General features: G+C 39.0%; 1 long non-coding RNA gene across 1 annotated transcript; it reads left to right on the forward strand.

Annotated features, from left to right (window-relative positions):
• The first annotated feature begins 32,205 nt into the window (after window positions 1-32,205).
• LOC134735793 (uncharacterized) lies at window positions 32,206-33,677 on the forward strand. The gene is made up of 2 exons (XR_010119281.1): window positions 32,206-32,272; window positions 33,574-33,677. It is a non-coding gene; the product is annotated as an uncharacterized lncRNA (long non-coding RNA).
• Window positions 33,678-72,089: the final 38,412 nt, after the last annotated feature.

Below are 72,089 nucleotides of genomic sequence, written 5' to 3' on the forward strand. Positions count from 1 at the left end.
GCTCACCATGGAGATGAGTTGGTTAGTCCATCCCTGCGTTGATTCTTGCTCAGAATAGGCACACTGCTCCCACAGAACAGATACCAAAGCAGGACTGGTGAGAGGTGGCTTTCAGGACTGTAGCGGGTTACAGGGGTTCCTTTGAAGATGCCCAGTAAGTGAAAAAAGGCTAGCAGTAGGTAACACAGAGTTGTTTCCTACCTTCCCATACTATTCGTCCTGACGTATATCTGCAAATTTCAATTTACAGGTCATTGTTTCTCTAGCCTCAGGGGAGACTTCCAAGAGAAAGAAAGAAACAAGGGTGTGGGAGCATGACAAGATTAGGAAAGTGATATTTTCACAGAAATCCCCAGAAGACCTCCCTTATTTCATTGGTCAACCCTGTGTCACATGGTGTCTTCGCAGCAAAAGATATTGGGAAATGTAGTTTTCATTTGGGTATCTATTATACACAGTTTCTCTGAACACAGGAATGAGGTGATTACATACAAGGTTTTGGGAAGTGAGGATTTGGAGATTGACAGAATTTTAGAAGCAGGAGTGTTCAGAGAATGGATAACCTTTATCTTGGATGGCTGATCACTTAAGACCATGCCTGTTATCTGATTTTCAGCAGTGTGTTGTTCACTGGAGTGAACTGTCACTAATCGATTAGTATGTGTTTGAAGCCAGGTCTGGGGATTACTATGGCCAGAGAATAACCAGTGTTTTCCTGTAGGATAGGAACCTTTTATTTATTCTGCCTGCAAAGAAAGCAGAGTCCTCTTAGTAGGGAAGAAAGGAAAAATAGATATTAGGCTGACAACTGGCCATGTCTGCCACATCTGCTGTGGCTTCATGCTGATGATACCCTGCTTCGAAGAAAATCAAATCTATGAAACAAAAAGTATGCATTCATTCATATGCATTTACCTATTTGTTTGCATTTACCTAGGTTTGTGTTTACTATTTATTCACTTAATATGACTTGATTAAGACCTTATAATATTAGTACTGGCAATTCAAGGATAAGTCATATCTTGTCTGCAAGTCACTCATTCTCAGTGGAAAGAAACAGAAAATGAACATCTGTAGCAATGAGATAGATGCTATAAGAGAGAGAAACAGAGGACATAGCACGAGAGCATGAGAGAAGGGCTGTTACCTCTCCTAGAGGGGTCAGGGATGGCTTGTTAGAGAAAGGATTTGTGATATAGCAGTTAGATGATGAATGTTGTGCAGATGACTTCCTATGCTTTGTTGGTTAAAGAGTAGATGTGTCATTCATTGACTGTGCTACCTGAGAGTAAATAGATGCCAAACTGATAGGAGTGATGTGAGGATCATGTGAGCTAAAATCTGACATAGAATAGGATTCAATAAAAGTTGATTGAATGAACACCTGCATACAGAGACTCTTTGCTTTACAGGTGAAGATATTGAGGCTCAGGAGGTGCGAAACTTGCCAGTGGCCCCACAGCCAGTAAGTAACAGGCTGCAGCTTTAATTCCAAGGCCCACATGCTTTATTCATGCTTTGCCTCAGCTTTGGGTTAAAAAAATTTCAATTAGAATTACACAGATTCTGTGAAGAAAGACACAAATCTACCTGAAAATTCATCAGCTAGATAGAATGCAGCATGTACCTCTCTTTGTCTCCATGGAAATGACTTAGCAGTGTAAGTTCTTATTTTCAATAGACACTGATTCAGCACCTACCACAAAGAAGGTACCATTCTCAGCATGTGAAAGGCATTAAAATGAGTCACACATGGTACTCTCACTTGATATGCAAATTTTATTCTTGCACATATTTTGTGTTCAAAATCCTAGAGGCAGAGGCCTCTGGGATTTTGGAGCAAGGCCCCATTATCTTCTGTAGATAACTACTCTCCTTTTGAGAGACAGCTCTTGGCTTGTTACTGGGCTTTGGTGGAAACTGAACATTTGACTATGGGTCATCAAGTCACCATGTGACCTGAACTGCCTATCATGAACTGGGTGCTTTCTGACCCATCTAGCCATAAAGTGGGTCATGCTCAGCAGCACTCCATCATCAAGTGGAAGTGGTATATATGTGATTGGGCTTGAGCACGTCCTGAAGGCACAAGTAAGTTACATGAGGAAGTGGCTCAAATGCCCATGGTCTTCCCTCCTTCCACCCTGCCTTTTCTTCTCCAGCCTGCACTGAGGGCCTCATGGGAAGTCTCCTATGATCAGTTGACAGAGGAAGAAAAGACTAGGGCCTGGTTCACAGATGATTCTGCACGATATGCAGGCACCACCCAACAGTGGACAGCTGCAGCACTGCAGCCCCTTTCCAGGACATCACTGAAGGACAACGGTGAAGGGAAATCTTCCCAGTGGGCAGAACTTCTAGCAGTGCAGCTGGTTTTGCACTTGGCATGGAGGGAGAAATGGCCAGATGTGCAATTATATACTGATTCATGGGCTGTAGCCAGAGGTTTGGCTGGATGGTCAGGGACTTAGAAGAAGCATGATTGGAAAATTGGTGACAAAGAAATCTGGGGAAGACCTCTTTGGTCAAAAACTTTGAAGATATTTGTATCCCATGTGAGTGCTTACCAACAGGTGATCAGCAGAGGAGGATTTTGATAATCAAGTGGATAGGATGACTGCTTCTGTGGACATCACTTAGCCTCTTTCTCCAGCCACCCCTCTCATTGCCCAATGGCCCCATGGACAAAGTGGCCATGGTGGCAGGGATGGAGGTTATGCTTGGGCTCAGCAACATGGACTGCCACTCACCAAGGCTCACCTGGCTATGGCCATATGGCACCATTCCTTGGGGTGATCAGCCAGCTACCTGGTGGCAGGTTGATTATATTGGACCTCTTCCATCATGGAAAGGGCAGAGGTTTGTCCTAACTGGAATAGACACTTACTTCAGATATGGGTTTGCCTATCCTACATGCAATGCTTCTGCCAAGACTACCATCCATGGACTCACGGAATGCCTTATCCACCATTATGGTATTCTATGCAGCATTGCCTCTGACCAAGGCACTCACTTTACGGCTAAAGAAGTGCAGCAGTGGGCTCATGCTCATGGAATTCACTGATCTTACCATGTTCCCCATCATCCTGAAGCAGCTGGATTGATAGAACAGTGGAATGGCTTTTAGAAGTCACAATTACAATGCCAACTAGGTGACAGTACTTTGCAGAGCTAGGGCAAAGTTCTCCAGAAGGCCATGTATGCTCTGAATCAGTGTCCAATATATGTTTCTGTTTCTCTCATAGCCAGGATTCATGGGTCCAGGAATCAATGGATGGAAGTGGAAGTGGCACCACTTACCATCACCCCTAGTGATCAACTAGCAAAATGTTTGCTTCCTGTTCCCATGACATTCTGTTCTGCTGGCCTAGAGGTCTCAGTTCCAGAGGGAAGAATGCTGCCACTAGGAAACACAACAATTATTCCATTAAACTGGAAGTTAAGATTGCCTCCTGGACACTTTGGTCTCCTCCTATCTTTAAGTCAACAGGCTAAGAAGGGAGTTACAGTGTTGGCTGGGGTGATTGGCCTGGACTATCAAGATGAAATCAGTATACTACCCCATAAGGGAGGTAAGGAAGAGTATGCATGGAATACAGGAGATTCATTAGGGTGTCTCTTAGTATTACCAAGCCCTGTGATTAAGGTCAATGGGAAACTACAGCAGCCCAATTCAGGCTGGACTACAAATGGTCCAGACCCCTCAGGAATGAAGGTTTGGGTCCACCAGGAAAAAAACACCCACAACCTGCTGAGGTGCTTGCTGAAGGCGAAGGGAATACAGAATGGGTAGTAGAAGAAGATAGTCATCAATACCAGCTATGCACGTGACCAGTTGTAGAAATGAGGACTGTAACTGTCATGTGTATTTCCTCCTTCTTTTGTTAAAAACACGTTTGTGCGTGTATACACTTGTTCTAAGAAAATATCCTCATTTTATTTCCTTTTCCTTTATCTTGTGACTTAAGATTTATTGACTTCATATCAGCATTTAAGTATTGTTAACTGTATGTAATAGTGTTTGGGTTGAGGATTGGTACATTTCTGGTTACAGGAAGGATACTTGCATTATGTTAGGCTTAATTATGCCTTATTATTGTCTTTATTTGAAGATTATGTATGATCTCAGGAGATGTGTATGGGTTCAAGTTTACAAGTGGTGGACTGGTGATGGTTAATACTGAGTGTCAACTTGATTGGATTGAAGGGTGCAAAGTGTTGATCCTGGGTGTGTCTGTGAGGGTATTGCCAAAGGAGATTAACATTTGAATCAGTAGGCTGGGGGAGGCAGAACCATCCTTAATCTGGTGGGCACCATCTAATCAGCTTCCAACAAATATAAAGCAGGCAGAAAAATGTGAAAAGGCAAGACTGGCCTAGCCTCCCAGCATGCATATTTCTCCCCGTGCTGGATGCTTCCTGTCCTCAAACATTGGACTCCAAGTTCTTCAGTTTTGAGACTCGGACTGGCTCTCCTTTCTCCTCAAGCTTGCAGGCAGCCTATTGTGGGATCTTGTGATCATGTGAGTTAATACTTTGCATATATATAAAGTTAATACTTAATAAACTCCCCTTTATATATAAATATATATATTATATATATACCATATTAGTTCTGTCCCTAATACAGCCTCTTTTTAGTAATTTGCATACGCAGAGGGTAACTGCTATTGTAACTTCTAGCAACATAGATCGATTTGGCCTGTTCTTGAATTTCATATGATAAATAAAGATTTTGTGCTTTTTTCAGTACGGTTATCCCAATATTGCTATATAAAAAATTTAGTTTAGTAGGCCCATTTAATGACTGTGTACACATTGCTCACTCATAAAAAGTTTAATTTGGGTTTTTACTATTTCAAAGAATGTTCAAATTCTTTGTATTGATTCAAATATGTTTACTCAAAAGTAGTTGTATGCTTTCAAAGTTTCTTTTTTTCTCTTCTTTCTTTTGTGAAAGAAAAATATCGTGGGCCTCTTCAAGCTGGGAACTGCTCAGGGCAAGCCTGCCTCCTATTCAATTCATCCCTTTTGCTCACAGAGATAGATACATATTCTGATTGCCTCCTTTGGAAAGACTTATCAGAAACTCAAAAGAATGCAAGCATCTGTCTCTCACTTACCTGTAACCTGGAAGCCCTCAGTGGGGGGTGCTTGCTTTGAGCTGTCTCTGCCTTTCTGGACGCAGCTAATGTACTTCTTACGTATTGATTGATGTCTTAGATCTCCCTAAAATGTGTAAAACCAAGCTGTGCCCCGACCACCTTGGGCGCCTATCATCAGGACTTCCTGAGGCTGTGTCATGGGTGCGTCCTCAACCTTGGCATAATAAACTTTCTAAATTAACTGAGACCTCTCTCAGAATTTTGGAGCTCACATTTTCTTTTGGAACACCAAGCCTCAGCTAGGGTATGTAGTTACACATTATTGACATTGTCCTTTTCATGGTAGTGAAAGAAAATTAGCATTTGGTTGTAGTGTGCTGAACCAACACAGGTGGTCTTATCAGTTCCACATTTACAGTTTTGTTTCACTCCCTTAGCCTTTGGCATTGCCTCTGAGAGTTGCTTTTACCATTTTTGTTAGATAAATAGAGACGATGACTATATACTGATGATTTAGATTTTGGAGCAACACTAAATCTGGCATATTCCATGCCTTGGAACAAAATCAGAGATTGGCTACCCCTGTAGAGACTGGCATCACAATCCTCTTATAGAAGCTGGGCTAGGATAGTAATACTTGAGAGTATCCTTATGTTTTTTTTGTTTTTAATCTAAAAGCTACTTTTTCCACCAAGTTGTTCTCTCAGTTACTGCTTCTATTTTTTTTCCTTCAAAATTCTCATACTTTTTTTCATTTTATGCCCTCACTGAGATCTACGAATCATACCTGTTAGGAAAGGCCAAATATGTATTATATTAAAAAAAGCGTATCAATACTATCCAAGCCAGGAAGAAGGATGTAACAGGGGCTAAAAGAATAGGACATTGTGCAGGGGCCAGCGGGAGCCACAGCATGAAGAAGAGACTGGTTTTGTTTTTAACTAGAGTGGAGAAATTTGCTGACTCCTGGTGCATCACCATTTTTGCATTAAGAGTTATTACACCTCTGCAAGGGCAAGCGGTTCGGTAAATGCTAAACACAAAGAGAGAAGAGTTTAGCAGATTAGCATGCACAGAGCTCTTACAGTATTAGGTGCTGGGCACTTTATACACATTAGAGCCGGTATGCAAACCCAGACCTTTTTATTCACCAAACTGGTTTCCTCTGCACTTAACCCTATGGGTTTTCAAAGTTCTCCTGATCTATAATAGCTAAGAAAATATTACACATGCCTAATAGTGCAATGGTGTAGATAATTGCATCCATGAGAGTTTCTCTTACACAGAGCACTGTATTGATTTAGAAGAAACATTTCGGTAAGTTCGTTGGTGTGTGGCCAAGCAACAAAAATGTTCATTAAATCGAGAAGCATGAAAAAATAAGAGACATATTTTACCCCGTTTAAAAAATTTAAACTAAAATGATCGATACATAATATTTCTACATATTTATGGGGTATATGCGATATTTTGTTAAATGCATAGACTGTAATAATCGAGTAAGAGTATTTAAGGTATCTGTTACCTTGGGTATTTATTCTTCCTATGTGTTGGTAACATTTCAAGTCCTGTCTTCTCCCTGGTTTGAAATACACAACACATTTTTGTTAAGTATAGTCACTGTACTCTGTATTAAACATTAGAACTTATTCCTTCTATCTAAATGTATGTTTGGTCTGATTATGTAATGCCCAACCTTGTTTTTTTCCTTATTCACCTGGCCTTGTTTTTCCCTTAGCTGAGAGAACCAGACAAACTCCATCTTGGCTCTTGCACTGGCAGCCCCTTCCTTAAGGACTTAACTTGTGCAAGCTGACTCCCAGCACATCCAAGAATGCAATTAACTGATAAGATACTGTGGCAAGCTATATCCGCAGTCCCTAAGAATTTGTCTGATTGATAACGCCCAAAGCCCCGCGTCTATCACCTTGTCATAGTCTTAAAGCCCCTGCACCTGGAACTGTTTACGTTCCTGTAACCATTTATCCTTTTAACTTTTTGACTACTTAACTTCTGTAAAATTGTTTTGACTAAACCCCCCCTCCCCTTCCTAAACCAAGATATAAAAGTTAATCAAGCCCCTTCCTCGGTGCCGAGAGAATTTTGAGCATTAGCCGTCTCTCAGTCGCTGGCTAATAAAGGACTCGTAATTCATCTCAAAGTGTGGCGTTTTCTCTAACACTCCTGGGCACAACAATTAACCAACTTTCCTTATCCTCCTTCCCTCACCACTCTTTACAGCCTCTGGTATCTGAGGACTAAGCTCTTAATTTTTGTTTTGTCCAAATTCCTATCAAAGGGGTCTAGGGAGTCATGCACTACAAACCATAAATTCTCATCAGATGAGTTTTATTTGACCCTGTATATCATGACTTACTTTTCAGTCTGACTCTGGCATAACATTACGAGACAAGGAAAAAATATTTAAACCCAAAATGTATTTCCTTGCCATACCTTGAAATTGTCCTGCAAAGTCTCTTGTGGAAAAATCCACATTGTATAGAAAATGCCCTTTCCCCTTTGTTTTCCTTCCTTCCTTTGCAGATCCAGTAGATAATCGAGTAAGAGCCAGGCACCCTTTCAGGCCTGATAAGAAACATTTTACAACCTGCTGTCTCTCTGAAAGCTGCTCTCTGAGAGATTCCTCTGCACAATAAAACTTGGTCTCCACAACCCTTTACCTTGACTTAAACATTCCTTTCTATTTATCAAATTCAACGAATTGTCAACCAGAAAATATTTAAATTTACCTATCGCCTGGAAGCCCGCACTTTGAGTTGTTCTGCGTTTCTGAACCAACAATGTATTTCTTAAATGTATTAAAAATATATATATGTATATATAAAACCAAGCTGTACCCCGACCACCTTGGGCACATGTTCTCAGGACCTCCTGAGGGCTGTGTCACGGGCCATGGTCACTCATATTTGGTTCAGAATAAATCTCTTCAACTATTTTATGGAGTTTGACTCTTTTCATAAACATATCTATTATTCTACTCTCTCATGAGATCAGCATTTTTTAGCTCCCAAATATAAGTGAGAACAATGCAATATTTGTCTTTCTGTGCCTGGCTTATTTCACTTAAATAATGACTTTCACTTCCAACCACGTTGCTGCAAATGACAGATTTCAATCTTTTTTAAGGCCAAAATAGTATCCCATTGTGTGCTTATGCCATATTTTCTTTATCCATTCATCCATGATAGACAATTAGGTTGATTCCATATCTTTGTTAGTGTGAATAATGCTGCAATAAACATAGGGATGCAGGTATCCCTTTGATATTTGATTTCCTTTCCCTTGGATTTAGAAAAGAAAAATAGCTCAGACCAGTCTGAGCTATGTGCAGTATGTAGATATAGGTCATGTTCCCCAAACCTGCTCCCCCATATCCATGCCTGCGGATAATTGCTAAAGACATTTTGTTCCTCATTAGCTATCTCAATCATTACCTTCATGTTCTTGGAATTTGTGATACAAAAAACAATGTATAGCCAATCAATAGCTTATGTTATTTTAATGTAAATTCTTGGTAAACAACTCAGGAATTTCATCTTCTTTTCCTTTAAAAATCTACTTGTAACTGCTGTTAATTAGAGTGGTTGTACTAAATTACATTCTTAATAAAAATGTATGAGTTCCCTTTTCTCTGCATCCTTGTCTGCATCGGTTATTCTTGACTTTTTGATAATAACCATTCTAATTGGTGTAAGATGATACCTCATTGTGGTTTTGATTTGCATTTCCCTGATGATTAGTGATGTTGAGCATTTTTTTTTCCCACATACCTGTTGTTCAGGCCATTCGTATGTCTCCTTTTGAGAAATGTTTATTCATGTCCTTTGTCCACTTTCTAATAGGATTTTTTTTTTTTTTTATTTTTTACTGTTGAATTGTTTGAGTTCCTTGTATATATTTGGTTCCTTGTCGGATGAATAGTTTGTGAATATTTCCTATCTTTCAACAGGTTTTCTTTTTACTCTGTTGATTGTTTCCTTGCTGTGCCACAACTTTTAAGTTTAACATAGTCCAGTTGGTCTGTTTTTGTTTTAGTTTAATGTGCTTTTGAGGCCTCATGCAAAAAAGCTTTGCCCAGTCCAATGTCCTTATAATCGTCAATGGCTTCCCCCTGCCTGCAGCATAAACAAACCCATTTCACTGAGACCCTGGTATTGCAGTAAATAAAGAGTTTAACTGATGCTGGGCTAGCCATGTAGGAGACAGAATTATACTCAGATCAGTTTCCCTGAAGGTTGGAGATTAGAGCTCTTCAAGGATAGTTTGGTGGACAGGGTACTAGGGAGTGGGTGCTGCTAATTAGTTGGCGATGCAATCATAGGGGTATGGAAAACAGCCCTTGTTTGCTGAGTCTGCTTCTGGTTGTATGGAGGCCACAGAACTGGTTGAGTAACTAGTCATGAGTCCAGGTGAGGTCAGTCTGAAAAACATCTCAAAAGACCATCTTGGGTTTTACAATATTGATGTTATTTTTAGGAACAATTAGGGAAGTTACAAATCTTGTGATATCTGGTCACATGCCTCTAGAGCAGTAAGAGATTATAGAAACTATGCTTACCTTTTAGCAGAATTCAGGCCCCTCCCATAATCCTAATCTTGTGGCCTTTCATTAATCTTACAAAGGTGGTTTCAGCCTCTGAACAAGGAGGGGATCAGCTTTGAGGAAGACTTGTTATCATCCTTGCTTCAAAGTTAAACTATAAACTAAATTCCCCCCATGGTTAGCCTGGCCTATGCCCAGGAATGAGTGAAGACAGCCAGCCTGTGAGACTAGAGGCAAGATGAAGTCAGTCGTGTTAGATTTCTCTCACTGTCATAATCTTTGCAATGATGATTTCATCCTGAAATGTTCCCCTACATTTTCTTCTAGTGGTTTTATAGTTTTTGATCTTACATGTAAATCTTTAATTTGAGTTGATTTCCGATTATGGAGAGAGACAGGCTTCCAGTTTTATTCATCTGCATATGGATATCCCGTTTTCCCAGCACCATTTATTGAAGAGGGTGTCCTTTCTCCAATGTACATTTTTGGCACTTTTGTTGAAAATTAGCCGTCTGTAAGTACATGGATTTATTTCTGTATTCTCTATTCTGTTCCATTAGTCTATGTGTCTGTTTTTATAACAATATCACGCTGTTATGATTATTCTATGCTTGAAATACATTTTGACATCTGGTAACATAATGCCTCTAGCTTTGTTTATTTTTCCCAGGATTGCTTTTGTTATTCAGGCTCTTTTTTGGTTCCATACAAACTTTAGCATTGTTTTTTCTATTTCCGTGAAAAATGGCATTAGTATTTTCATAGGGATTGCATTGAATTTACGGATTTCTTTGGGTAGTATGGTCATTTTAACAATATTCTTCTGATTCATGAGCATGGGATGTCTTTCCGTTTGTGTGTGTTTTCTTCAATTTCTCTCATCAGTGTTTTATAGTTTACTTTATTGAGGTCTTTCACTCCTAGGTTAGACATATTCTTTGTTATTTTATTTTGTAGCTATTGTAAATAGTATCGCCTTCCTAATTTCTTTCTCTGACAATTATCATCAGTATATAGAAATGCTATCTATTGATATTTGTATGTTGATTTTGTGTCCTGCAATTTTATTGAATTTATTTATCAGATATAGGAATTTTTTGATGAAGTTTTTGATTTTTCTAGATATAAGGTCATGTCATCTGTAAGGAGGGACAATTTGACTTTCTCTTTTTCAGTTTGGTTGCTTTGTATTTCTTTCTTTTGCCTGATTGCTCTGGCTAAAACTTCTAGTACTGTGTTGAATAGAAGAGAGGAAAGTGGGCATTCTTTTTTGTTCAGGTCTTAGAGGAACAATTTCATCTTTCTCCCATCAGTATGATATTCATCGTGGACTTGTCTTGAATGGTCATGAATGTTGAAGTATGTTCCTTCTATAAAGTGGAAATGGTTATGGAAGTATAGGAGAGCAATATGGATAGGGAAGATAAGGGAGAAAAAATGAAGTTGGAAAGCCAATAAAATGATGAACTATACCATGTGATATGCACACTCCCTATGACAATCTTAAGTTTCTGAATGATAAAATGCTTGGCCTGATGATTTTTTTCATAAAATACAGTTACGTTTTTGAATAAGTTATTTTGATTTTTAATAGGTAATTGAATAAGCATTAAACCAGAATATGATGCATGTCCCAGGCAATCCGCTAAGATACTGCAAAGAGAGAAATAGATCTCACCCCTTTAAATACCCAAACAGATACAACCAATTAGATACATTCTGTCAAAATAAATAATAATTTGTCCTCATGAAAGAGGACTTGACAGTACCACTTGTCACTCATAGTTCATCATAAATTCACTTGGTAATTGGGGTGACTCTCTGTGTTAGTTTATTGACTATCCAAAGGAAAAATGAACTTCTCATATCTTTGTGATAAAAGATAGTTTTGGAACTAGGCTCCTGCCCTTTAGATTCTTACCTTGCCATAGAAATGGGGAGATAAGGGCACTGTCTCTCTTGATGATTACTTCTCGAAGATATGCATCCCACATCTTTGAAAAAGACATTCTTGGGTCATAAAACTGACAAGCAACCTATCTAGTTTTCAAAAGGATTTGTATACATGTCAAAGAGGCAGAAAAAGACCTTATAAGTACAAATCTTCTAAAGTAAACACTCTAACAAAGGGAGGAAGAAGTCTCTTTCCTTAATTTCAACCGGGAGAATTAATTTTTTCTTTTCAATTGGTATTTACCCTTATAATATCAACTCTGAGTTAAAAGGGAGATAACTGTGAACATTGGGTAGGAGCACTGAGACAGGCTGAGAGGACATAAGCCCTTGACTTTTGCAAATCATGAGAAGAAGCTACATAGAGAATATCAATGGCTTTGTTTCTAGGAGTTCCAACACTGTTTATGCAGCTCTGAGGGACATCTGAGTTTCAGAAGAACAGCTCATAATCTTGGTGAGCCAGCCAGGAGGAAAAGATAAGCCTAAAGTTTGGGGCTTATTCTTCTCCTTTCTCCTTTTCCTTTCTGCTCCATACAGGGACTCTCTTTTCCTTTCCAACCCAGAACCCTTGGTGGGCAGTGCCTAAATATGGAAGCAACTCTATGTTTCTGGCCATGGCCAGTGAAACTGAGGGGTTTCCATGTGGAGAAGCCTGACCGCCACCACCTTAAGGAACCTGGGTCTTTTTCATGTTGGTTTATGGGGACCTTGGGTAAGAGGCATACTCCAAACTCTTGGTATTATCCTCCCAATAGTCATAATAATAGCCTCCCTGTGCGCTGTATTCTCTCAAAGGTTTTACATGCTTGCATGCAGCCATCTCTAGAACGTCATATGGTCTCTCTTCAACTGGAATAACAGGAGCTGCAAGAAATGTGCAACCATGAGGATGCTGTAACCTATAAATGATGTGCTGAGATGGGAAACCCGAAATGATGGTAACTGAGAGTGGTACTAAGGTCCTAAGTTTTGGCCACACTCTCAACCAAGTGAGAACCTGATCAAAAAGGGAGAATTTTTTTAAACAAAATCTGGGAGGCGGTTGTTTTAGACTGAGCTCATGCACTAGGCCCCAACAAACCAACCAAACCAAAATGGAGTTGCTTGTGCTAAAACTTTAAGGGAACACATAGATTCCAAAACAGACCAGGTTTTGTTTTTTCTCCTACAAATCTCTATAACAAACATTTCTACCAGCATAGGTATCAACCCCCTGAATTTCCCATTAAGTCTTTTAACCAAATTCATTTCCTCTAGCCTAGAGACCATCAAGCTTCAGATGATCATGCAACAAAGGTTCCAGTCAGTTCCAGTTGAAGACACTACCCCTGGCCATAAAAAAGTACCCTGCCTTCGCTAGACAGAACAGAGTGAGAGTTCCATGATCTCCAACAGGTAGGGGATATACCCCAAGTCAGCATGAAGCAGTTACAGAAGAAAGACCTTCAGTCCTTCTGCCTCCCATAAAGATTTATGGGGATCACATCTCTTAGTGGGGAGATGAGGCAAGAGAATAGGGTCTGGAGGCAGGGGACCTAAGGCTGTTTCACGCCAACTTCCTAGAACTAAACGGAAAGGAAAACCCTAACTTTCCATGCCTAAGTAACTGAAGGACCAGAGGCTACTCCTTTTGACCTTTTCTTCCTGGCAGATGGGAAATTGGCTGTCTGCAACAAATCATACTGAGTGTGGGTTGAGTCTTCATTTGCAACTTTGTAACTTCACTCCAGCCTCTGAATGGTTGCCGTCTGCAACGTGTCAGACTGATTCCGGGCTGCCACTTCAGTTACATGAGGTAAGCATGAAGTGGCCAGTGGGAAACTTGTAAGGGGGTATCTGAACCCAAGGAGATTCTGTATATGGGCCCTTGAGCTGCTGTTCAGGTCCGCTCCCACACTGTGGAGTATACTTTCGTTTTCAGTAAATCCCTGCTTTTGTTCTTTTGTTGTATTATTCTTTCTTTGCTTTACTGGGTGTTTTGTCCAATTATGTGTTCAAAATGCCAAGAACCTGGACAACTTGCAGTCACGACCCTCTACCGTTAACAATAGCACCATGTGACACAGGCTAAAGGGCCGAGTCCCAGACCATTAGTGCTCTGGGGAGTCGGAGTTAAAGGTCATCACCAAAAGGCTGAGCTGTGGGAGGAGACTTCTTGGAGAAGGTGGCTTTTTGAGAGGAAAGAAAGGTAGAGAGGAAGCTGCCTTCCATGTGTGTGAGGCAGAATGAGGATAACTCTGAAGAGGAAATTGCATATTATATGTTTAAAAGAGGATTAGTCAGAAGTTTTTGGTTCTATGTGGTAGAAAATCTAATGAGGTGGGATGAAAACAATGACAACAACAAAAACCAAAAAACAGACCCAAAATATCCGAACCCAAAACTAAAATAATCATTGCCTTACATCCCTGAAAAGTTATTTGGTTTTGGGGTTCAGACACCGCTAGAAGCCATGCCCTTAGTGATGGTTCTCCCCCTGTCTCTTAGCTCTCTTTTCCTCTGTGTTGACTTAATTTTCAAACAGGCTCATTTAATCCAGTGGCAAAATGGTCATCAGAAAGTTTAGGCTTAAATCCAAACAATTTGGAACATTAGCAACTAAAAAGATCCTCATTTTTGCAATGAACGAGGCATGTGTGCCAGACTGCATGAGGTTCATTGCCCAGCTTGGGTCAAATGTCTACCCTGCACATACACAACTAAATTTTGAGTGTGACTTTCAGTAAAATAAGAGATTCTTTTAGGAACTTATAGAAGATCTCTTGTTCTTTGTCTTTCATTTGTTCTAAGGGTGTAAAGTCCAAAGCTTATACCTTTTTATATGCTTTCTAGCATAGTGAGGGAAAGACATTCTACTCCATTTGCATCAAGAACAGACACTCGGTTTTACAAATGTGTTTAGACACTTTATCATAATTACCCATGGGTGACAATTTAATTAATCATGATATACAGCATGCCAAGCATTAATGAGTTTTTTATTTCCCATTGGTGAAAAACTCAGAAGATTGTTCAAGGCCAAGGATACAAGTAGACTCATCCATGAATCTCATTTTTGAGGTTGGTTTCTTGGGACTATGTTGGGTACAAATATAGTATCAGACCTGGAGTCTGGTTAGGAACAGAGAAATCATAGTAAATATGGCAGCAGAAAGAATTTAGTATAATTAAATTGGATACACAGGTATTAGAGAACTGAAGGATCAAAATAGAACACTAAGGTAGAACAAAGTTAGTCCATTAAGGCTTGAGGCACAAGGGGAGGAGTGAGAGTTTTAGGGAAATTCAGAGAAGATGCTCTGTAGAATAGAGATTCCCTCTAAGAGGATGATGCCACTGCATCTGCAGCTCATGGTATAGGAGCTTAGAGGAGAGGCTTTGCAGATCTAAGCTCCAGACTTTGAAGAGGAGACACTGCTTGGCTACTTTTGGTATCTCGGGAGATTAGAGGTGGGACACTAGAGAATTTGGGTCCAGATCTCTGAGATGGGTCATCTCCCAATAAATGCTAGTACTTCTGAAGGAACAAAGTGATGTTGGTTCTTGGAGGACCAAAATTATGAGAGAGTGGAACTAACTGCCACTGCTTGGTAAACGACCGTTGCTAGAGTGAGATTGGAGTGATGCTGACAGGGAGAGAAGAAGTAATAAGTCTTCTCTTCCCTTTTCTTGCCTGTAGTTTCAGTCTAGCACCCCAGATTAGTGGGACTTGACAGAAAGTCACTCGAAATGATGAAAAATGTAATTTTTATTTATCATAAAGCAGAGTACAGATGGGTTGATTTAGAGATGAGTGATGATACCTTAAAAAAAGTAATGTAGCTTTAAAATAATTTTTGTATATAAAATTGAAGGGGAATCCATCAACTCAAGCTCAGAAAAATGTATAAGGAATGAATGAAATTGGGACGTGGAGAAGAGAAAATTATCATAAAATATTAATATACTGTATGTATACATAAGATGAAGGCAAAAGTTATGTGTAAGAAATTTTTAATATTCTATGAACCTAGTTAAGAAAAATCTCTCTCTCTCTCTCTCTCTCTCTCTCTGTGTGTCTGTGTGTGTGTTTTTCTATGTGTGTCTAACTTCTTACCTGTCCCAATAATTAGGACTTAAATTTAAATAGAGTTGAACTTATATTTACCTTAAATTACTTATAGACTTAAATTTTTGAAAATAGCTTTTATTAAGTATAATGTACTGTATTGCAGCAGAGCATCACAACATAAGATATCAAATCCAACATAAACATAAAACATAAAACTATGAGGTAATGAGAGCTCATTGAGAAACCTCAGTGATAGCTATTCTTTTTTCTAGGTGGATTCATCATTTATAATAAAACTGTGTATTATATCTCAAATGTAATAAGCCATTTGATTTGTCTTTGAAAGAATAAAAGAGCACCATTTGAAATTTCTAACTTGGTATGTTTTTGATTTTAGACTACAGGGTCATAAAAATATCCTGGTAATGGTAAAACCTTTTTGCATAAACAGTGGTTCCATTCTGCCTGTACAGAGCACGAAAGGAAACAGAGGTGTCTTGTTTGTGGTAAGTATTGTATTAAGTATATCACAAGTGTCTTTGGGACCAAGGAAATATTAGAAAAGGGTCATTCTGAACATGATTTAAGGAAGGTAAATGAGAGCAAAAATGAGAAAAATTTAGGTGTTTAGAACCAACTGCAAACTGACAGGATGAATTCTGAATTTTGCTCAAGCTGTTGTATTGATAAATAATCGCACTGCTTATTGCCAGGTAATTATGAACAATCAGGAGAGAGGGCCATTGAAGTTGTCCGCATGTAAAAGTAAAATATTTTGCAAATGATTTTAGACTGAAAAATTTTTCTGAAACATTTGAAGGCCATGCATATTTTTCAAAATTTAGCTCCTCAAGAGAATTCTCTGATGATGACCAAGTTTAGGAAATTCTAATAAGAAATAAAAGAGAAGAAAATAACCTTTTCTATGAGAAACTGAGCTTTAAAACTGCAGGGAAATAGCATATATTCTGAATCTTAGAGGTATGGATTTTTCTAGAAAGAGCAATGTGGCCAAAACAGTGAGAGGCCATTCTGAAATTCTAGATGGAAAGATGGGAAACGGGCCCCACTTTTGTGTCTGTCATTTTTGTAAAGGTGGAGAAACTGGCAGACTCAAAAAAGAAAAGAGTGAGTCCTTTCCATTTTCACCTTGGTTTTGATAAGAGTACTTCTCAGGTTTGTCCTAAGTTCTAGTTTTTCAAGGGCAAGTTTTTTTTGACAAACAAATCAGCATTTGGTACTTTTCTGTTCATGCAGGCTACCTTAAGAAAGGATGAATGTGGAACCACACGAAAGGCAAGAATCAAAGTCAGCTGCTGTTGGTACAACTTGGAGCTTGGCTGCAATACAGTTATTTGGATCCAGTCTTCAGTGGAAGCTGACTTTATGAGCTCTCATGTTGATCAGTGCTCAGCTGCCAAAGTGTAACTCCAACTACTGATATGAAAACAAATTGAGTGAGTAACCACCATCAAGTCAAAATATGCCAATGCTCTGACAACCTCCATGTCTATGGCTACATGCGCTCATCCCTGCTTAAGCTGGGCACTTATATTCCATAATTTCCCATGAAGAGCTCACGTGCATTCAGTGTCAGCAGTGAACAAGACACTGGCACTGTGGATTCAGAGAAAAATGAGGCACAGTTATTTCCCTGACGATATTCACAGTCTTCTGAGTGGAGACAGGAGATTGTGTAATGAAGTAAAATCTAAAATAAAGGTATCCCCAGGTTATATTGGGAGCATAACAGGAGAGTAAGAATGGCTGAGATATGGGAAGGCAGGTCAGAGAGGATTCTTGAAGATGTGTGGTCTTGAAATATGAGTAGAGGCTTGTGAGATAGACAAAGAAAAAATAAAATTTTCTTTTTTTTTTTTTGAGACAGAACCTCACTCTGTCGACCAGGCTGGAGTGCAGTGGAATGGTCATCTCTCAGGCTCAAGTGAGCCTTCCACCTCAGCCTCCCTAGTAGCTAGGACTAAGGCACACACCACCATGCTTGGTTAATTTTTGTATTTTTTGTAGAGATGGGGTTTCACCATGTTGCCCAGGCTGATCTTGAACTCCTGGACTCAAGGGATCCACCCACTTCCACCTCCCAAAGTGCTAGAATTAGAGGTGTGAGCCACCACACCCAGCGAATAAAGCTATTAATGCCAAAATCTGATCCGTGTGATTGCTTCTCAGTGAGGCACTAGTGCCACTGTCATGACCCAGGCACCTGCTACGTGGTCTGTGAGCAGTACCACATTTAATACACTCAATATCGATAATGAGATACACAGTATTATTATGATGACCCCCAGTTTATGGATAAGGAAATGGGCTAAGTGGTGGTGGACATGATGTTCAAGCCTGAGCTATCTGGGTCCAAGGCATCTGTTCTTAGCCTCCTTGGGCCCTGTCCTCAACATGGAAACTGAGAGAGGGGCATCCTAGGCAAAGGAAGTAACCCATGCAGCGGCAGGAAGATGTGAGGGAGCAGGGCAGATGACAGAATGGCACAGTATATTAGTCTGTTTTCATGCTGCTGATAAAGAGACACCTCAGACTGAGCAATTTACAAAAGAAAGATGTTTATTGAACTTACAGTTCCACATGGCTGGGGAGGCCTCACAATCATGGTGGAAGGTGAAAGGCACGTATCACATGGCAGCAGACAAGAGAAAAGAGAGCTTGTGCAGGGGAACTCCTGTTTGTAAAACCATAAGATCTCATGAGACTTATTCACTATCATGAGAATAGCACGGGGAAAGACTTGCCCCCATGATTCAATTACCTCCCACCTGGTCCCTCCCGTAACATGTGGGAATTCAAGATGAGATTTTGGTGGCGACACAGCCAAACCATATCATTCCACCCCAGACCCTCCCAAATCTCATGTCCTAACATTTCAAAACCAATCATGCCTTTTCAACTGTCCCCCAAAAGTCTTAACTCATTTCAGCATTAACTCAAAAGTCCACAGTCCAAAGTCTCATCTGAGAAAAGGCAAGTCCCTTACACTTATGAGGCTGTAAAATCAAAAGCAAGTTAGTTACTTCCTAGATACAATGGGGGTACAGGCACTGGGTAAATACAGCTGTTCTAAATGGCAGAAATTAGCCAAAACAAAGGGGCTACAGGCCCCCTGCAAGTCCAAAATATAGCAGGGCAGTCAAATCTTGAAACTCCAAAATGACCTCCTTTGACTCCAGGTCTCACATCCAGGTCACGCTGATGCAAGAGGTGGGTTTCCATGGTCTTGGGCAGCTCTGCAGGGTTCAGCCTCCCTCCAGGCTGCTTTCATGGACTGGTGTTGACTGTCTGTGGCTTTTCCAGGCACATGGTGTAAGCTGTCAGTAGATTTAACATTTTGGGGTCTGGAGAACTGTGGCTTTCTTCTCACAGCTCCACTAGGTGGTGTCCCAGTAGGGACTCTGTGTGGGGACTCTAACCCCAAATTTTCCTTCTGGACTGCCCTAGCAGAGGTTCTCCATGAGAACCCTGCCCCTGCAGCAAACTTCTGCCTGGCCGTCCAGGTATTTCCATACATCCTCTGAAATCTAGGTAGAGGTTCCCAAACCCCAATACTTGACTTCTGTGCACTGTGCACATGGAAGCTGCCAAGGCTTGAGGCTTGCCTCCTCTGAAGCCACAGCCCAGGCTCTGTGTTGGCCCCTTTTAGCTATCACTGGAATGGCTAGGACACAGGGCACCAAGTTCCTAGGCTGCACACAACACAGGGACCCTGGGCCTGGCCCATGAAACCACTTTTTCCTTTTAGGCCTCCAGGCCTGCAATGGGAGGGGCTGCTGTGAAGACCTCTGACATGCCTGAGAGACATTTTGCCCATTGTTTTGGGGATTAATATTTGGCTCCTTGTTACTTATGCAAATTTCTGCAGCTGGCTTGAATTTCTCAGAAAATGAGTTTTTCTTTTCTATCCCATTTTCAGGCTGCAAATTTTCCAAACTTGTATGCTCTGTTTCCCTTTTAAAATTGAATGCCTTTAACAGCACCTAAGTCACCTCTTTTTTTTTTTTTTTTTTTTTTTTAGAAGGAGTCTCGCTCTTTTGCCTAGGCTGGAGTGCAGTGGCGCTACCTCGGCTCACTACAAGCTCCGCCTCCCGGGTTCACACCATTCTCCTGCCTCAGCCTCCTAAGTAGCTGGGATTACAGGCACCCGCCACCGTGCCCGGCTAATTTTTTTTGTATTTTTAGTAGAGACGGGGTCTCACCGTGTTAGCCAAGATGGTCTCGATCTCCTGACCTCGTGATCTGCCCGCCTCGGCCTCCCAAAGTGCTGGGATTACAGGCGTGAGCCACCGCGCCCGGCCCTAAGTCACCTCTTGAATGCTTTGCTGCTTAGAAATTTCTTCTGCCAGATACCCTAAATAATCTCTCTCAAGTTCAAAGTTTTACTCATCTCTAGGGCAGGTGCAAAATGCTGCCAGCCTCTTTGCTAAAACATAGCAAGAGTCACATTTGCTCCAGTTCCCAACAAGTTCCTCAACTCCATGTGAGACCACTTTAGCCTGGATTTCATTGTCTATGTCACTATCAGCATTTTGGTCAAAGCCATTCAACAAGTCTCTAGGGAGTTCCAAATTTTCCCACATTTTCCTGTCTTCCTCTGAGCCTTCCAAACTCTTCCAACCTCTGCCTGTTATCCCAGTTCCAAAGTTGCTTCCACATTTTCAGGTATCTTTTCAGCATCTCCACACTCCTGGTACCAACTTATTGTAATAGTCTGTTTTCACACTGCTGATAAAGACATACCTGAGACTGGGAAATTTACAAAGGAAAGAAGTTTAACTGGACTTACAGTTCTGCGTGGCTGGGGAGGACTCACAATCATGGTGGAAGGCAAGGAGGAGCAAGTCACATCTTATGTGGATGGCAGCAGGCAAGAAAAGAAGAGCTTGTGCAGGGGAACTCCTCTTTTTAAAACCATCAGATATCATGAGACTTATTCACTATCATGAGAATAGCATGGAAAAAACTTGCCCCCATGATTCAATTACCTCTTACCAGGTCCCTCCTACAACATGTGGAAATTCAAGTTGAGATTTGGGTGGGGACACAGCCAAACCAGGAAGAAAGACCACACACTGTGTTGTGGAGCCTAGATGTTTTCTGAAGAGCAAGGAAGGCCGATGAATTATTTTCATCTGTGGAATGGCAAGGCCAGATTTCCATTTTAGACAGCTTGCTTTGGTACAATCTGGGTAAGTGGATTGGTGGCAGGTGAGGATACAGTCAGGTAGACAAGTCAAGAGGCCTTTGTGACTATCTGGGTGAGATTGGAGAGGACCTGGGCAAAGGCATGAAGTAGAATACGAGTTGGAAGTGACTAGGAGGTAGATTTCACTGTACTTGGTGATCTACTGAGTATATGGGGTGAGTGAGAGAAGAGAAGAGAGTTTTAGTTGTGCAAGGTTAATAAGTCCTAGAGATGTGCTGTACAACAATGTGCATATGGTTAACAAATATTTTATGGCACACTTAAATTTTTAAGAGGGTGGATTTTATGTTATATATTTTTACCACAATAAAAAATAGATAAAGAGATAAGGAATCTGGGATGATTCTAACATTTCAATATTGTGCAACTGGATAAATGTATCGCTCATTGAGTTTTGGAATATAAGAAGGAAAAGAGCAGATATGGGGGATGGGTAATATTGGAAGAGCCTCTAGGCCAAATATTGGCAAAATTTTTCTGTAAAGGGCCAGATTACAAATATTTTTGGCTTTTGGGGTAATATGGCAATTACTCATTTCTGCCATTGTAGCTTGAAAGCAGCCACAGGACAATAAGTAAATGACTGAGTGTGGCTGCCCTCAGAAAAAGCTTTGCTTACAAAAACAGGCAGTGGACCAAATTTGGCTTGCCCACAAATAGAAAGGCCTAGAAGTAATGTGGGTCTGAGATTCCAGTGAGATGAAATGGAGTTTCTAGAAGATAATGAGGTCCTTAACTTTGGCCGTATGTCTTTGTTGCAGAAGTTGGAGAGGGGATTTATATCACCAGTTGGGTAGTCAGATAAGATGCTGTAAATAGGCCGGGCGCGATGGCTCATGCCTGTAATGCCAACACTTTGGGAGGCCAAGGTGGGTGGGTCTCCTGAGGTTAGGAGTTTGAGACCAGCCTGGCCAACATGGTGAAACCCTGTCTCTACTAAAAATACAAAAAAAAATTAGCTGGGTCTGGTGGCGGGCACCTGTAATCCCAGCTGCTCAGTAGGCTGAGGCAGGAGAATCGCTTGAACCTGGGAGGCTGAGGTTGCAGTGAGCTGAGATCGTGCCATTGCACTCCAGCCTGGGCAACAAGAGTGAAGCTCTGTGTCAGAAAAGAAAAAAAAATAAAGATGCCATAAATATTTCTTGTGCATGTTCTAAGGGCTTGATACTGTGTTTGGTTAATGGATCTTCTTATTATTATTCATTACAATAATAATGATGCATAAGAAATGGATCCATGCTTCTTTCTTTAATATTAAAGCTATATTGGGAGTTTAACATATAGTTCAAAGTGGGGGGGGAGGGGGGAAACACCAGAAAATAAAATGGGAGACATTTTCAGGATTTTAAAATATGTGTGCATTTATAGGCACATGTAGTTTTTGTGCATTATTACATACATAAATATTTTCGTAGTACATATTATTGGCCTAGGTTTGGTGTGGTCCTTGTACAGAAGGAATGCCATTTTAAGATTCTCTAACTAGGGCTTATTAAGAAACCCTTTGCTGAAATCTAAAACTCTATTCTCACTTAGCAAGAGTAATAACCGTTCAGAGCCTGGTTGCCACTGCTGGTTTCCAGTTTATTATCTCCAAACCTGGTTGACAGGAGTCACAAAGGTAAGTGAAACATACATGGTCCCTGAAGTCCTGGAGCTTACAATTTAGTAATGGGGCTAGAATTAATCAATTACCCATGGCATTGAATGCATTTTCTTAACTGTTATGAGTGTAACAAAGGGATAGTTCAGGGTATTGCAAGAGCTTGTAAAGTGCAGATTTCACCCCGGAGAGGGGGTCAGAAAGGTTCACAATCACTCTAAGAAGCAGGAGCAGCTTCAACAGAGCCAGCTCATTAACCACGGTGCCTCAAAGACTTTTTCAAGCTTCTCTTGCAGCTGATGATGTAAGCCTTGCAGGAGGAGAGGAAAGTTAGGAGGGGCTCATTTGCAGCCAATTTTGCTGCTGTCAACTGCTTAGCCTTCTCTTTTGTGTGCAGCATTGGTAGGAATTTATTATATCTTTAAGGCAGAAAATATATCAGTTCATATGTTAGTTTTTGGAAAAAGGTAGTATTTTTTGCTTTGCTCAGACTACATTGACTAATGGGAACATTAATATTTTCAGAACATTTTCTCAAAGCAAAAACCTAAGAAAAATTCATGTTGCACAAGTTGAATAAAGAAACTCTCTACTATTAAGGTTATTTGGCGTGTTTCATAATAAGCTCTTCATTTCAGAGTGAGCTGCAGAAAATGATGCCCATTTTAGTACAAATCCTGACTGTGTAGCAGCAATGTTCTAAAATAGAAATTACAGAAAGAAAATAAGATTTTTCTCTGTTTTAAAATTTTCTCTACAAATATAGTTGGATTTTGGCATATGTACAATAAATCAGGACAGTTTCCCTGAAAGTGGTTTTTTCTTGTTACTATTCTTCCATGCTACAAACTGAATTGTATCCCTTCAAAAATTCACATGTTGAAGTCCTGATTCCAAGCACCTCAGAATGTGTATGGAGACAAGGTCTTTAAAGAGGTAATTAAGGTAAAATAAGGTCATTACCTGGACCTTAATTCAGTATGGCTGGTGTTTATAAGAAGTGGAAATTTGGAGACACACAGTTACAAAGGGAAGACCATATGAAGACACAGGTAGAAGCCATCTACAAGTCAAGAAGAGAGGCCTCAGAAGAAACCAACCCTACTGACACTTCGATCTCAAACTTCTAGTCCCAGAACTGTGAGAAAAATAATTTCTGTTGTTTAAATTCCTCAGTCTGTGGTACTTTGTTATGGCAGCCATAGAAAATGAATACATCCCATAAGAAACAAATAGAATTTAAGACTAACGCCAATAGAGAAGGAAAATGCATTTAAGAGCCCACTTTTCCTCATTTGTAGTTTTGCACTAACATCTCTGATGTATTTCCAGGGTGCAAACAACCTCCTTTCTGCCATGGTGGACAGGAGCTTTCTGATGGCAGGATCCTTTTGCTTTGAGTGTGTGACACATCTTGTGGTAATTGTATTTATTTATCCCTCCATTTGCTCTGGCCATAATCTAGAATAGAATATTTGCCACATTGAATATTGAGCACGATATTATTAGAAATGCCAGCCTAAAAGACTGCATTTCAGGAAAGAAACATGTTGACCACAAAACAAAACGAATGCTCACTATATGAAATGAAGAACCACATGCGTAAGAATGAGCAGAACTACTCTGAGGAAAAGCCGTAGGCATCCCCAATTCAATATAAAAATTCAAATTTATGCTTGTTACTCAGCATCTTTCAGAGAGCTGTCTCTTCCCAGAACAGGGAAGTCTGGGTTTGCAGAGAATTTACCCCAGGCTTCCCTCAAATTCTGAGTTGTTCTGCATTAAAAGTGAAATTCAGCTTATAAAAACTAAACCTCCCTTGACTTTGCAGGAATATGACTAGTAACTCTTGTGTAAAATGAGTCCCCACACTGTGAGAGTTGGGTGGATTACAGTTCCTGTGTGGCTGAATACAGTCTCTTCCCAAAGAGAAGTCCCGTAAATTGTAAGCACAATTTTATCCACAGGCCTTTCTGATCTAAGGCTAAGGTGTAGCCCCAGAAAGTTTTCTTCCAGTCATTTCTGTGATGTCCACCTTTTAGGGCTGCTGTTAGACCTGTAATAGCTCTGGAAAGTGGTGGCATTAGTAATCACAACACAGAAAATCAAGTGTGGTTCTGGGGTCTAGGAAGGTCCCACATCAGTAAGAATGTGTTGTTTGAGGCTTTTAGTACTTCGTTTTCTTTGTGTTGCTGTCATTCCCTGAAAATGATGAAGGATGTTGATCATCAAAAATTGCGCAGCCTTCAGATGGGGCAACTGTCCCTCTGCAAAGATGGAGTCTCCTGCTGTGGGAGCCAAAGTGAAGGAGGAAGAGTTCACGGGTGCGGGAGGTGCTCTCATAGTCTGGCCTGCTGCTGCTTAAAAGGATTAAAGTTGATGTTAAAACCCGCACATTTGATATCTCATCTTCCTGTTTCTATTAACGTGAAAGAAGAACCAAAGATTTTTTCTTTTGAATTTCAAAGGAAAGTCTGGCTTCAATTAATACTGGGATTTAAAAAGCAGATCTTAATGTTTCCTGTTTTGTTGGCAATCTCTCCAATTCAATTCAATGCCACTTTTATTTGGGGTTGCCAAGTGCTGATTTTATATGAGATGCAGAATGTAAGAACTCTTGGTGGTCCAGGAACGTGTGACCTTGTCCTAGCTGCACTGACACCTCTGAGACCAGGGCAAGGTTTGTTTGCTGAGTGTGCACAGTTGCACTGATTTCCACACTTAGAAGGGGTCCCCACCCTTGAGGATGAATGCTCTGTTATTATTGTCACAAAATTGTTAATAATTTTATTTTTGACTATATGTTTTGTAAGTAAAGCCTGATGGGGCAACGGAGCATGTACTTGGGACTATGTAATTCTTAGTAACCCTCAATTATAACAAAAAATAGAAAAATTATATGCCAACTGGTTCTAAAAACAAGTGCTGTAAGAGCAATATATTCAGTAGAGGAAGGCAGGATAATTGCCAGTGAAGCCTTGAAATTTGAGTAGGTATCAACCAGGGATGCAATTTTTCTCTCTCTTACAGTTGAATGTCAACTGTTTTCCTACATTTGTTCACATTAAAGCCTTTCGTTTAACTTTTCCAAACCATAGAGCAACCGGGGTAAGCACTGAGTATCCCCAAATAAGAATCAACTGTGCACTTTCTATGCTTTTTGGTTCCCCAGAAAGATTCAGGCATCTGCCCCATCAAAACAGCCATAAACCTCAGTTATAGGATGCTGAATATTGGGGCATTTGCAGACACTAATTGAGGAGATTTGGGAGTTGGAAGAAATATGAAAGTGCTTTCAATTTTTTCTATCCAGGCCTCTTGAAAGTGAAAGCATGCTTAAAGGATTTATCAGCAAATGGATTGGGTTTTTCCAGTGGGTAGGATTTGTACAGTGTATTAATATATTTCATTAACAAAGGAAGATATCTCTTGCATTTAAGTGGCAGTTCTTTACATTCAAAGTCATGAAGTTCAACAAATGCAGAACTAGGCTGGCACCCAGGCCTCCTGGTCTACAATTCGTTAATACACCCAACAAATTTTACAGATCATCAACTGTGTTAACTCTGAGGATACACTGGAGAGTATGGCAGGATTTGCCCCTGCCATCATGGAGCTTTCACCCTGAGAGGAGACTCATATTAATCAAATAATTGCACATACAAATTAGATGATAACATTCAGAATATAATGCATCATGTGATCACAAAACAGAATATATTAACCTTTTCTTGAAGGTTAAGGTTATGGTACATGCCCCTGTGGGGTGGCATATGAGTCATGATTTGGAGGAAGAGCACCAGCTAACTAGGAGGTGACCAGGGAGGGCGTAGGAAAGTGGGTCAAGCAGAAGGTCCAATGGCAGGTAGCAGTGGGGGCAAATGTGAGGTGTGGTTGGTGTGTCTGAAGCAAAGAGAGACAGGGGAATGGGGTGTGAGATGAGGCTGGAGAGACAGGCAGTAGCTAGATTACCTAGGGTTCTGGGAATAATGTTAATTTTTCTCTTAGGAGCAGTGAGAAACCGTTAAGTGTTGCTTTTAGGCTGCAGGAATGGGAATAACATGTCAGATTTGCTTTATTCTTTTAGGAACTCTTTTGTTTCAGCATGTACCTGGATGTGGTGGGTATGAGATTCCCTTGAGATGTTATGTAGAGATGCCAATGGGGACAGCTGGTTAAGGAAGGCCACAGCTCAGGGGGAAGGAGGGTGAGTCACTTGAACACAGAAGGCTGGGGAAGCCCTGGGTGTCATGGATCCTTCAGGAAGAGTGCAAAGTGTGGCAAGAAAATAGAGCCAAGGCTGACCCTGGGCAGCATTTTTTTTTTTTAATTATACTTTAGGTTTTAGAGTACATGTGCACAATGTGCAGGTTTGTTACATATGTATCCATGTGCCATGTTGTTTTGCTGCACCCATTAACTCGTCATTTAGCATTAGGTATATCTCCTAATTCTGTCCCTCCCCCCTCCCCCCACCCCACAACAGTCCCTGGAGTGTGATGTTCCCCTTCCTGTGTCCATGAGTTCTCATTGTTCAGTTCCCACCTATGAGTGAGAACATGCGGTGTTTGGTTTTTTGTCCTTGCGATAGTTTACTGAGAATGGTGTTTTCCAGTTTCATCCATGTCCCTACAAAGGACATGAACTCATCATTTTTTATGGCTGCATAGTATTCCATGTTGTGTATGTGCCACATTTTCTTAATCCTGTCTATTGTTGTTGGACATTTGGGTTGGTTCCAACTCTTTGCTATTGTGAATAGTGCTGCAATAAACATACGTGTGCATGTGTCTTTATAGCAGCATGATTTATAGTCCTTTGGGTATATACCCAGTAATGGGATGGCTGGGTCAAATGGTATTTCTAGTTCTAGATCCCTGGCAGCATTTAATGATTGAGATTACAGGAAGATGAATCTAAAAAGAAATCTGATAAAGAATGACAAGGGAGGGGGGAAAAAAAGAAAAAAAGAAAGGAAAGCTAGTGCAATGTTGGTCATCGAAACCAAGGGACCGAATGTGCTAAGTAGAACTGGTCACAGTAGAATATTCTTTTGATGGGTCAGGTTAGATGATGACTAAAATACATACATGTCTTCAGTGGTAGGGAGAACCCTGACAGTCTCATAGAGTGAGTGAGCAAGGGGTGGTAGTGAGTGGTCAGAGAAGTGATGAAGAGTTGGAAAGGGAGAAAACTCTTTTTAAAAGTTTGTCTGTGAAGACATGGGGTGAGACAGGGAGATAGCTGGACAAATTTTCTACTATAACAAATATTCTTGTTTCCATTAGCTGGTCACGCACGCCTGTAATCCCAGCTATTCCAGAGGCTGAGGCACAAGAATCGCCTGAACCCAGGAGGTGGAGGTTGCAGTGAGCCGAGATTGCGCGACTGAACTCCAGCCTGGGAGGTAGAGTGAGACTCTGTCTCAAAAACAAACAAACAAACAACCCCAGCCCCCCTCAATATCCTTGTTTCTAAACCTTGAAGTTCTGGGTTTCTGATGCTATATTCCCTCCTTCTCTAAAACACACAGAATTAGACTTCAGTTTGTTACAGAGACATCTTGGGGTTCAGCTCAGAGCATTGTTCTAAAATGCCAGCGAAATCTTACATGAATCATCTCATGAAATAAGCCCCCAATATCCCTATGTAATACAATCAGGCTGCTGCTGGAAGAGTTTCAAAGATGAAAAGATAACATTTCACAACCCATCTAAAAGCTTTATTTTTATAAACAAAACAACAGTTTTGGGAAACGAAACTGTTCAAAAGTAACAGATTCACCCCTTTATATGACAAATGATGAGAACAGTTCTATTTTCCTAATACTCTGTTTCATTAACTGAAGCTATTTATTTCTTTAGCATTTACTCACTTATCCTGACAACAGGCCAAACACAGTCTACTTGAAATATATATTTATTTATTATTTCTCCAAGGCTTCTTCTTCTCTAAGTCTTCTTTTATTTTTACTGAGTGAGGTTTATGTTGTTGAAATGTTGCAGTCACTTGTCACTTTCCCGAAGCAGTAATTTAGCATCTAAAGAATGAAGCTCGTAGGTTTCTCAGAAGTGCAGAAGATCTGTAGCTGATGCTGGGAGTGCAGATAGGCCCCTCTCATCATGCTGAGAGAATGCTCTCCAGAGTGTGTTAGGTAAGGAAATAAAAATAGGGAGTTCCCCCGGGAAAGTGATAGATGTTGAATATATTAGAAAGGGACAGTTGTTATGGTAGTTGAGTTAAATTAATAAATAATTATAAATGGATTCAAATCTCTTATTTATAATCCACTATGCAATTGTGGTGTCATATGCTGTGCTGTGGGTTTTGCAAGCTTCTCTCATTCAGTCTTCTGCAACAACTCTGTGCATTGGGCAAATTTTTTAATTCCTGTGAATTTCAGTTTATAAATTTGCAACATGGAAATAATGGTAATACCCAAATTTATAAAGCCAGTATCAAGTGTGAAAAACCAATCTGAACACTAGGTCCTGACTTCCATTTCCAGTTAAGAAAGAATAATTGAGATCTGCTTGCTCTCCAACCTGAAATGACCAAAAATACCAGGCAATGTATGTGAAGCAATGGTTTTCAAGCAACTGGTAGGGTGGTCAACTAAACCAATTTTAAAAAGAATTATCGGTGGAGTAAGGATATTTTTTTCAATAAATAATGCTGGAAAAATTGGATGTCTATATGCACGAAATAAGTGTCAACCCATTCCTTTCCTTACATAGGAAAAATAACTAACAATAGGTAATAAACCTAAATAGAAAACCTAAAGCTATGAAACGTATAAAGAAAACATAGGAGAAAGATTTGTGTCCTTAGTGAAATACTTTTTAGGTACAGCAACATTAAAAAAAATTATCCAGAAAAAAATTGCAAAATTGTACTTTGTCAAAAAATTTTAAAAACATTTACTTTTTGAGAGACACTGGTAAGAGAATAAAAAACAATTGACTGGAAAAACATTTGCAAATCATATTTCTGATTAAAACTCAGAGCATATAAAGAAAAATGGCAATAATAAGAAAACAGTTCCATAAAAATTAGGTAAAATTCAATAGACATTTCCTCAAAAAAGATACATAGGCAAATAAGCACATAAAATGATCATCATTATTGCTCAATGAGGTATCCCCTATGTAATATTGCCAAATATTTAAATTGTCAAAATTAAAAAAGACCAATCATACCAATTATTGGCAAGGATATGGCAGAACTGGGACTCTCATACACTGCCACTGGGGTTGTGAAATGGTTACAACTACTGTGGCAAACTGTTTGGGAGCTTCTTAACAGGTTAATCATACTCTTACATATGATCTTTCCATTCCACTCCTAGGTATAATACGAGGAACAAAGAAAGCAAATGTCTATGAAAGACTTGAGGAAAGTTTATGGCATCTCTGTAGTAACCAAAACCAGTAAACAGTTTGAATGTCCATCAATCGTTGAATATATAAACGGTCTGTGGTATACCTATACAATGGAATACTGCTCAGCAATAAAAGTGACTTGGCTATGGATACATGCAACAACAGGAGCAAATCTCAAAATAATTATGATAAATGAAGAAGCCAGACAAAAAAGAATATATCCTGCATGATCTGATTTACAAAACCTCTAAAGAATGCAAACTAATCTATATGAAAGCAGATCGGTAAGGATCTCCCGGAAAGGTAAGGGAAAGGGGTTATGAAGAGGGGTTGTCGAGAAAAGGAGAGGACTGGGTTAATAGTCACAAGAAAACTATCTTGATTGTGGTTGATTATTTCATGGGTGATGGTGTTGATTATTTCATGGGTGTTTATATATGTCAAATAATCAAATTGCATACTTTAAATATGTGCAGTTTATTATATATCAAGTAAACCTCAATAAGGCTATTAGGAAACAAGAAAAAAACAAACAATATGTGTGTAACCTGAATCACAACGTTTTAAGAATGACTTCCCAAAACACTTATGGTCTAATAGGAAAAGAGGAATAAGAGAGAATAGAGAGAGATAATGCTTACAGCTAAGCATTATCCATGTTAATATGTTCATGGCAAAGCTGGTAAAACAAAGTTCTTCAGAGTATATGTCACACCCTGAGAGGATTCCAATAATTCCTGATTGGGAATACTCAGAATGTTACGCTTAGGTAGCAGTGAGAGCATCATTGGACCCATTGAAGTAGTAGGAAGGAGCAGGTTAGGGGCTGAATGAAGAAACACACCAATTGTCATGTTTGCAGGAAGGATTCTCTTGGTGACACAGGATGAAGAAGAGAATCTGCATTGCTGTCATCCTCCGGAAGTTCACCTCTGTTGTTTTGGGAGAAGTAAAGCAATACCAGAATATACTTACAAGTTGGGGCCACGAAGAACTTCACTGTGAGCCGGGGACAAGTTCTGTTAACCCAGACACTACTCTGGGTCCTCAGTCACGTACAATTTCTACCAACTGCAAATCCAGGGAGAACTCAGCTCATTCCAATATGAGTCATATAAATTTATGTAAGCACAAGTATCTCTCTAAATGTATCAAAAGGGGAGAAAAAAGGAGGACAGAAACAGGAAAAACAAGTGAAAGACAAAAATTCATTCACCAGAAAAATGTTACCATGAATTTGATAAACATTTTGACCAAGCATGTTTCCATGAATTTTAAAAAAATTTTATAAAGGATGCTCAACAAAACAATGCAGTGGAGGGCTTCAAGGACTCAAGGAAGATATGATGAGATGATAAATGTGTTGAAAATGAACTTAAAATTGATGTAAAAAAGAAATAGGAAAGATGATAGATATTATTGCCACACTGGAAGCTTCCCAAAGGAGAATAGATGTGGCTAAAATACTCTGTAAACATGTAGGATTGAATTAAGGGAAGCAAGCAAAATTAAATGAAACTACAAAAAAATTTAAAAAGGCATCTGGGCGTGGTAGTTCACACCTGTAATCCCAGCATTTTGGAATGCCAAGGCTGGAGGATTGCTTGAGGCCAGGAGTTTGAGACCAGCCTGGACAATAGACACAATTTCTTAAAAAAGAACATAGCAGAAAATGGATTTGCGCCCCTGTAGTCCTAGCTACTTGGGAGGCTGAGGTAAGAGGATGGCTTGAGCCCAAAAGTTAGGGGCTGCAATGAGCTATGATCACACGACTGCACTCCAGCCTGGGCAATAAAGTGACACCCTGTCTCTTAAGAAACAAAAAGGGACAAGTACATTTAAAAAAAGAATTTCTAAGAAGATTAAATAATCAATGGTATAGAAATAATATCCAAATATATACTTCAATAATTTTTTTCCAGAAATGAAATACTTTGATCTTAAAGTCATAGTATGTCCCAAGAAAAACTGATGGGGTATAATTAACACTGAAATCACATTCTAAAAAAAATTACTGACATTCAAAGATTAAAATTCTATTTGCAATTAGGCAAAGGATCAAATCTCTTATGAGGAAAAAGAAAATTAGTCTGCTTCAGACTCCACACCCAGAGTTAATGCTACAAGAAATAGCAATGCCGAAAGTCCTCAAGGAAAAAAAAAAGAGTCAAGTATCTTATTCCTGGACTCTGTCATCCAATTTATAAACAAAGCAGACATCTCTAAGTACACAAGAACTCCAGGAATGGAATTCCAGTGAGTCTAGAATGCAACTTTCTGTTATAGAAGATTCTAAAGGGCAAACTTCAACTGATGAAGAGATGAATAAGGAAAGTATGGCAAAACTTCGTTTTATTAGGAGAGGAGTGACTGCAATAAAGGTAGGGGTTATATTAACAGAATAGAATATAAATAATCTATAATCCCTGAAAAAGTGGAAAGAACAGAGTAAAGTTGGGATGAGAAGAAGAAAGATAGGGGTAGTATAGAAACCTGTATAGCTTAAAATTAAAAGCTTCTAAAGCTGGCAAATCAAGTAATAGAGCTGTAAACATGCTTAAATGTTTAAAGGTAATCAGTACAAAAACCTTATAATCCACTAACATGAGGTGGTAGATGAGGCAGAGCAGTGGAGAGGAAATGGAAACCAACAACAATTTCGTTATTGCCAAGAGTAGGGAGTTTTAGACTGGTATCTGCTAAAAACCAGAAGAGTAAATGGAAAGATATAATTAGTCCAGAAATATACTTGCAAATGTGAAAACTTAGAGGTATGCAATAATTTTTTGTAAAGGCAAAAGATTAGAAGTAGTTGAAATATTCAGCAATTGGAACTGCACAACTATGTAATGAAGTCATTGGAAAGACAGAAAGCTCTCTGTGTACTTGCATGGAATAATCTCTAATGTGGCTATTAAATAACAGGAGCAAGGCAAAGAATATTGTGTATGGAATGCTACCAATTGGATAAGAAAAACAACACATACGCATTTAATAATGGACCAAAATGTTGTCATGCAGCATATACATATATATATATATATATATATATATGTATATATATGGACATATGTATATATATGGACATCAGGGACAATATTCTGTCATACAGTGTATACATGTTGTCCATGATGGACCACATATGTGACAGTGGTTCCATAATATTATAATGGAGCTGCCCAATACAGATGTACCCTATTTTGGTCTTTTATACCATATTGTTACTGTAACTTTTCTATGTTTAGATATATTTAAATACACAAATACTGTTGTGTTTCAATTGTCTATAGTATTCAGCACACTAACATGCTGTACTGGTTTGTAGCCTGGGAGCAATAGGCTATGCCATATAGCCTAGGTGTGTACTAGATTATACGATCAGGTTTGTGTAAGTACGCTCTATGATTGCACAATAACAAAATCACATAAAGATGCATTTCTCAGAATGTATTTCTGTCATTAAATGATGCATGGCTGTATATGTAATATAAAATATATCTGGAAAGATTAACAAAAATGTGTTTATAACTTAGATGTTTATGAAGAAGGACACTGTAAGCACAGGTCAGGAATAAGATGAAAATTCTTTACTGAATGCCTTTTCATACATTTTAAATTCTGCACCATTTGCACATGTATTATTGTTATTATTTTGAGATGGAGTTTCGCTCTTGTCGCCTAGGCTGGAGTGCAGTGGCACCATCTCAGCTCACTGCAACCTCTGCCTCCTGGATTCAAGCGATTCTCCTGCCTCAGCCTCCCAAGTAGCTGGAATTACAGGCGCCCACCACCATACCCAGGTAATTTTTTTATATTTTTAGTAGAGACAGGGTTTCACTATGTTGGCCAGGCTGGTCACGAACTCCTGACCTCATGGTCTGCCCGCCTTGGCCTTTCAAAATGCTGGGTTTACAGATGTCAGCCACCATGGCCGGCCTAATTTTTAAAATAATAAATTTTAAAATTTTCTTTTAGTGAGATGAAATTCACATAACAAAAAATTAATTATTTTAAAGTGCACAATTCAGTGACACATAGTATATTGTATATTCATAGTGTTGTGCAATCATTTTCTCTATCTCTTTCTAAAACATTTTTGTCACCCTCTAAGAACACCCTCTATCTATCAAGCAGTCACTTCCAATTAATAATTTGTTTTTAAAGAAAAATAAACCCTCCTGATGGCTTGTAAATACATCCGTAGACTTCACTTTCCTTTGCATCCGTGCAGCCTTAATTCCAGCCTCATTCCTGCTTCTTATTTTGAGTCACAGTGGTCTCATTTCTGTGATTCTTGAATTTGCCAAATTCTTTTTCTCTCTTCAGAATATTTGCACAAGCTACTCTCTCTGCCTGTAACACAGTGCTCCCTACTTTTCACCTATCAAATTCCTAGTCCATTTTGAAATTTCCATAGATACCCTGGTTTGCCATCCAGACTAAGAAGTTCTCTCTTAGTTACTGAGGTCATGCAGCTTTTTAATAGTATATTTTGGATTTTGACCTAGAAAAGCTAATGCTAAAGCCTGCCTTTCTAGTAACTTAGCTCTGCTGGTCATTCCCTGGCTCATCTAATGATACTCAATTCACACATGATAATAAACAAATAATTTTTCATAAACACAAGCCTCAGTCCTCAAATACATGCATTCGAGGACTGGGACATGTGATATGCTTTAGAAAGTTGCATAAAATAAGGCATCTCCTGGAACAAATGATTTTTAGCATAAACTTCATGTGGGTAAATAGAAACCAATCAGCCAGTCCCACAGTGACACTAGAGGCAGATCAAAAAAAAAAAAAAAAAAAGATAGTACTAAATATAGTGCCTTGTCCTGAGCTCAAAATCATTATTTGCCTCTAGTGAATTACCTGAAATTGAAGACTCAGATCTTGAAACAGCCACAAAGAGTTTTTAATGCATGCTGCATATCTTAGGGCATGAAAAAGCAAACCACCACAAATTGCACAAAAGAGATCAAACTTGTATTGTCTCATGGCCAGTTCCTTTGGGATTAAGGTCTTGAACACACCTTTTGGGTTTTAGACATCTGAATTGCATCTCAGGTCTCTATAAAACCTTTAATAGGGAAGAAAGGATGGTTTTGTCGACATGTGAGCCATTCTCTTCATTGGGCATATGATCTCCTACATAAGTGATGCCATGATTTTACACCTTTTTGAAAAGTGGATATTACAGCTGCAGTTTCTATAAAGCTGGCTGCCATGGCGCAATTAGAGGTGAAATAAATCCCACCATCTTGGATGACACCTTGTGCAGCTGAAAGCAGGGCATATAGATGGATCTGAGAAAATGAGATTTGATGGTGTAATTATCATACTCAGTCAACATACACAGTTTATTTACCATGAAAAATAATTACTATACATGCAGATATTAATTTTTGCTATCAAACACCACTTAAGAAAACACTAACAATTTAGAAACTTTTATATTAAAAATGCCTGAAATGGCTATTTTAACCAATTCATGAGATGCCATAACCTTTTATTCTGAGAGTTTTGTATGATTGCTTCACTCTTGATGTTGAGCATCAGAGGGAATAAAGGGATCCACCTAATAAGCCAGTGTCTGGAATTTGGAAGCCAAGGAATCAACAGCAGTGTTGGAAATGGTGTTCCAAGGTCACCGTGACTTATATTTTTTTTTTTTTGAGACAGAGTCTCATTCTGTCACCAAGGCTGGAGTGCAATGGCATGATCTCGGCTCACTGCAATCTCCGCCTCCCAGGTTCAAGCAATTCTCCTGCTTTAGCCTCTTGAGTAGCTGGGACTACAGGCATGTGCCACAATGCCCGGCTAGTTTTTTGTATTTTTGTAGAGACAGGATTTCACTGTGTTGCCCAGGCTGGTTTTGAACTCTTGAGCTCATGCAATCCTCCCACTTCGGCCTCCCAAAGTGCTAGGATTATAGGCGTGAGCCACTGCACCAGGCCGACTTTTAATCTTAAGAATAATTTTCTCAGTATTAGTTTTAACTTTTACTTGATGTCTTCTTAAAATTTAAATAAAAATATCACTGTCAAAAATGATTTAGTATTTGGCTAACATTCACTGGTAAGAGAAAAATGTATTTTTGATGCAATAGTGATAATGATGAAGGATGACCGTGATAAACATTCACCAAATTCTCGCCACACACCAGACACTGTCCTGGGTGCTTTACACATATTACCTAGTTTAATTCCCTTTACTACCTTTGGTAATAAGTAATATAATTGTATTCCTATTTTACAGATGTGAAAACAGGTACAGATTACTTGAGTTAAATAATTTGATTAAGTTTACACCACTAAGAAGACACCATAGTAACTACTACATTTTACTACTTCCTATTTATAGCTACCAATTACTGAGTACTTGCCTTTGGGTCTCATGCAAGTTTTTTTTTTTTGTTTTTTTTTTTTCATTTTACTCTCACAACAAATGAGGTAGATCTCAACATTTTATACATAAAGAAAATGAGGCTTATAGCAATTAAACAAATTGCCCACAGTCACCTTGCTAGTGTTACCTAATTTTCAGCCTACTAATAAAATCTAAATCTCAGTATATTAAAGAGTGTTTAGTTTTGGCCATTTCTCTGGATGTCAAGATTTTCTTGTTTTTTTAAATGAAACTGCATTTACAAATTATCTCATCTTGCATGATGCCTTGTGCAGTCAGAAGGACTTGTTGGGCCCTGGTAGAGAATCTTCTCATTTTTAGGATTAGATAAATATATATATTTGATACATAAATAACTTTTCTCTATATTGGTTTATTTCCACAATGAAAAAAATTTTCTGTACTGCATCTAATTGCATGGGCTTGATGTGTTGAGTGAATTTTATATACTTCATCTTCAAGTTGTTCTTCAAAAGTTTAAATTGCTCTTCCAATAAGAAGATAAAAATAAATTTTGATGCTAGATTGCTTATGTCAATGCCTTATTTTCATTACTGTAGAATTGGAAGTTTGTCTTTCGACAGAGATGTCTGTAGGAAATATATGGTTATATTTTCAAGTGTACTTACAGTAATAATGATGTGTTTGGCTCTTATTCTTTAGTATTTTATGTAAGATTTTAATTAACCCTCACTGTAATCAGGCACAGATATTATATAAATTTTATTAAGGCACAGAAAGTGAGAAGCAATGTGAAGTCAGAGGTCAAAAATATAATTGCCAAAAATCTCACAACTAGTAAGTGACAGAATTATTTGACACTATAAACGCTGCATTCTGGGCATAGCAATGACATCAGCAACATTAAAATGATGTGGGAGGGGCAACTCAAAGGACATGCTTGAAGTGGAAGCAGTGGAGGGAAGGTTAAGGGGTTTCTAGTTGTCATATAAGGACATGATAACATAAAAACAAGGTAATTGTGTGTGTGGGAATCTCTCTGGCTTGGGAAGACAAATGCTGAGAGAGAGAGCATTACCATGGTGAAGGAAAGCTTGTGAAGATACAAAATATCGATTGCCATATGGAAAATCTATGTGATTTAAGTCAAAATGTTGTTTGCCATAATGGAAAGCCATCAGAAGCTCAAGTACACCACTTACCAGCTGTAAGCTTGGATTGGATAAGTTGTCTAAGAGGGATAATAATACTTTCCTCTGACTAGTGTCACTGTGAGACGTTAATGAGAAAATGTGGATAAAATCCTCAGACAGCTTTGACAAATCTCTTACAACGTTCTGTTGTTCCAGTTTTTAAAAAGTCAGGAAGATAGAGTAGTTGTCAAATACTTAAGTGCACTAATGTGGGAAAGGAATTAAATCTATTCTTTTTGGGACTTGGTGAATTGAAACAGATTTTGACTTAATGCTAAGCCTAGTTTCAATCAGGGCTTACCAGAGAGGCTAGTTTTCCTTGAGAATATATGCATTATCTATCAGTGAAGAAATGTAAAGAAATGGTGGTCACTTAGTGTGAAGAAGATTCAAGCATTAGATCAGCATTAATGTAGGTAAATTTTAAGGCTTCTTATGATCCTCAGGATCTATGATAATACCAAAGTCAAGCCTAAGAGAGAAGAAACTTCTTCACTGATTTTCCTATCCCTACGCCAAAGGCCTCCCTCATTCAGACAGATTTGAAACAAATAAAATCTCATTTCATGTAACAAGTGCATTGCCCAAGGAACTACGTCTTAACATAAATATTTTTGAAAGTTGTTGAGGTAACTTACTTATAAAACATCATCTTAAGACAGTAGAAATGAAAAATATCACTTAAATACATATCTTAATAAAAACTTAAAATATGTTATATTACAATGGCATGTTACTTGTATACTTTTCTTTCTAGGGTAGGGATTGCAATCCCTTTTTGTAAAGAATGAGACAGTAAATATTTTAGGCTTTGTGGGACATTTGGTGTCTGTATTGTCTCAACTCTGCTATTATAGCTCTAGGCAGCCATAAACAATATGCAAATGAAAAAGCATGGCTGTATTCCAATAATACTTTAAGGCAGTGGCCAGATTTGGCACACATGCTATCACATGTCAGCAATGAGGACAGTGTATGTGTGAAGTTTCTCAGTTGCAAACAAAGTAACTGCCTTTTCATAATTTGAGCAGAAAATGAATTTATTAAAGAATATTGGCAGTTTGCAGAATCTATAGCAGGCTAGAGAACAAGCAATGAATGTAATAAAGCCAGGAAAAATGACCAAATCATGCACAAAACCAATCACATGAAGACACCTCTGCTCCAAGGCACTTCAAGGGGCTACTAGAAGAGTGAACAACACTGCCTCTGGATACTGGGTGTGGCTATGTCTGTCACTATTCCCATCAGCCTTGACAGGATAGGATCTTCAATAGTCCTATTTCATTGTTTCACCAGCTTCGAAATCCAAGTTCGGTGTGGGTGCCTCTGATTAGCAGAGTCTAGGTGAAATGCCCATATACTACCTTTAATGCAGGGTAGGGAGGTGAGTACTCAGCATTTTCACCTTACAAGAAATGTAGAATTACCCAACTTAAGAAAGAAATTCAGCACTGGGCAGCAAAAATGAGTGACAAATGTCCAGTATAAAAAGGACTGAGGTGTTTTTTTTTTTTTCCACATGTCTGCAGTAGCTAGAATGCTGCCCAGTGTTTGACAAATTTCCATGAAAAAATACACCTAATAAACAAAAAAATAGGAAGAGTTACTAAGAGCGGCTTAAGACTTAATGGTGACACAAGAAATGATTATTCTCTTCCCACACTATATGCCTAAGCTCTTACAGAAATAGATGTACAGTAGAAAGGCAGTGTATGCATTCTTTGAGATGGGTACACTAGGAAGACAGTGTACTCATGCCTCATGAAAAGGCAATGACCAACAATGGTCATTTATTTGTTGGCTATATGTGATATTTGTTTACTCATTGGCCATTTGTGAATATTCCTTTGTGCCAGGCAACATGATAGGTAGAGGAAAAAGAATGATTAGCACAAGCAGAATTAAGGCCTGCTCTGATGGAGTTTCTCATCTATAAAGGGAGAAAAACATTTAGAAAAGAGAATTTAATATAAAATTGCAAGTTACTTAAGTGCTACAAAGGAAGGTACATGGTACTGTCAGTGTAAATAAAGAGACATGCGATCTGGACAGGGTTACAGAGAAGGTTTTCCTGAGAAAGTGATGGCTAAGCTGAGATCTAAAGAATGAATGGAAATAGTCATGTAAAAGAAGTGGTGGAATTAGGAAAACAAAAAGCCTACAAAGCAAAGAAAAAGCATACGCAAATGCCCTAGGGAAGGGGTGAGAAGAAGAGTACTTCTAAAGGCACTTGTTGAAACTGGACCCCTTCTTTACACCATATACAAAAATCAATTCAAGGTGAATTAAGTAATTAAATGTAAAACCCAAAATTATAAAAGCCCTAGAAGAAAACCTAGGCAATACCATTTTGCCCATAGGCCCTGGCAAAGGCTTTGTGATGAAGATGCTGGAAGCAATTGAGAAAAAAAACCTGACAAATGGGACATAATTAAACTAAAGAACGTCTGCACAGCAAAAGAAACTATCAACAGAGTAAACAACCTACAGAATGGGAGAAAATATTCACAAATTGTGCATCCAACAAAGATCTAATATCCAGAATCTGTAAGAAACTTAAACAAATTAACGATCAAAACCAAATAACACCATTAAAAAGGGCATGAACAGATAATTTTCAAAAGAAGATATATGTGTGGACAACAAGCACAGGATAAAATGCTCAATATCACTAATTATTAGAGAAATGCAAATCAAAACCATATTGAGATGCCATTACACACCAGTCAGAATGGCTATTATTAAAAAGTCAACACACGGCAGATGCTGGTGAGGTTGCAGAAAAAAAAGAATGCTTATATCCTGTTGGTGGGAATGTCAATTAATTCAGCCATTGTGGAAAGCAGTGTGGTGATTTCTCAAAGAACTTAAAATTAACATTCAATCCAACAATCCCATTACTGGGTATATACCCAAGGAATATAAATTGTTCTATCGTAATGTTCATTGCAGTACTATTCATGACAGCAAAGACATGAAATCAAACTATATGTGCATTAATGATAGACTGAATTTTTAAAAATGTAGTATATAGATACCATGGAATACTAAGCAACCTTAAAAAAGAATAAAATCATGTCCTTTGCAGCAACATGGATGGAGCTGGAGGCCATTATCCTAATTGAACTAACGCATGAACAGAAAACCACATACTGCATATTCTCATTTATAAGTAGGAACTAAACACTGAGAACACATGCGCACAAAGAAGGGAACAACAGACACTGGGGTCTACTTGAGGGTGGAGGGTAGGAGGAAGGAAAGGATAAAAAAAAGACTTCTCGGGTACTCTGCTTATTACCTGGGTGGTAAAATAATCTGTAGAACAAAGCCCTGTAACATGCAGTTTACCTATATAACCTGCACATATACTACCCTGAACCTAAATTAAAATTTAAAAGTAAATAAATAAATAAATTCTGACTCTCTCTCTCTCTCTCTCTAAACACACACACACACACACACACACACTCTGTCTCTCTCTCTCTCATATACATAAATTGCTATTTCTCTGACATAACCAGAGTGTGAAGAATACATTGGAGGGTGCAAGAATGAATTTGGGAATGAGAGTCTCAGAAGGAGAGGAGAGAGAGAAAGAAGAAAAAATGTGTGAAGTAATTATGACTGAAACTTTGCAAATGTAATTTTAAAAAGATAAACCTACACTTTCAACAACCTCAGTGAACTCCAAGAAGAATAAACTCAAAGAGATCTACAGCAAGACATATGACATATTTTAAATAAAGCTACATCAAACCAGAGGGAAAATCTTGAAAGCAGCAAGTGGAAAGTGACTATCACATAGATGTAACTCAGAAATGGAAAACCAAACATCATATCTTCTCACTGATATGTGGAAGCTAAGCTATGAGGACAAAAAGGCATAAGAATGATACAATGGACTTTGGAGACTTGGGGGAAAAAGTGGAAGGGGGCAAGGGATAAAAGACTACAAACATGGTGCAGTGTATACATGGGTATGGGTGCACCAAAATCTCACAAATCACCATTAATGAACTTACTCATGTAACCAAATCCCACCTGTGCTCAAATAACTTATGGAAAAATTTTTTAAAAAGAGAACTATGAAAAAATGCAAATGGATTAGACTTTCCAATTAAAACTCAGAAATTGGCAGAATAGATAAGAAGCAAAAACAACCACAATCCAACTACATGCTCTCTATAAGAGATTCATTTTAGATCCACAGACACAAATAAGTTGAAACTAAAAGGCTGAAAAAACTTATCCTATGCAAAGAATAACCAAAGAGAGCTAGAATGGTTATACTAACACTAGACAAACTAAACGTTAAGATAAAAATTATAAGAGACAAGGAAAGACATTATGCACTAATAAAAGTATCAATCCAAAAAGAAGGTGTAATAATTATAAATGTATAAACAACAAAGGAAAAGATACAAGTCTAAAATTAATAGAATTGAAGAAAGAAATAGACATTCCTACAATAACAGTTGGAGACTTCATTACTCTACATTAAAGAATAGAACAAGTTGACAAAATATATAAAAAAAGGAGTAGCGGAGGTGAACAACACTATAAACCAATACACCTAGCAGACATATGCAGGACACTCCACACCAAAATAATAGAATTCACATTATTCTCAAGTGTACATAGAACATTCTCCAGGATATGTTAGGTCACAAATAAATCTCAATAAATGGAAAAGATTGAAAACATCAAAATACTTTCTCCAACCACATGGAATGATTTGGGGTTGTTTGTCCACATTCTCCTCCCAAGGATCTGTGGCACCCTTCATGATTCTGGTGGATTCTCATTTTGGAAAAGTTGATCCTCAAACGTATACAAAATTACAAGAGACTCCAAATAGGCAGAACGATATTCAAAAGAAAAACAAAGTTGGAGGGTTCTTACTTCACAATTTCAGAACCTACTACAAAGCTACAGTGATTGAAGGAGTGTGGTACTGGCATAAAGATATACAAATAGACCATTAGATAAGCATTCAGAATCCAAAAATCATATATCTATGCCTAATTGATTTTCACAAGGGTGCCAAGACCATTCATTGAGAAAAGAATAATTTCTTCAATACGTGGTGCTGTGAAAACTTGATATTCACATAATACAAAAGAATGAATTTGAGCCCCTACCTAACACTACATACAAAAATTAACTCAAAATGAATTATTGATCTATATGTAAGAGTGAAAACTGTAAAACTCCTGGAGAAAAACATAGAGGCAAATCTGTGTGATCTTTGATTGGGCAATGGATTCTTAAATTTGATATATGAAGTGTAAGCAAAAAAAGAAAAACATATAATATTAATTAGATATCATCAAAACAAACATTTAAAAAAAAAACCCAGCCAAGCCCACTGGCTCATGCTTGTAATCCCAGTGCTTTGGGAGGCCAAGACAGGATAATTGATTGATGTCAGGAGTTTGAGACAAGCCTAGGCAAAGAAGTGACACTCCATCTCTACAAAAATAAATTTTTTTAAAAAAATTAGCTGAGTGTGGTGGTGTGCACCTGTGGTCCTAGCTACTGGGCTAGGAGAGAAGATTACTTGAGCTCAGAAGTTGAAGGCTTCATTGAGCTATGATTGCACCACTACAGTCCAGCCTGATTGACAGAGTGAAACCCCATCTCAAGAAACAAATAAACAAAACAAAAAACCCGAGGTGAATTTAAGAATATTATAAAGAGGCTGGGCGTGGTGGCTCACGCCTGTAATCCCAGCACTTTGGGAGGTCGAGATGGGCAGATCATGAGGTCAGGAGTTTGAGACCAGCCTGGCCAACATAGTGAAACCCCGTCTCTGCTAAAAATACAGAAAACTAGCTGGGTGTGGTGGCAGGTGCCTGTAATCCTAGCTACTTGGGAGGCTGAGGCAGGAGAATTGCTTGAATCTCAGAGTCGGAGGTTGCAGCGAGTTGAGATGGTGCCACTGCATACCAGCCTGGGTGACAATGCAAGACTCTGTTTCAAAAAAAAAAAAAAGATTATAAAGAATATGAATAGATAACCTACGGAATGAGAGATAATATTTGCAAATCATATGTGGATAGGGGTCTAGTATACAGAATATGTAAAGAACTCTTACAAGTTAATGAAAAAAAGAAATCCAATTAAAAAATGGGTAAAGACCTTGAATAAACATTTCTCCAAAGAAGATATCTAAATGTCCAATATACATATGAAAAGACATTCAAAATCATTAGTCATTAGAAAAATGCAAATTAAAACCACAATGAAATACTACTTCCTACACACTAGGATGGCCATTATAATATATAAAACAAGTCAAAATCCCGAAAATAACAAGTGTTAACAAGATATGGAGAAATTAGAATTCTTAACCACTCCTTGTGGGAATGTAAGACGGTGCAGTGGCTGTCGAAAACAGTTTGGTGATTTCTCAAAAAGTTAAACATAGAATTACCACATGATTCAGTAATTTCACTCATAGGTATATAGCCAAAATAATTGAAAACAGATACATAAACAAATTCATGTACAAGAATGTTCACAGAAGCACTATTCACAATAGTCAAAAAGTAGATTTCTTGGAACTCAAATGTTTATCAAGAGATAAATGAATAAACAAATTGCATATACTTATGCACACCATGGAATATTCATCACCATAAAAAAGGAATGAAGTATTTATATATGTACAGTGTAGATGAACCTTGAAAACATTATGCTAAATGAAAGAAGCCAGACACAAACAGTCGCAGATTTTATGATTCCATTTATATGCAATATACAGAATATGCCAATCCATAGTGAAAGAAAGAAGATTGGCGGCTGCCAGAGCTGGGGGAGGAGAGAATATGGACTGACTTCTTAATAAATATGGGGTACTCTTTGGGGGTGATAAAAATATTTTGGAACTTGACATAGGTAGTGGTTGCACAGTACCATGAATGTACTAAAAGCCACTGAATTTTATGGTCTAAAATGGGTAATTTTATGTTATATGAATTTTACTTCAATAAAAAGCACAGCAGGAAAAGAAACAGAATGGATGTGGGAACTGACTGGGAGGTTGTTGGATTAGTTCAGGCAAGAGGAGAGTGTTTTTGACTAGTGTGGAGATGGAGATAAAAAGAAGTAAACCATCTATGACAAGCTGGGCTTGATGTCAGAGTGTTTTTGACTAGGGTGGAGATGGAGATAAAAGGAAGTAAACCATCTATGACAAGCTGGGCTTGATGTCAGAGGAAGAGGGGGAGGAGAAGGGCAGACACTAAGAGACAGGCTTTGATTTGGGTCATGGCCAACTTAATGCTGCAAAGGGGTATTAATGGGAATTCATCCAGATCAGACTTACCCTCAAACTCATTATCTGACCCTATTTAAAATGAACTTACAGACCCATAAAACCAATTCTGGTTAAGGCCATTTATTTCTATCTAATAAAACTTGAAGCTTTCATTTGATCCATTAAAATTCTTAATATCATCTTTTTATTTCTCTCTTTAAAAAGCCATTTTTTCATGTTCTAAGCATAATAATTATCTACTTGACAAATGTATTCCTAATTACACAATTACTTCATTATATAGTATCAGCTTAAGAATACCTGAAGTCTGAAATCTGTCTGGGAAGCAAATTATTTTATGTAATGTATAATGTAATTTCTCCTCAAATAATTTTTAGGGGCTGGGGAAAAATGATTCGGGCAGAAAAGCTCTGGTGTATAATGTTAGAACTGATATTCCTGACAAAAATCAGGCAGAATAGATCAAATATTATGAAATGAGACAGGATTGATTAGAGTCCCTAGCTAGGTCTTTGTTTGCTGTAAATGTGCATCTACATGTGTATACATGTTCACATGTGTGCATGAGTGTGCATATGTGTGTGCATGTGTGTTTGTGTGCTTAAGGCAGTGAGAAAAAGTGTCTTGGTCATGAAGTGGCCTCATTTTGAGTCTAAGTGGTGAGAAGTTGAAGTGATAAAAAATTTTGCTCTGTGACACAAATGGTACCCCACCCCAATCTGTGAAATATTCCTTTCTACATCTTCATAACAGTGGCTGTAATTCCTGTATGTTAAAGGCAAATATAAAGAGGCAAGGTAGTATGTTTTACCAGCTATTAAAACTCAATAGGAGTATAATATCAAATCTTTTATATTCTCCAACAGCTGAGAATAAGTTACAGGGGCAATGGGACTTTTGACAAAGTATATTAAAGCCACCAATTAGGGGCCTAAGACACTTCTGGACACCTTGATAGACAAATTGAAAGTCTGGTGTTTGGGGAAATGGTAATTAAAGGCAAAACTTTTCTTACTTGACAGATGTAAAGAGGTCATTCTAAAGATTTTTGCTTATATGAAAAGTCTTCTCTTAGGATTATCTTGGCTCCTTCAACTACCCCAGAAATTGGTTGTCCAATAGCTTAGAAATGTAGTCAAACCTCAGACAATTTTCTCTATTAGGGACATGTTCGGTGTTCTTTAGAAGATTTTCAACAACCCTCACGTCCTGATACTCCCTGTGGGGACACTGAACTCTCAAGTAGAAACCCCACTAATGCCCTCAGACAACTTAGGTTACACTGTAGGGGCTGGATTGAACACTTTGCTCTCGGTTATTGCTCTCAATGTCATTGACATTGACATTTGTCCCCTAAATTCATTATTTATCCCTCCTTTCTCAGCTACTTTGCAAGATAAACATGCTAAAATCTCATCTATTTTCCTTGTGCCTTGCCTTTCTCCTACTTAGTTCTTGGGCTCAATGTTAAAGTCATTTCTGATGGAAAGCCCCCACCATCCTCCCACTCCTCAGGCTACACTGGGCATCATCCTCTGTGCTCTCATAGCACCCAGTCCTCCCTGCATCATGGGTCTTATTCTGCACTTTCATTGTCACCTACTTGAGTGACACAGATGTCACCTAGATGCCTTCTTCCTTTTTGAGATATTGGTAAAATTGAATCAAACATTTTAATTCAATGGCCTGAGGGCATCCAATCCCTCCACAGGGAATCAGCTAATATCAGCTATTACCCCAGGGTATTTGAGGTGAGGAGAGAGGGCATGGGAAGATGTCATTTTTCTGGAAGTCCTGACTTTAGAGCAGGAAAAGAAAATGGGGACAAACCATCCTGCTCTACATGGATCTCAGCTGGAAACTCACCACAGGACTCTGTTTCAATGAGACAGCAATGGAAACAATCATCACTCTTTACAAGCACTCAGGAGTACACTACGCCACTAGAGATTGTGAAGGAGAGTGAGTCATGGAAGGGGACCAGTCACAACACCCCCTGCCTTCCCTGATGCTCGTCTCCCTCTTGTTTCTTCTCATCACCTTCTTCTCAGCCTGCCAAGGATCTCTCAATTATCTTCCCCAATGGGGCAGAGCACTGTTCTTCCTCTGATCTTTGGCACCAACTGCCATTGAGACACCTCTTTACACCTGCTCATTTCTCACTAGAATATGGACCACACCAGAGCAGGGTATGAGTCTATCTCCTTCAACTCTATTCCCAGTGAAGTGTGTGATTTATAGTTCTGGGAGGAATTTCAATGAAGTAATGAATAGAGAGTTATGATGGAACTGAGACAACTATCCACCTGTGGACATAATTGGAGTCTGTGCCATATTTAGACTTACGGTCAAAATTTTTAGACTTAGGTATTAAGTTTAACTCCAAGTAACTGCCTTGTGCTTGGCACAATGTAAAACACCCTGGGGAGTTCGCTAGAAGCTGATGATGTTACTTTCATTATAAAGTGGACAATGAAGAAGATAAAATGATTGTGCCTGAAATGATTAGCTGATGGCTAAGTACTAACCTAGGTGGAATTGAAAATAGCCTTCAGAGAAAGAAGAGGCTGGTGCGGGCTGGGGCCTCTCAGTGGGTTTTGTGTACGAGGAAGGCATTGAAGAAGGGATAGGACTTTGGACTGATGGGGAGGAGGTGAGATAACTTGACCTATCTAGACAGTGGGGCAAAGGTGAGCAGGTGTGCACAGAGGACAGCAAATGGCCATCAGCTAGGACAGAGACACACATGTGTGGTGCTTGTGACAACTGGGAACAGGAATTTCCACGTGTATCTGTAAGTAAAAAGAAAACACTGTAGGTTCCTGAGCACCTTTTACATGCTAGACATGTCTGAGATTTACAGATGAGAGAACTGAGGCTTAGAGATGCTGAACAAATTCCCCAATTCATATAGTGAGCAAGTGGTAGGTCTGGAATTCATCCTCCACTTCTCACTGCACACATAATACACTCCCCATTTCATGACCCTACCTGTTGAAGAGAGGTTATTTTGGTAATAGGATGTGGCGAGGCTCAGCTCTAAGGAGGAGGGTCACTGGGCTCCAAGAGGTCACTGCTTTTTCTGGAAGATGGGAGGCAATAGGGCAGAGGGCAACTCAGTTGAGGATTCTACAAAGCGGATGCTGAGAAACACCTGGGCCCTCATGCTCTTCTGAAGGCCCTAGGCAGGTAAGGAGCCTGAGGCAGGGAGCAGTCTGTAGGGCCTTCAGAATTCTCAGAGCATCTCCCACTTTTGGGTGGCAAATTGTGTCCCAGAGACATCCCAGTAGGGGCAGCCAATGTGGAATGTGAGTAAATGCTATCTTGTCAGTCACTAATAACTTTCTTGGCTGAGTCTATGTCCACTTTGGGGTTTTCTGGATTCCCTGTTGGAGCTCTAACCAGCCTCAGAGGGACGGAGTACTAATTGAAAGGCAGGGAGTAGGGAGGTATGTTTTATTTTCTCCATTTAGCAGATGTAGAACACAAGACTTCAAGAGCTAAGTCATATAAGCTGTACATGAGATCACACACTCCCATAAGGGAAAACTGGATTAGAACCCTGTTTATCTGATGCTAAAATTTTAAGTTCTTTCTATTGTGCCACACTACACTGAAACCTCAATTAACTTGAATATTTAGGGAATGATGTCACGGAAATGGAGGCAGCCAATGTGGGAATATTGGAAATAAATCAACAATTTTAGCACATATTCTGAGAGTTTCTATACTTGAGATTACGTAATTTTTGTGAGCCTGGCTTTTAAATCACTATATTTTTCTTCAGATTGAAGACTCACACAACAAAAATACTACCTAGTTGGGTGCTTCCACCAGATAAGCAGATGAGCTCTGATTATAAGCAAGACCCCAGGCTTTGTTTTAAAACTTTCATGCTTAATTTGGGGGATCATAAAACCTGTGTGTGCGAGAGGGAGAGAGAGAGAGAGAAAGAGAGAAATAGAGAAGAAAAGAAGAAAGAGGGAGACAGAGATCAGTAGAGAAAGATCTCCTTTCCATGTATGTAAGACATCAAGTTTGAACTAGGAGTACAGAGATGCCAAAGGAGGAGGGAATCCACCCTGGGTGACAACACTCAAACTGGACAGTCTTGACTTTTTGAATGAAAAGGAATGTGTCGTCATTCAATGAGTCACTGAATTTCTTGCCACTTTTCAGTGGGAGAGAAATTGTGATCGGTGCAGCATGGTATAGGTGGAATAGGGTGTGGACAAGGCATCAAGAAGCCTGAGTTCTGGCCCTTGTCCTTGCAGTAGCTCCTTGAGTGGCCTTGAGTGATTCATTTGCTTGCTGGGGTGTACTGAACTCGTATTTAAGAAGAAGTTTAGATAGTATATTACATCATCTAATTTAAAACAAACACACAAACAGTGGACACCCTGGGGTGAGGGACTGGGGTGACCAGAAGGGGACCCAGAACAGCCTCTGTGGTTCTGGCATTGTTCTGTTTCTTGATCTGTGTGCCAGTTACAGGGGTCGTCTAATCATCTATACATTTTTATTAGTTCACTTTTCTAAATGTATTTTATTCTTCTGAAATATTTTACAATAAAAACATGGAAATCAAACCAATTGAAGTTCTAATTACTTCAAATCATTACTTAGAAAAAAAGCCAAGGAGAAACATAGTGAAAAACAAGATGAAAAATGATTTAAAACCTCCCTAACAGACATCATCTCATTTGCAGGTTGCAGTTTTCAAAGGAGATCAGAGGTGAATCGTCACGTAAGAAGAAAAGGAAATACAAATAATAATGGCACAACAGTTCAGGATGGACTGCTCTGGATAGCACGTCTTTATGGTAGAATTGATTATCACAGGTTTCCACTGAATGTGACCTTGCAACTACACAGTCTGATTTACTGTAATAACTGTATTCTGAGGCATTACATATTTAATCAATTTCATTGAGGAGGCAGTAAGTTAAAAATGATGTTGAAACTCAGCACCCATGTTGTTGTGCTGGGATGCTATAGTCCCACAACACAATGTTGCAGAATGTTAATGCACTGAGGACCCAGAAAGACCAGGAGCATACAAATAGGATCACAATCAGTCCTGCTAACACACAGATCACTTTTTGATAAATGCATCTCTTTTTTTGACATTAAAGGCAACTTTCAATTTTGATGGGAATCTGCATTTAAAATAAAAGAGATATAATTGTTGAGGGTTGGAAGGAAAAGCTTATGCCTGGAACATTGAGCTGACACTATGGCTTGTGCTCAGGAAGCTGCAGTGGAAGACTAGAGTACCATGGTGGCTGGAGTTCCTGCCTTTGAATTGACACCAGCACATCCTAGAAGCTTTGAGAGAGTCCTTTGGCAAGCTTGGCAGCAAAGAGTATCCTCTCTTGAAGCCAGTACCCAAATGGCTAAATATTGGTGTTGTGAAACTGGAATCTTACAAAATGAGGATTTATGGGAGAATAGATTGGTATAGCCCTTTTGGAGAGTTTTACAGTGATCCCTAGTATAACTGAGGGCGTTTGTTCTCCATGATGGTACAACTTCACTCGAAGGGATTTACCCTATGAAAATCCACTCACTATGTACCCAGAGATGTAGAAAGAATGTCCATAATAGCTTTGTGTGTAATAGTAAAAATTTGGAAAAATACCTGCTTCCATCCATGTGTAAAGAGTAAATAATTATGCTATTTTCACACAATGAAATACAATTTAGCAGTGAAAACAATCGAACTACAAGGATGTATATCAACCTAAACTAACTTCAGAATATACTTGGTTATAAATGCAATTTTCAGAATAATATAATATTTTATAAGGTTTACTGTAAGAATTAAAAAGGAAAGAAACACAAAAAGCAGCTCAACAGTCAAAGACAGGTTTATTTTGGAGAATAAACTTGAGAGGGGCTTCTGGCCGATTTCGGTAAGCAGTGCTTTCTCTTACAGACTAAGAATATTATTGGTTTTTTTAGGGTGAGAGAGCTTCTCACAAGCTTGGAATGTTTCTATGTAGGGAAGTTTATGGCAGGGTTGGAATGTCTCTGGTTGGAGGGAAGGTTATCTTGGGACTGACATCTCTCTGGCCAGAAGGGGGGTTATCTTGGGGCTGGCATGTCTCTGGTTGGGGAGTGGTTTGGAATGTTTCTGGTTAGAGATGTTATTTGTGGTTTATGGCTGATCTTTTTGGATTTAGGCAGTTTTCAATCAAGGTGAACTTTAAAATGACGGTGCTTGTCCAAGATGGTGATGCTCCTGCCCTGTCATTTACCAGCATGCAAAAATAACATTTAAAAATACTTAGGGACCATATATAACTAGTAAAGGTATAAAGAGATTCATATGAATGATAAACACCATGTTCAATATACTGGTCATCTCTGAGAAGGAGTGATGGGGATGTGAACTGGGAGGAGCTCACAGGTATTCAGTTTGTGTCTTTGCAGCAGTTTCAGTTATTCCTTGTGTTAATCATCCTGTTTAGATAGCTGAAATAATTCATAAAACAAATTTAAAAGGTTAATCTGAAAATAAAATTGTTAATTTTACTTAGATCTGTTAATCTATATATCAATCTATTTTTCATACAATAAATGTTTACTGAGCTCCTGCTTCATGTGCATGATCTTCTAGGAGCTGTGAGAGAAACAAGAGAAGTAAAAAGCATAGTCCGTGTCCTCCAAGGGCTAATGGTTGAGTTGGGAAGACAAGACATAGGGAAATTCAGGCAATATTATGATAAAAGAGAAATCTGAAAGGAAGACAGCTTGAAACAATGGTTCAGAAGAATCCTGCTTCTCAGGAATGTGGTAAAAGATAAAGAATATCACGATATGAGAAAAAAATAACAATAATGGAACATGAATCCACTCACTCACTGGAGTTCTGGATCTTCTTTCTAGGATACTGTAAAATCTACTAACTTGACAAGTGCTGCCACTCAGGCCTGGGTCCTTCTTACAATTGCTAAAGTTCTGCACAAAGGGTGATTTTTCTTCTACATTGTGTATGCTTTGTCAGTGTCAGTGTCACAGCTCTCTGCGTGGTGGTGTCACAATGTCAGGGCAATATCCATTTGTCATTATAATGTTTTTTGTCCATAGAGGTCTTTCTGACTCTGTTTTATGCCTAAAATATATAAGAACATATTGAGTTTGACAAGAACAGCTTCAGTCCCCTCACAGGAGAACCAAGGGATGCATTGGAGGAGGGCTTAGTTGTTTTGCTGACAACCATTTGTGTGGGACTGGGTAATAGATATTATGTGAAAGGCTAGATCACTTGGAAGTGTCCTTACCAGCTGACATGGTTTGGCTGTGTTACCACACAAATCTCATCTTGAATTGTAGTTCCTATAATCCCCATGTGTCATGGAAAGATCCTGGTGTGAGGTAATTGAATCATGAGGTTGGGTTTTTCTCATGCTGTTCTCATGATAGTGAATAAGCCTCACGAGATCTGATGGTTTTATAAAGGGCACTCCCCCTACACATGCTCTCTCGCCTTCCACCATGTAAGACATGCCTTTGCTTCTCCTTTGCCTTCTGACATGATTGTGAGGCCTCCCCAGCCATGTGGAACTGTGAATCCATTAAACCTCTTTCCTTATAAATCACCCAGTCTCAGGTATGTCTTTATTAGCAACGTAGGGACAGACTAATACAGTAAATTGGTACCAGTAGAGTGGGGTGCTGCTGTAAAGATAACCAAAAATGTGGAAGTGACTTTGGAACTGGAAAACAGGCAGAAGTTGGAATAGTTTGGAGGGTTCAGAAGAGGACAGGAAGATATAGGAAAGTTTGGAACTTCCTAGAGACCTGTTGAATGACTTTGACCTAAATGCTATTAGTGATATGGACAATGAAGTCCAGGTTGAGGTGGTCTCAGATAGAGATGAAGATCTTGTTGGGAACTGGAATAAGGGTAACTCTTGCTGTGTTTTAGCAAAGAGACTGGAGGCATTTTGCCCCTGCCCTCAAGATCAGTGGAACTTTGAACTTGAGAGAGACAATTGAGGGTATCTGGTGAAAGGAATTTCTAAGCAGCAAAGTGTTCAAGAGGTGACTTGGGTGCTGTTAAAAGCATTCATTTTTACATATTCCCAAAGATATGGTTTGGAATTGGAGCTTATGTTTAAAAGAGAAGCAGAGCATAAAAATTCAGAAAATTTATAGCCTGATGATGCCATAGAAAAGAAAAACTCATTTTGTCAGGAGAAATTCAAACCAGCTTCAGAAATTTGCATAAGTGACAAGGAGCCAAATGTTAATCACCAAGACAATGGGTAAAATGTCTCCAGGGCATGTCTTCACAGCAGCTCCTCCCATCACAAGCCTGGAGTGTTAGGAGGAAAAAATGGTTTCATGGGCTGGGCCCAGGGCCTTGCTGCTCTGTGCAGTCTTGGGACTTGGTCCCCTATGTCCCAGTGATGGCTAAAAGAGGCCAACATAGAGCACAGGCCATTGCTTCAGAGGGCACAAGCCCCAAGCCTTGGCAGCTTCCATGTGGTATTGGGCCTGCAGGTGTGCAGAAGTCAAGAACTGAGTTTTGAAAACCTGTGCCTAGATTTCAGAGGATGTTTGGAAATGTCTGGATGCCCAGGCAGATGTTTGGTGTAGGGCCAGGGCCCACATGGAGAACCTCTGCTAGGGCAGTGCAGATGGAAATGTGGGGTCAGAGTCCCCACACAGAGTACCTACTGTGGCATAGCCTATTGGAGCTGTGAGAAGAGGGCCACCATCCTACAGATCCCAGAATGGTGGATCCACTGACAATTTGCACCATACACCTGGAAAAGCCTCAGGCACTCAACGCTAGCCTGTGAAAGCAGCTAGGAGAGGTGCTGTAACCTGTAAAGCCACAGGGGCAGAGTTGCCCAAGGCCATGAGAGCCCACCTCCTGCATCAGTGTGACCTCGATGTGAGACATGGAGTCAAAGGAGATCAATTTGTAACTTTAAGTTTTAATGATTGTCCTATGGGATTTCAGACTTGAATGGTGCCTATAGCCCTTTTGTTTTGTCCAGTTTCTCCCATTTGGAATGGGTATATTTACCCAATGCCTGTACCTCCATTGTATCTAGGAAGTAACTAACTTTTGCTTTTGATTTTACAAGCTCATAGGTGAACAGGACTTGCCTTGTCTCAAGGACTGTGGACATTTGGGTTAATGCTGGAATGAATTAAGGCTTTGGGGGACTGCTGGGAAGGCATAATTGTGTTTTGAAATGAGAGGACATGATATTTGGGAGGGGCCCAGGCAGAATGATACAGTTTTGTTGTTTCCCTACCCAAATCTCACCTTGAATTGTAGCTCCCATAACCCCCACATTTCATGGGAGGGACCCGGTGGGAGGTAATTGAATCATAGGGGTGGGTTTTTCCTCATTCTCTTCTCATGATACTGAATAATTCTCATGAGATCTGATAGTTTTATAAAGGGTAGTTCCCCTGCACATGCTCTTTGCCTGCCACCATGTAAGACATGCCTTTGCTTTTCCTTTGCCTTCTACCATGATTGCGAGGCTTCCCCAGTCATGTGGAACTGTGAGTCCATTAAACCTCTTTCCTTTATAAACTGCCAAGTCTCAGGTATTTCTCCATTAGCAGCATGAGAACAGACTAATACACCAGCTCTAATATTTCTTGCTTCAGCTTTCAAAAGTAAGAGACCCCTTAGTCCATGGATGCTTCTGAATCCCCTTTTAACTTGTATTTCCTTAGTTATTGCATTGGATGGTCCATAAAGGTATTCATTGATGGCTTATTTTCATTGGTTCTAAAATTATCTCTTGAGATTTGAAGTTGACCTCAAATTTCTGGTATTTCATAAATTAGTGAGCTAAACTAAATTCACCTCATCCAGACTTTCCATACTTTTATAGCCTTTAAAATTAGTTTCTCATTGAACCTTCATTTTTTTGAGACACAACATTAACATTTGGAAGCTATTAATTTTTTTCTGTATTTTCCATATGCTGTTTCATTATAAAATTTTATAACATAATCATAAAGTAAACAGGGCAGGTTCTACTGATTATTGTGTGTGTGTGTGTGTGTATGTGTGTGTGTGTGTTTATGGGGAGAATTAGATTATTTGCTATGTCACCTCAGTTTTATCCTGTGATGAGCTGATGTCAGAGTGATTGGGGGAGAATGCCAGAATCAGAATGTATAAATTCTTAGTCACAAATTAGGAAGTCTTACATTGTAGTTATTTACTATATTTTCAATGCATGTAAAAATCTGTCAAGGTTTCATAAAATATTTAAGCTATAATGACATCTTGGAGACCATCATGTTGGAGGTTTCCCAAAGTCTGGTGACTCTTACTTTCTGAGGTGCCGTTATTAATTGCTTCTACTCAGAAACAAAGGATTCATGGACAATTGTTTCTGGGACAAGCTAGGTGAATTAAAGTTAGACAGGATTTTGTTGTGCAGGATATCTCAGAGTCTCCAGAATGTTAATGTGATGCCCAGGCTCTGAGAAGGGATCAGGTGTGCAGCATTTTCTGAACACTGTTGTTCACAGAATCATTTAAAATGCTTTTGTTCTTCTTCTCTTTCTTATGTGATTCAAGTCTAACCCAAAGTTGTTATTTCACTTGAGCAAAAACAAAGGCACGGGGATGTTAGAGAGATTTACCAAAGTCATACAACTGGTCAGCACTGAAATTGAGATTGAGCAGGGGAGGAGGAAGGGGAGGGCTCACTGAATAACACTTTTCCAAAAAGGCGTGGACCGCACGTAGCTGATGTTTACATTCTAGCATGCTAATGACAGAAATGTACTTGCCTGGTTACTAAACAGGAAGAAATGTACCATATTTATTATGTGAGTCATTCTACCAAAGATATCCCTCTTCATTAAATGCATTACAGAAAACCAGAAATAATTTATAGCAACAATATTCCTCCTGCATTGAACACTTACTATGACATGCAGGAAAACAACAAGAAAAGGCTACTTAATGTTACCAATATCATTCTCCACACACATATAAGTGTTTAGTAATATACACATATGTGCTAATTTATATTTTATAGTCTACCAGCTTACTGAAGGTGTTACATTTGACTCTTTCAGTTTTTAAGATGAGGAAACTGAAGCCCAGATGGATTAAGTAATAAGTTCACACAATTTGTTCGTGAAAGAGCTGAAAAAAGAATCTGGGTCTCCACATTCTCAAAGCATGGTGCTCCCAGTCCTGTATAAGTGCTTGTTACAATCACAAATGATCAGAGATGGCCATGTTATGCTACGTTTTATCCTCATTTCAACTTTCATTTGCTTTGGCAGATGAAAATATGATTCTGAAATAAAATGACTTGTCATTCTTGAATGAGTAGGTTTCCTGTACACTTAAGCTAGAAAATGAGGACTGTTCCTTACTCATGTAAGTAGCAATGGGAACTAATTATTTGTTTTGTGCAGGATTCATTAGCTATAAATCCCCTTGATTAGAGATATTTCATGTTCACTCATTCTCAAGGGGAAGGATAGACCTTCTTTCTCATACATAAATGCCATTTGTGCTGCAGGGCAAAAATAAGAGCCATAAGAGAAAGAAACATGAAAGTTGTCTACCTCAGAACAGAAGGGCAACAGTTCTTTATAATGCAATTTGTTATTCTTTTTGACTGAAAGCAGGAGATTGCCCTTCCCCAGGTCTAGACCATTTGCCTCTAGGCATGCTTGGTGTCATCACAAATGCTTCCACAGCACATTATCACTCTCATTGAAAGCGGGCCCTATATTCTTTCATTATTTCCCTTTAGGGCTGAGCACTGGTGGTGATGCCTGGATTGCTCCTGGATTCCAAGAAACTCCCACCCAGCCATAAAAATGTTTGCCATCTGCACATCTGACCTAAGTTCTTCCTGTGAGGACCTCCTGAGGGCCCAGCATTACTGCCTTATCCCAGTCTGGACAGTTTTTCTTATAGGTGTCTGACTGCCTGTCTGGTTCTAAGAACAAGCCATTCTCCCAGCAGACAGTCATCAAAGTTCTGGTTCAGATGCCTCTGATTATGGGCCTAGTTTGCCCTGAGTGTCCTGTGTTGACTGGGCAGTGCTTTCTTTTCTGAGGTACTGATCCCCAGGCTTTGGCGTCTCCTGTCTAGATTACCAGGACAAGCCTGTGCCTTTCTCCCTAGGTCGTCTAGGTTCTCTAGAGTGCGTTCCCTTTTTATCTGCTATGTATAATCTCTGTTTTACCATAAACACTTGTATTATCTACCAGACACCTGTTGACTCCTTTAACTCTGTCTTCTCACACTTGGCCAACCCTGTCCTATTATACTTAAAATCTTGAAGCAGCATTTTATCTGGAAGCCTCGAGGATTGCAGTTGAATAGAGGCATATTCCAGAACATAAATACTAGGATGTCAATTGTGATGCTGTCCCTGGAGGTGCTGGTTCTTGGTACTTCTGATATTTCCAAGTGTTGATTTCATCAATGTGCACTATGGAGAGGGGAAGCCTTCTTCCCACCTGAAAAAGTGGGAGCAATATTTTATATGTTTTGTGACAAGACCAGTGTCAAAGATAGCAAAGACATTGTAAATATCTAGGGCACCTGATAACTCAGGTCCAAACTGTTACAGCAGCTATGCTATTGTATGTTTCTCCATCTCCATAGATGAGTCTGAGTAGGCACCTTTATCGGAATCCAAATCCATTTGAATTTCCCACTGCTTCTCTAAGAAGTTTTGTCTTTAGCTAATAAAGCACGATGTGGTTTCCTGTACCTCAAGCATCTGTATCACCTTGAGGTACCCCTCATGTCTCTGTCTAAGTGAGATGAACACCAAGGGATTCTGATAGAGAAGCTAGCTGGGGAGCTTTGGGAAGAGTGGGGGCCATATTTATTCAAGCTTTAAAAGATAGAACAAGGCATTAAGCTCTCATCAGAACAGTTCTTGTTCCTAAACTTCCCTATTGATCCATAGTTTTGTCAGAGGCATGTGAACCACAGCAACTCCATCTTAAATAGGAACTGGGTAAAATGAGGCTAAAACCTACTGGGCTGCATTCCCAGACGGTTAAGGCATTCTAAATTACAGCATGAGATAGGAGGTCAGCACAAAATACAAGTCATAAAGACCTTGCTGATAAAACAGGTTGCAGTAAAGGAGCTGGCCAAAACCTACCAAAACCAAAATGGCGATGAGAGTGACCTCTGGTCGTCCTCACTGATACACTCCCACTGGCACCATGACAGTTTATAAATGCCATGACAACATCAGGAAGTTACCCTAGATGGTCTAAAAAGGGGAGTCATGAATAATCCACCCCTTGTTTAGCATATCATCAAGAGTTAACCATAAAAATGAGCAACCAGCAGCCCTCAGGACTGCTCTGTCTATGGAACAGCCATTCTTTTATTTCTTTACTTTCTTCATAAACTTGCTTTCACTTTGCCCTGTGGACTTGCCCTGAATTCTTTCTTGTGTGAGATCCAAGAACCCTCTCTTGGGGTCTGGATCTGGACCCCTGCCCTGTAACAGTCTGATGGCTTGCTGTAGATAAGCCAAGATCACCCTCAAAAACTTGGAGATGGGTTATGGCAGACACCTTTAGGTACCCCAAATGAAATTGTGCTGTTGCTGCCTTTGCCTTTTGCCTTGAAGAAAGTCAGAAAGAATGGGAAACTTGGGGTAGAAAATATGGCCTGGAAGGAATATTACTTCTATTTAAACATAATATTTATTGCCAGCATATGATCATTCAGGTAATAGATACTACACACATAATATTTGTAAACTACCAAATAAATGAACTCAGATAAAAATAAAAATCACCAAACTTCTGCCAGACAAGAATAAATACATTTTCTTATATCTATTTCTGGTTCTTTCCATATGCATATATAAAAATACATAATAATAGGTAATGACATTAAATAATATATAAATTTTCTAGTTAGCTGACTGGATTTTTAACAACAAAAGGAATTTATTCTGATTTCATAATTTTATGTAGATATTTACACTACATGATATATTGGAGAATTTCTTCTGTGCTTTAAATATTCTTACAAATAATTTTAATAGTTGCTTAGAAGTCCATTGAAAGAATGTACCATTGTTTACATAATAAATTTTTCAACATTTAGGACTTTTGCTTAAACATATAAGTATTGTTTTCAGGAGCAGGTTATTCAGTTTCCATGTAGTTGAGTGGTTTTGAGTGAGTTTCTTAATCCTGAGTTCTAGTTTGATTGCACTGTGGTCTGAGAGACAGTTTGTTAAAATTTCTGTTCTTTTACATTTGCTGAGGAGAGCTTTACTTCCAACTATGTGGTCAATTTTGGAATGGGTGTGGTGTGGTGCTGAAAAAAATGTATATTCTGTTGATTTGGGGTGGAGAGTTCTGTAGATGTCTATTAGGTCCACTTGGTGCAGAGCCGAGTTCAATTCCTGGGTATCCTTGTTAACTTTCTGTCTCGTTGATCTGTCTAATGTTGACAGTGGGGTGTTAAAATCTCCCATTATTATTGTGTGGGAGTCTAAGTCTCTTTGTAGGTCACTCAGGACTTGCTTTATGAATCTGGGTGCTCCTGTATTGGGTGCATATATATTTAGGATAGTTAGCTCTTCTTGTTGAATTGATCCCTTTACTATGATGTAATGGCCTTCTTTGTCTGTTTTGATCTTTGTTGGTTTAAAGTCTGTTTTATCAGAGACTAGGATTGCAACCCCTGCCTCTTTTTGTTTTCCATTTGCTTGGTAGATCTTCCTCCATCCCTTTATTTTGAGTCTATGTGTGTCTCTGCATGTGAGATGGGTTTCCTGAATACAGCACACTGATGGGTCTCGACTCCTTATCCAATTTGCCAGTCTGTGTCTGTAAATTGGAGGATTTAGCCCATTTACATTTAAAGTTAATATTGTTATGTGTGAATCTGATCCTGTCATTATGATGTTAGCTGGTTATTTTGCTCGTTACTTGATGTAGTTTCTTCCTAGCCTCGATGGTCTTTACAATTTGGCATGTTTTTGCAGTGGCTGGTACTGGTTGTTCCTTTCCATGTTTAGTGCTTCCTTCAGGAGCTCTTTTAGGGCAGGCCTGGTGGTGACAAAATCTCTCAGCATTTGCTTGTCTGTAAAGTGTTTTATTTCTCCTTCACTTATGAAGCTTAGTTTGGCTGGATATGAAATTCTGGGTTGAAAACTCTTTAAGAATGTTCAATATTGGCTCCCACTCTCTTCTGGCTTGTAGAGTTTCTGCTGAGAGATCAGCTGTTAGTCTGATGGGCTTCCCTTTGTGGGTAACCCGACCTTTCTCTCTGGCCGCCCTTAACATTTTTTCCTTCATTTCAACTTTGGTGAATCTGACAATTATGTGTCTTGGGGTTGCTCTTCTCGAGGAGTATCTTTGTGGCGTTCTCTGTATTTCCTGAATCTGAATGTTGGCCTGCCTTGCTAGATTGAGGAAGTTCTCCTGGATAATGTCTTGCAGAGTGTTTTCCAGTTTGGTTCCATTCTCCCCGTCACTTTTAGGTACACCAATCAGACGTAGGTTTGGTCTTTTCACATAGTCTCATATTTCTTGGAGGCTTTGTTCATTTCTTTTTATTCTTTTTTCTTTAAACTTCCCTTCTCACTTCATTTCATTCATTTCATCTTCCATCCCTGATACCCTTTCTTCCAGTTGATCACATCGGCTACTGAGGCTTCTGTATTCTTCATGTAGTTCTTGAATCTTGGCTTTCAGCTCCATCAGCTCCTTTAAGCACTTCTCTGCATTGGTCATTTTAGTTATACATTCATCTAATTTTTTTTCAAAGTTTTTAACTTCTTTGCCATTGGTTTGAATTTCCTCCTGTAGCTCGGAGTAGTTTGATTGTCTGAAGCTTTCTTCTCTCAACTTGTCAAAGTCATTCTCCATCCAGCTTTGTTCCATTGCTGGTGAGGAACTGCATTCCTTTGGAGGAGGAGAGGCACTCTGTTTTTTAGAGTTTCCAGTTTTTCTGCTCTGTTTTCTCCCCATCTTTGTAGTTTTTTCTACTTTTTGTCTTTGATGATGGTGATGTACAGATGGGTTTTTGGTGTGAGTGTCCTTTCTGTTTGTTAGTTTTCCTTCTAACGGGTACATAATGAAATGAAGGCAGAAATAAAGATGTTCTTTGAAAACAATGACAACAAAGACACAACATATCAGAATCTCTGGGACACATTCAAAGCAGTGTGTAGAGGGAAATTTATAGCACTAAATGCCCACAAGAGAAAGCAGGAAAGATCCAAAATTGGCACCCTAACATCACAATTAAAAGAACTAGAAAAGCAAGAGGAAACACATTCAAAAGCTAGCAGAAGGCTAGAAATAACTAAAATCAGAGCAGAACTGAAGGAAATAGAGACACAAAAAAACCCTTCAAAAAATTAATGAATCCAGGAGCTGGTTTTTTGAAAAGATAAACAAAATTGATAGACCGCTAGCAAGACTAATAAAGAAGAAAAGAGAGAAGAATCAAATAGACGCAATAAAAAATGATAAAGGGGATATCACCACTGATCCCACAGAAATACAATCTACCATCAGAGAATACTACAAACACCTCTAAGCCAATAAACTAGAATATCTAGAAGAAATGGATAAATTTCTCGACAAGTACACCCTCCCAAGACTAAATCAGGAAGAAGTTGAATCTCTGAATAGACAAATAACAGGCTCTGAAATTGTGGCAATAATCAATAGCTTACCAACCAAAAAGAGTCTAGGACCTGATGGATTCACAGCTGAATTCTACCAGAGGTACAAGGAGGAACTGTTACCATTCCTTCTGAAACTATTCCAATCAACAGAAAAAGAGAGAATCCTCCCTAACACATTTTATGAGGCCAGTATCATCCTGATACCAAAGCCTGGCAGAGACACAACCAAAAAAGAGAATCTCAGACCAACATCCTTGATGAACATTGATGCAAAAATCCACAATAAAATACTGGCAAACCGAATCCAGCAGCACATCAAAAAGCTTATCCACCATGATCAAGTGGGCTTCATCCCTGGGATGCAAGGCTGGTTCAACATACGCAAATCAATAAATGTAATCCAACATATAAACAGAACCAAAGACAAAAACCACATGATTTTCTCAATAGATGCAGAAAAGGCCTTTGACAAAATTCAACAACGCTTCATGCTAAAAACTCTCAATAAATTAGATACTGATGGGACATATCTCAAAATAATAAGAGCTATCTATGACAAACACACAGCCAATATCATACTGAATGGGCAAAAACTGGAAGCATTCCCTTTGAAAACTGGCACAAGACAGGGATGCCCTCTCTCACCACTCCTATTCAACATAGTGTTGGAAGTTCTGGCCTGGGCAATCAGGCAGGAGAAGGAAATAAAGGGTACTCAATTAGGAAAAGAGGAAGTCAAATTGTCCCTGTTTGCAGATGACATGATTGTATATCTAGAAAACCCCATCGTCTCAGCCCAAAATCTCCTTAAGCTGATAAGCAACTTCAGCAAAGTCTCAGGATACAAAATCAATGTACAAAAATCACAAGCATTCTTGTACACCAATCACAGACAAACAGAGAGCCAAATCATGAGTGAACTCCTATTCACAATTGCTTCAAAGAGAATAAAATACCTAGGAATCCAACTTACAAGGGATGTGAAAGACCTCTTCAAGGAGAACTACAAACCACTGCTCAATGAAATCAAAGAGGATACAAACAAATGGAAGAACATTCCATGCTCATGGGTTGGAAGAATCAATATTGTGAAAATGGCCATACTGCCCAAGGTAATTTATAGATTCAATGCCATCCCCATCAAGCTACCAATGACTTTCTTCACAGAATTGGAAAAAACTACTTCAAAGTTCATATGGAATCAAAAAAGAGCCCGCATCACCAAGTCAATCCTAAGCCAAAAGAACAAAGCTGGAGGCATCATGCCATCTGACTTCAAACTATACTACAAGTCTACAGTAACCAGAACAGCATGGTACTGGTACCACAACAGAGACATAGATCAATGGAACAGAACAGAGCCCTCAGAAATAATGCTGGATATCTACAACTATCTGATCTTTGACAAATCTGACAAAAACAAGCAATGGGATAAGGATTCCTTATTTAATAAATGGTGCTGGGAAAACTGGCTAGCCATATGTAGAAAGCTGCAACTGGATCCCTTCTTTACACCTTATACAAAAATTAATTGAAGATGGATTAAAGACTTATATGTTAGACCTAAAACCATAAAAACCCTAGAAGAAAACCTAGGCAATACCATTCAGGACATAGGCATGGGCAAGGACTTCTGTCTAAAACACCAAAAGCAATGGCAATAAAAGCCAAAATTGACAAATGGGATCTAATTAAACTAAAGAGTTTCTGCACAGCAAAAGAAACTACCATCAGAGTGAACAGGCAACCTACAAAATGGGAGAAAATTTTCGCAACCTACTCATCTGACAAAGGGCTAATATCCAGAATCTACAATGAACTCAAACAAATTTACAAGAAAAAAACAAACAACCCCATCAAAAAGTGGGTGAAGGACATGAACAGACACTTCTCAAAAGAAGACATTTATGCAGCCAAAAAACACATGAAAAAATGCTCATCATCACTGGCCATCAGAGAAATGCAAATCAAAACCACAATGAGATACCATCTCACACCAGTTAGAATGGCCATCATTAAAAAGTCAGGAAACAACAGGTGCTGGAGAGGATGTGGAGAAACAGGAACACTTTTACACTGTTGATGGGACTGTAAACTAGTTCAACCATTGTGGAAGTCAGTGTGGTGATTCCTCAGGGATCTAGAACTAGAAATACCATTTGACCCAGCCATCCCATTACTGGGTATATACCAAAAGGACTATACATTATGCTGCTATAAAGACACATGCACAGATATGTTTATTGTGGCACTATTCACAATAGCAAAGACTTGGAACCAACCCAAATGTCCAACAACAATAGACTGGATTAAGAAAATGTGGCATATATACACTATGGAATACTATGCAGCCGTAAAAAATGATGAGTTCAAGTCCTTTGTAGGGACATGGATGAAACTGGAAACCATCATTCTTAGTAACCTATGGCAATGACAAAAAACCAAACACCCCATGTTCTCACTCATAGGTGGGAATTGAATAATGAGAACACATGGACACAGGAAGGGGAACATCACACTCTGGGGACTGTTGTAGGGTGGGGGGAGGGGGGAGGGACAGCATTAGGAGATATACGTAATGCTAAATGACGAGTTAATGGGTACAGCACACCAACATGGCACATGGATACATATGTAACAAACTTGCACATTGTGCACATGTACCCTAAAACTTAAAGTATAATAATAATAAAAAAACATATAAGTATTGTTTTAATATCCATCTTAATGGAATAAACTTCAAATGTATCTCTGACAATGTCCTCAAATTCCTAGAAGAGAGATTTCTAGGTCAAGTAATATATATGTTTCAAAGACAAGTGACAGGTATCAACAAATTATTTTCAAGAAAGACTGTACCCACTTATAGTGCTATCAGAAATGTATTAGAGAACTCACATGCTATATTATCATTAAAACAATTTCAAAAAATAAATTTTGATAACAAAATATGCAAATAAATTTTAGTTTTTAAATGTGTATAACATTTTCTTTATGGGCTTGGCATTTGTTCAATTGCGATTTGTATGTACATTTGATACATCTGCTATAGTGCTCCATTTTTCTTATTGACATGTAGGAACTATTTATGTTTTGAGGCTCATATAACATTTTTCTTGTGTCTTTAAATTTTTTTTCTAGTTTTTTACTTTCAATTTTACTTAAAGACGATATTTTTCTGTAGGTAATTTAAAAGTGGGAAGAGAGAACTGAAACTCTAACTATTTGCACATGAAAATTCAGTGCTCACATGCTGATATAAAACATAATATTACAAAGTTGGTTTTCAAAGAAGAGCACGTTTGGCATTTGATTCTTTATCTTTGCCATGTTTCTGGACAAACTGGCACACCTAATTCACAACCTGTGTTCTCTCTGACCAACATTTAAAGAGACTGATGTTCTTGAATGCAAACAATAAATCTACAGAGAAACTGCCCATAAAGTCTCTTCTGAGATGTTTAGTGGTATAGACTTTGGCAGAAAGAGAAAATTCCTACTATATTGTTTCAAAATTCGTTGAGAAATCAGCAGTTGAGGTTTGATAGATGGGCATTTTCTACATCATTATACCCAACATTTCTGCAGTTTATTTCTGAAAACTCTTAATACATTTTCTCAGAAGAAATACAGAAAGTGCATTTTCAGGTGATAAGATCTTTTTGCTTCTTGTATCTACAGCAGACAGTAGGCAGATTAGAAAAATGTCCAAAAGGGATATCAGGTATAGAGACAAACACAAAAGAAAAATAAATGTCCATCATATTAAACAAAAAGATGTTTTGACTGTTAGTCCACAGCTATCTTTAAATGTTCTAAAAGTTCTTTTCTGTTTTCCCAGTGTAGTAGATCACTTTTATCTTATTTTATTTTATTTTATTTTATTTTATTATTATTATACTTTAAGTTTTAGGGTACATGTGCACAATGTGCAGGTTTGTTACATATGTATCCATGTGCCATGTTGGTGTGCTGCACCCATTAACTCGTCATTTAGCATTAGGTATATCTCCTAATGCTATCCCTCCCCCCTCCCCCCACCCCACAACAGTCCCCGGAGTGTGATGTTCCCCTTCCTTTTATTTTTATATATTCAAAACACAAGAGTACTGTCAGTAGGAGTTTGCCAATCTGGAAGATAAGCAGAAATTTACGTCCTGCCATGAGTTTAAACTAGAATCCAGTTTTGGCTGGGCACAGTGGTTCATGCCTATAATCCCAACACTTTGGGAGGCCAAGGTGGGTGGATCACCTGAGGTCAGGAGTTCAAGACCAGCCTGGCCAACATGGAAAAACCCCATCTCTACAAAAAACACAAAAATTAGCTGGGCGTGGTGGCACATGCCTGTAATCCCAGCTGCTCAGGAGGCTGAGGCATGAGAATTGCTCGAACCCGGGAGGTGGAGGTTGCAGTGAGCCAAGATCATGCCACAGCACTCCAGCCTGGGTGACAGAGGGAGACGCCATCCAAAAAAAAAAAAAAAAAAAAAGATGGAATCCAGTTTCATATAAAATGTTCCCCCAATATCCTACATTAATATTTAAAATAAAAGAATGTTAGAAATATAGGGAGTCTGCCTTCCCAAATCTCATGTCAAATTGTAATCTCCAATCTTCCAGGTGGGGCCTGGTAGGAGGTAATTGGATCATGGGGGTGGATCCTTCATGAATGGTTTAGCACCACCCTCTCAGTGCTGTTCTCATGATACTGAGTGAGTTATCACAAGACCTCGTTGTTTAAAACTGTGTAGCACCTCCCACCTCTCTTTCTTGCTCCTGCTCCAGCCATGTGAAGATGCCTGCTTCGGCTTTGCCTTCTGGCATGAGTAAACCTTCCTGAGGCCTCCCAAGAAGCAGATGCTGCCATGCTTCCTGCACAGCCTGGGAAACTGTGAGCCAATTCAACCTCTTTTCTTATGTATTACCCAGTCTCGGATATTTCTTTATAGCAATGTGAGAACTGACTAATATAGGGAGTCTTACAGGTTTTCTAATTAAGTAGTAGCTACATAAAGAAGAGTGAGACTGTGGGTGTGTGCGCTTGTCCATTGTGAATGTAAAGTGTTTCTTATCTTTACAGAAGAGTGAGACTGTGGGTGTGTGCTCTTGTCCATTGTGGGTGTGTGCTCTTGTCCACTGTGGGTGTGTGCTCTTTAAAGAAGAGTGAGACTGTGGGTGTGTGCTCTTGTCCATTGTGAATGTAAAGTGTTTCTTATCTTCTTTTCCTGATGGGACTGAGAAAGAATGCATTTGCCAGATAAATGGGCACATACTGTGCACCTAAAAATATTGTTAATTTGCTTTAGCAAGGAAGTCACATTTTACATGGCAGTTGCAATTGGGCTGCTACTGGATTGCATTTGTGTGAGTCCACTGTCCTCCTCTAGGCTCTGGCTGATTTTTCTAGTGATCAGAATCGTAAATTCAATGGTGATGAGATAGAAACCACCACCTCTTCATAATTTAGATCTGTAAGGGTGGCACTGATCTCTGGTATTTTCCTTAATAGGGCAATTTCTGAGGCTTTCACTCGGCTTTCTCCACGATGATAGCTCTTACCCCATAGGGCAAGGCATTAGTGTAGGGGTTCTGCCAACTAGGAAGTATGTAAATTCCAATTATAAATTGGGTCCAGGCATATGACCCCTGGTATATCCTTGGACTGGGTGGATTCTCTGTGAGTTGGACCTGAGCCACAACTCCGTTTATTAACAGGATGCTTACTCTAATGGATGAGGCATGATGGATCTTTGGGTCCCCAGATATTAATGTCAGTTAGGACCATGTATCCAGTAAGTTTTTAAAATGTTTGGATATTCCCCGTTTCCTAGGATATGGTACCCAGTTGAATGGTTATATTTGCCTTTGGGGAAGAATTAGGAGTTTTATTATCATATACATTTACTATAATATTACAGGGCCCTTTCATTGAGAACTAGGCCTCCCTTTCAGTTAATTGGTTCTAGGTCTGAGAACTCACTCAGATCCAAAAACTTAGCAAGGGATTTTGACTTTTCATTGGGATAATTTCACTCAGCCTCCACGTTATCTATTTTTTATTTCTTTGGGGGCAGATAGATCTACCTAAGGATGCTGTGTTATCACCATTCAAGAAGCTCCCATTTGGTCAATCCTCCTTGGCTGATATTCTGACTTTTCTGCTCAGCTCATTATAGTTGTTCTTACTTTGTTTTAATGGAAAAATACCATCCTGTGGACTCCACAGTTCAGGACTATTTTATTTTTGTTGCTGTAAGTACGACTAACTCTGTAAGAACATCTCCTACCAATGCTTCTGGCCTTCAGAGGACAGCTATTATTGACCTTAGCATCTCCCTATTTCCCCCACCACAGTTCTCAGTTTCCATATGGTATCATAGTCAAGTTTATGGCCAAGTAGGTATTGGACCATTGTTGACATATGAATAGGTTTTCTAGTTGGGGCTGGTTCTTGAGTACAATGGAGGGAGGAGTAACATCAATGCATTTGCAAATGAGTGGACAAAAAGGAACAGTGGATCTACCTGGGTAAGAAGGGAAAGAAATACCTGCGACCAGTGAAAATAGGAAAAAAGTAACAAGGTCACAGAACTGAAAGTCATGATGTGGCTATGTAATGCTAAAGTTGGAACTCTAGAGAAAGTGAGATGGAAGGATAGGAAATATGAGACACTGCAGACCCCACCTAGTTAGGCTGATTTACACTTTCCAAATCCCAAGCCTTTTCTGGTCAGTTTGTTTCCAAGATCCAGATGCCTTCTCTTTAGGTATTAATTCATCTGTGGATACAGGGCTACAGTAACCAAAACAGCATGGTACTGGTACAAGAACAGACACATAGACCAAGGAACAGAATACAGAACCCAGAAATAAGACTGCACACCCACAACTATCTGATCTTCAACAAACATGACAAAAACAAGTAATGGATGAAGCGTTCCCTATTTAATAAATGGTGCTGGGATAACTGGCTAGCCATATGCAGAAAATGGAAACTGGACCTCTTCCATACACCATATACAAAAGTCAACTCAGGATGGATTAAAGACTTAAATGTAAAACCCAAAACTATAAAAACCCTAGAAAAAAAACCTAAGCAATACCATTCAGGACATAGGCACAAGCAAAGATTTTATGATGTAGATGCCAAAAGCAATTGCAACAAGAGCAAAAATTGACAAATGGGATCTAATTAAACAAAAGAGCTTCTGCACAGCAAAATAAACTATCAACAAAGTAAACAGACAACCTACAGAATGGGAGAAAACTTTTGCAAAGTATTCATCTGACAAAGGTCTGATATCCATGATCTATAAGGAACCTAAAAAAATTTACAAGAAAAAAATGATTAAAAAGTGGGCAAAAGACATGAAGAGACACTTCTCAAAAGAAGACATACATGAGGCCAATAATCATATGAAAAAAGCTCAACATCACTGATCATTAGAGAAATGCAAATCAAAACCACAATGATATACCATCTCACACTAGTCAGAATGGCTGTTACTAAAAAGTCAAAAAATAACAGATGCTGACAAGGTTGTGGAGAAAAAGGAACGCTTTTACACTGTTGGTGGGAGTGTAAATTAGTTTAACCATTATGGAAGACAGTGTGACGATTCCTCACAGACCTAAAAACAGAAATACCATTTGACCCCAGCAATCCCATTACTGGGTATATACCACTCCCTGACTTCTGCAAAAAAAAAAAAAAAAAAAATGATTCTATTATAAAGACATATGTACATGTATGTTTATTGCAGTACTATTCACAATAACAAAGACATGGAATCAACCTACATGCCCATCAGTGATGCACTGAATAAAGAAAATGTGGTACATAAATGCCGTGAAATACTATACAGCCATAACAAAGAAGGAGATTATGTCTTTTGCAGGGACGTAAATGGAGCTGGAGGCCATTATGCTTGGCAATCTAACACAGGGACAGAAAACCAAATACAGCATGTTCTCATTTATAAGTGGGAGGTAAATGATGAGAACACATGGACACACAGAGGAAAACAACACACAGCAGGGCCTACTGGAGTGCAGAGGGTGGAAGGAGGGAGAGGATCAGGAAAAGTAACTAATGGGTACTAGCCTTAATACCTGGCTGATGAAATAATCTGTACAACAAACCCCCATGACACACATTTACCTCTGTAACCTGCACATCCAGCGCATGTACCCCTGAACTTAAAAGTTAAAAACTAAAAAAAAAAATATAAATTACCCGGATGCCCTATGGCCTGCATATACCTGGGCCACTAAATCGGTACTGTGATGGTTTCAGAACTATTAGTAAAAACTTTCCCAGATTCATACCTTCCTGCTATTGCCCTTCTTGAATTTTGACCTTTCTTGACTTCTCTATACTCTGTTCTCTGAATCTTGGCTCATTATCCATGCAAGATCCTAGCTGTCACAGAAATCTCTTAGGTAGTCATTATGTTCCAGTCAGTTCCTGGAAGCAGAACCTCTGGCAGAGGTAGCAGGCCCTTTGGGTCTGCTTGATGCTCCAGGGGGAAAGAACTAGAACTGCATCCACGACTTTGTTAAAGCTACCCTAAAGGAAGCTGTCTCCATCTTCATGCTGTGGACTCCTTTCTCCTGTTTTCTGTCAACACTTGGGAAGACGTTGTATCTGTCTTGTGAGCATGCATTCGTTATTTGTCAAAATATTATTCTGCTTCTCTTATTTTTATTTCTTATTATATCAATATTTTTTCATTGCTCATTTTTTCTCCTCTAAGTTAATGGTTCTAAGTTGAATTCCAGTATACAAATGTAGTAGTTTCAGAATTGTTAATCTACAACCACACAGGAAAAACCAAATAGAGTGCATCTTACATGCACATATTATACACGTTAATTTTGCCTTTATTTAGTTGTATAAACTCTATTCATTTCCTAAGCTACTCAGATTAGCACCTTTTTCTTCCAGTCCTTTCAGTGAAGTTTTTTTAAACATTTGTAATACAGTCAATTTTTTTTCTCATAGTCTGTATTCTACCTTGGGTTCCATTGGCTTTTTAAAGGACTTTACAAATTTGCATACATTGTTTACTCCTTGTGTTATAGAATTCTGTGAAATCTGGAAAAAATGTGTAGTGTCATATATCCACCATTACGCTGTCATATTGAAGACTTTCACTGCCCTAAAAAAAATCCCCTGCACTTCAACCCTCCTCTCCCCACTTCTGAAGCTCTGATAACCACTGATCTATTTGGAATGTATATAGTTTTGCACTTTCCAGAATTTAATGTAAATGGAATCATACAGTACGCTTTCCTGGGCTGCCTTCTTTCATTTAGCGATATGTATTTAAGATTCATCCATGATTTGTATGGCTTCATAGTTCATTTCTTTTTATTGCTGAATATTATTTTATTATATAGATATATCGCAAATTTGTCTATTCTCCTATTGACAAAGTTAGATGAGAGGCTGTGACATAGCCCTTTGTTCCATGTGACTGTATGTAAAGAGAGCTAGTCTGCAGACAGAGACAGATAAAGCAAATGCATGGATGATAACAGCTAAAGATGTGAAATGCACAGGCAGAGGTGCCCTGGATACCTGACACTATATCCTTTCCTGATGCCAGCTCTCTCTTAAGATTCAGCTGCTGTCTTTTGCTTCTGTGACCCCCTTTCCCCAATAACTTCATGATAAATTTCCATGTTGATTCTTAAGCTAGCTCAGTGATTATCTGTTACCTGAATTCTAATGCTCTCAAATAATACAGAAGCAAATGCTATTATTAATGTCAAAATCATAAATGAGATCTCTTTTCAATCCAAAGCTCCATCCAGCTTCAGACAGTTTGAAACTCAGGCCATTTGGTCCTTCATGTCTTTCCTAGTTACTAAGCCCTGTGTATGTAATGCCTAGGTCATAGGGAATCTGTGTTTTTTAACATGTTATCAAATATAGCTGATGAGAGTGGAGGTCAAAAAAGAGTGGGTAAATAACTCTGCATACTGATCCTTTACTATTCAGAAAATAACTCAAAATGTCTGTCCCTTGTGTAAAGCAGGAAGAAATAGCTAACATTCATCGTGTCCTTCTTTCAGGGTCCAGAGCCAGCACATTGACTTTAGGACTTTTAAAAATTGTATGTGATAAAGAGAGACTTAGCCATTGATTAAGCAGGAGGCAAAAATGTGTTTTCTTTATAGGTTTAAATGGCCTTTGTAGATAGCAGTGACTGTGGGTGTGCAAATGCTGAATTAATTCTACCAGACCAGCCTGAAGACAGGTTGACTGAACCCTTGGATGTCAATTTTCTCAAAAGAGCAATGTGAAAAGTTTTCAGTTTTTAGCATTAGGGATTGAATCACTGTTTTCAGGACTATTCAACTTACCAAGTCAACATCTCATTAAATTCTAAGCACTGTTGTGGATGACAAGGTAGGAGGTGGGAAGATGTGAGTTAGGGATTGAGGGTAAGGGACGTAAAGATTGGGCTAACGAACATGGTTTGGGTGTTGTGCCTCAGGAAGTGACTAGGAGAAGCAATGACACCAACATACACCTGTCTGGCCATGAGCATGCATTTTTTACTACTCATGTGGGCCTTTCTGGTAGGTGGGAAAAGGTGTCTCTCAGTTTACTTCATATACTCCCTGCCAGAAACCTCCATATAGGCAAGGGATTTCCCTAATAAGCATCCACTGTACTATATACAACCAC

Source organism: Symphalangus syndactylus, chromosome 2 (assembly GCF_028878055.3).
Source record: "Symphalangus syndactylus isolate Jambi chromosome 2, NHGRI_mSymSyn1-v2.1_pri, whole genome shotgun sequence".
Lineage (NCBI taxonomy): Eukaryota > Metazoa > Chordata > Mammalia > Primates > Hylobatidae > Symphalangus > Symphalangus syndactylus.